General features: G+C 40.2%; 5 protein-coding genes across 10 annotated transcripts in view; 1 reads left to right on the top strand and 4 right to left on the bottom strand.

Moving 5' to 3' along the window:
• Positions 1–415: 415 nt before the first annotated feature.
• LOC144517274 (uncharacterized) lies at positions 416–10,844 on the bottom strand. Its single transcript, XM_078249284.1, has 8 exons — positions 10,700–10,844; positions 9,191–9,403; positions 8,278–8,586; positions 7,844–8,155; positions 5,407–5,502; positions 3,465–3,557; positions 3,035–3,084; positions 416–2,524 (listed from the first exon to the last, which is right to left on the bottom strand). Exons 1-8 carry the CDS (start codon positions 10,740–10,742, stop codon positions 2,222–2,224), a joined length of 1,419 nt encoding a protein of 472 aa, XP_078105410.1. The 5' UTR covers positions 10,743–10,844; the 3' UTR covers positions 416–2,221.
• Positions 10,845–13,432: 2,588 nt separating this feature from the next.
• LOC144517275 (uncharacterized) lies at positions 13,433–26,979 on the bottom strand. Of its 4 annotated transcripts, none has more exons than XM_078249285.1 (9): positions 26,839–26,979; positions 25,335–25,634; positions 24,966–25,085; positions 24,179–24,487; positions 23,666–23,716; positions 23,526–23,549; positions 23,322–23,408; positions 21,253–21,299; positions 13,433–18,479 (listed from the first exon to the last, which is right to left on the bottom strand). In XM_078249285.1, exons 1-9 carry the CDS (start codon positions 26,879–26,881, stop codon positions 18,333–18,335), a joined length of 1,128 nt encoding a protein of 375 aa, XP_078105411.1. In that variant the 5' UTR covers positions 26,882–26,979; the 3' UTR covers positions 13,433–18,332. The 4 variants fall into 4 exon arrangements, with proteins under 4 accessions (XP_078105411.1, XP_078105414.1, XP_078105413.1 ...); XM_078249286.1 differs by having other exon boundaries at positions 18,386–19,687; XM_078249288.1 differs by lacking the exon at positions 24,966–25,085.
• A 4,872-nt stretch (positions 26,980–31,851) lies between these two features.
• On the bottom strand, positions 31,852–36,442 carry LOC144517276 (uncharacterized). 2 transcript variants are annotated; one of them, XM_078249289.1, is made up of 8 exons: positions 36,280–36,442; positions 35,587–35,886; positions 35,029–35,337; positions 34,612–34,716; positions 33,794–33,817; positions 33,590–33,676; positions 32,904–32,950; positions 31,852–32,762 (listed from the first exon to the last, which is right to left on the bottom strand). In XM_078249289.1, the coding sequence occupies exons 1-8, from the start codon at positions 36,320–36,322 to the stop codon at positions 32,484–32,486; spliced, it is 1,194 nt and encodes a 397-aa protein (XP_078105415.1). In that variant the 5' UTR covers positions 36,323–36,442; the 3' UTR covers positions 31,852–32,483. The 2 variants fall into 2 exon arrangements, with proteins under 2 accessions (XP_078105415.1, XP_078105416.1); XM_078249290.1 differs by lacking the exon at positions 34,612–34,716.
• A 12,941-nt stretch (positions 36,443–49,383) lies between these two features.
• Positions 49,384–51,748, bottom strand: LOC144516118 (polymeric immunoglobulin receptor-like). Its single transcript, XM_078247323.1, has 4 exons — positions 51,613–51,748; positions 51,012–51,311; positions 49,788–50,096; positions 49,384–49,706 (listed from the first exon to the last, which is right to left on the bottom strand). Exons 1-4 carry the CDS (start codon positions 51,653–51,655, stop codon positions 49,384–49,386), a joined length of 975 nt encoding a protein of 324 aa, XP_078103449.1. The 5' UTR covers positions 51,656–51,748.
• A 19,137-nt stretch (positions 51,749–70,885) lies between these two features.
• angpt4 (angiopoietin 4) overlaps positions 70,886–71,724 on the top strand; it is a 71,546-nt gene continuing 70,707 nt past the window's right edge. For both annotated transcript variants that reach the window (XR_013501915.1, XM_078249291.1), the window contains exon 1: positions 70,886–71,724. This exon is cut by the window's right edge and continues 317 nt beyond it. Coding sequence is in view for 1 of the 2 variants with exons in the window: in XM_078249291.1 (XP_078105417.1) it covers positions 71,634–71,724 (91 nt within the window). In the remaining variant the exon portion in view is untranslated.

The following is a 71,724-nucleotide window of genomic DNA, read 5'->3' on the forward strand; positions in this document are numbered from 1 at the left end:
ACTGAAGTCTGAGAAGGATTTCATTGTTAACAAAAGCATGCGGTTTTTGACTAGAATTACCTGTTGAAGTCTGACATATTTAATCTCTCTAGACATAATGTCCGGTGAAAGTTATTCCCCCTAAACTGCACGCTTCACTGGTGCAAAAAAAGAGGAAGAAGTAAAATGGCATGAGCCAGCAATAGTTTATGGTTAATGTTTTTGTTTCGAAGATTTTAAATTCTATATTTCATCTAAGAAAATGTCTATAGTTGACGGCAGAAAGCTCAAGCAAGATAGGCAGTCGCCAAGAGTGTCATAATGAACCCAAAATATTTTTACATTTCTTTTGGGTGATTCAACTTGCCAGATCATGGCAGTGCACCTCTAGGTCAGAATGGAAATGGAAATGTATTTATTTGAAACAGGGACAATGCACACATAAACATTAAACTTTTAATACAAGAGAATATGTATTGGGCCAGATAATAGCAATACTTGCTAATTTCCACCTGGACAGGTATGACAATTATACAAATAACAATTTTAAAAAGAAATTGAACAGGACTAATAGATGACGTGTTGACCGTAGTAATTAAAAACAAGCAGTTTAGCAAAAAAACAGGAGCTCCAACAGCCCACTCACTCTCTCTCTCCCCCGTCCCCAGCACACATACTCAGACAGAAGCAGCAGCTTAGGCACATTTGAGTACAATCCAACTCTAGACACTCATACACACACACACACACACACACACACACACACACACACACACACACACACACACACACACACACACACACACACACACACACACACACTCACATATACAGTATCTTATAGGTACAAACTTGCTCACAACTCAACAACCAACTCTTTGTTAGGCATGAGAACGTGTGGGAATTTGTACATAAGATATCTTCCGTGGGAAGGGCATTCCACTGCCTCATGGCCACACATGAGAAAGAGGAATGGAAACGGAAAGGGCCGGGGTGAAGGTTGCTCACCCGGACCTTGCTGTGCACTAGTACTTGCTGCGTTCTCTGTCCCTGTGCGGACTGTCCTCAGTGTGTCAGGGGTCTGTGTCGATGTCAGAAACCCACCCGAACTCTCGCCAAAATGCAACCTAAGGTCTTTTTGTGAATGTACTCGAGTCAAACTTTCGTTTAAAAGCATATTTAGGACGGAAGCGCCACTTTTAAGATTTACCGTATTCTCGTTTTTCGGTCAAATGGACTTTTGAATGGGAGAGCTGGGGGCACTTCTATGATAGCATCAAAATCACTATTTTTAAAACACTGAGAAGGCTCGACACAACATGAAACTTTGCTCCAAGTATCACCAGGGGCTCTACACATGAACTCCAGCATTGACAACAATGGGCCTCATTCACCAATATCTTCCCAAGTTTTCTCTTAAATATGATCTTAAGAAAGTCCCTAAGAAAAGTCTACGTCAGATTCATGACGTGTTCTTAAACAACAGAATTGTTCGCACCTGTGTTCTTAGGATTGATGAAACCCACGTCATCGAAATTGAAAGCGCGTGCCAGTTGTTCCTAATTAGCATAAGAAAACTCCCCGCAAATTCCCATATAAGGACATGACACTTTGCAGATGACTTGTACATTGCAGTGGTGGAGGAAGTACTGAATCTCAGTACTTAAGTAAAAGTACAAATAACCAGAGACATATTTACTTTAGTAAAAGTAGAAGATGTCCAATATAACAAACAAGGCCTGGCTTTTGAAGTTCCTATCCTGACCAGCATAAAACGGAAATATGTTGTTAGAATCGGAATGCGGTTGGTTTTATTCATGGATGTATTTAAGACGGTTTTATTTTCTTTAACCATGCAAGTAAGCAAATAAAGTTTGTGAAGCAGCGAACATGGGAAAGGCGATGTGAAGAGGTCCAGCCAAATAAATAAGATATGAGTAAACAACGCTGTGGAGAGAAATAGATGGCAACTATGATTTAAAAACGGGAATAATAAAAAACAAACATTTTCATTTTCACTTTTACCGGAGGCTGTATTACCGAGGGTCAGCAGCGCTGCGCCCGGGCTCTGGAGCACCGGAGCCGGCTTGGAAGCCGACGAAGGATCGGCGGTGCCCCATATCTATGGTAACCAAGATATTGTTTTTAAGCTGTATAAACACAGATACTATTTGATCAGAATTTCTCCCATTTGTCCAAGACATTGAAATATTTCACTGTAAAAGCCCAGACTGATCTTTCCTCATTGCTTCCGTGACTTGTTGACTGTTGAGTAGAGAGGATCCTCTGAAGATGGCTGGTTGACAGTAGAGGAGGTTTGACTTTGGCTGTTTTTCACAGTCGAATATTCACAGGCAGAGGAGCTGGGTTTGGTGAGCAGTGTCTCAGCAGCAGCATTGTCTGAGCGGTTTTTAAAGTTGACGGTCGAGTAATGCAGCGAGGCAGAGGGGCTCGTGGGAAAGTTGTCAGTGGCGTACATCGTGTTCATTGCATGTCCTGAGTCTGGGTTATGGGGCTGCTCCTGTATCTCCTCGTAGATATATTCCTTTCAGGGAAGAATGAAAAATACATTCTGAACAGTTCATCCAGTCCAAACAATAAGCACTGACCATACACACTGTACTAAAAAATGTAGACAGAATTTAATTACAACTGTTTAATTGTAGTGCAAACATCAGAGCAGGTATGTACGAAGCCAGGAGTAAATGATTTCAAAGCTGTCTCGGATAAAATTAAATAATAAATAAAACTTTTTGCTGTGTTGGTTGTCACCTATATATACACTTTCACAGTTTAAAATAACTATTACAGATCTGTACATTTTAAGTTTCCTTGTGCATATCAAATAATGTGTTACATTTTCATGTATTATATTTCTTTGTTGTGAAAACAAGATCAATTTAGCAGACCTACAGTATATATATATAAAAAAATTGTATTTAGTATTTTAAAGAATTCCCATGTCTTATAATATTTATTTCACATTGGAACAGCATAATACAATATAGGTATTGTTTTGTATATTAGGTATTATGGGTTTAATTTACACACTAACCTCTTTGATGTGCTGTGCTGCTGCTGCATTTCTTTTGTTTTTTGAATGTCCTGGCAGAAAGAAAAGGCAGAGAACAAAAAAATAAACCAGCAGAAGGCCATAAAGTGGATAGATTTCACCACTTTCCATCAAGTTGAGACACAGTTGCTACAGCCACCAAATGTACAACCAGCGCCTGATGCACTGTTCAGTTAAAAACTGACAAGAGTTGCACATGGTGATGATTTTGTATTTTCCAGTTTGGTGTCACTGAGTAGGTCACCTAACTACCACTGTGTATCACCAGGAAAAGTATAGTCTAGTCTTGTATTTGTCTGCTTTGGCTTTTCTACACATCACATCCATACAGGATAGCGATGTCGCCCATGTGGTTTTGTGTGTACCATACGTGTCTGTGTTTGGTGTTCCGCGAACCAGTAATAACTCTTACGTTTGTAGATAAGAATTAAAATGAGCACAAACAGCAGCAGCAGCACCACCACAGATACACCGACAGTCACAGTGATGAGTCCCTCAGGGCCACCTGCAAGATGAAGCACACAACAAAGAACATATCCAGACACATGTCATTACTACAGGTGTCTCTGATTCTGATACATTGAATTGGATCTATATTAGTGTTGTCAAACGATTAAAATATTTAATGTCATAGTTAACTTAATTGAATTAATCGCACATTTTTCTCTATTCTAAATGTCCCCCTAAATGTCTTTTTGTCCCATTATTCTTTCTCATTTTAATGCTCTTATCAACATGATACGATACTTTTAAAACGGTGCCTGAACTGAAAGATATATACAGTGCACCCCTCACATTTTAGTAAATATTTCATTATATCTTTTATTGGGACAACACTGAAGAAATTACACTTTGCTACAATGTAAAGTATTAAGTGTACAGCTTGTATAACAGTGTAAATGTGCTGTCCCCTCAAAATAACTCAACACACAGCCATTAATGTCTAAACCGCTGGCAACAAAAGTCAGTACACCCCTATGTTAAATTCCCATAGAGGCAGGCAGATTTGTATTTTTAAAGGCCAGTTATTTCATGGATCCAGGATACTATGCATCCTGATAAAGTTCCCTTGGCCTTTGGAATTAAAATAGCCCCACATCATCACATCCCCTTCACCATACCTAGAGATTGGCATGGGGTACTTTCCATAAAATCATCTCTCAATGCAAATCAAACCAGCTATTAGGCTAACTGAAATAAAACCATGCCAATCTCTAGGTATGGGGAAGGGTTATTTTGAGGGGACAGCACATTTACACTGTTATACAAGCTGTACACTTAATACTTTACATTGTAGCAAAGTGGAATTTCATCAGTGTTGTCCCATTAAAAGATATAATGAAATATTTACTAAAATGTGAGGGGTGTACTCACGTTTGTGAGATACTGTATATATTTAAAAAAAGAGCACCTTGTTCAATTGTATTTGTCTGTTCTGTATGTTCAAAAATATAAAACAATAAAAAGAGCACAAAACGGCGAAAACAACCACTGGATGGGAAAAGGGTATTTTACAACAACTTTGAATGCACCACGAGGCTGGCGAGGCTGAGTCTGTTTTTCAGACAACGGCAGCTACAGTCTGGTGTTAGAATCCTCTACAGTGAAATACAGTCACACTTTACACCGTTTAGCTGTCAGCATTTTAACCGTGTTTACTCCAGCTGCTAGCTAACAGTAGGTTAACGTTAGCTGCTGCTAGCGTCCCGTGCGGCGATGTTTTAGTTCCCTCTAACGTCCGTTTTCGGATCATCAGAAAGAAGCGCAGGCATTAAAGTGCCACCTAAATATATAAAAAAATTGACGGCGTTAAAATGGGTTTGCGTTAACGCCGTTAATAACGCGTTTAACTGACAGCACTAATCTATATATATCGATTCAATGATCAACGATCCAATATAATCAATGCCAAGTGAAAATATTGATTTATTTTTTTAATTAGATAGTGCCGATAGACAGGAATAAAGGGAAAGGGATGGGGATGACGCACAGCAAAGGGCATCTATAAGATGCGGCACATTTTTTATTTTTTATTAAAACAAAAAAGTTTACTTTTCATTTAAATTGCTGGAAGAGCTCTGTGCTAAAACGGTCAAATCCTAATTGAGTTGCTTTTTGTGATCGCAGGCCCCTGAATTGCATCAAATCAAATTGTTACCATGGCAGACTTGGACTGGATAACGATACAATTGCTAATATCACAAAGAATTGATATAATATTGCATCGTAATGAAGGTTGTGAGTTACACCTCTAGTCATTTTATCCAGGAGTATCTGTGTTAATGAATCTAAGAGGAATTTTCACAACGGAAATGATGAAAATGCTCATCTGCAGCAGACGTGCCACCTCTTACCACGTCTCCCAGCATGTGCAGGAGTTGTTGCAGTTGACTGGGTTGAAGAAACAGGAAATGTGGGTAGGGTTGGTGTTGATGGTTTGGTTGCTGGTACTGAAAGCAAACAAAAGTGCTTTCAAGTTGTGCACGAAAGCTTTATTAATAAGCTGATTAATATCTCATCAAAAGAAAGAAACATTTTGAGAAAAATGGAAAGAAAAACTTTTAGACTGAACATTAATACATCCAGCTAGCACAAATGTTCATGGCCAGTCTCTATTTCTAACTCTTTTTCTTCGTTACAGAGACAAAGGCACACACATAAATCTTGTTGAACATTTTCGAGTGAAGTTGAGTGAATTGTGTGGCAACCCAACGTTATTGAATAAAGAGATTTTGACATGTCACAGTAGAAAAAAACCCAGGTGTAAAGAATAAAATGAGCGATACGGAGAAAATCAGACATCACAATATTCTTGACCAAATGCATCGATATCGATGTTGCAACGCTGTGGAGATCAATAATGTGGTAAACAGTTTCAAGTGAAATTATAGAGAAAAAAATAAATATTTTTTTTCCCCCAGCCATATACTATGTTTGCACGCACAAAAATACCGTGATGTTAAAATAAATCTGCAATTCTTCAAAAGATATTCCCTCAAAATGTTTGACAACAGATGTTCCGAGACAATTGAGTTAGTATGTGGTTGTTATTATGAATTCAGACAAAAGAATTGTATGTCACCATATCTCGATATATGATTTCATCACGATATGTTTCCATTGAAAGACGATAAATTATCATATTGTATTATTGCCCAGACCTAAATGAGACTGAATTCCATTTAGCTGCTTCAGTTTCAGGGCCCTAATATTGTTCACACTGTTGTGACTTGCTGGGTCACTTTCAGCCATTGTTAATGCTATTACTTAGTGCTTTTCCTACTTGGCAAGTCAAACTATATCTGCTGTGTAAAAGGTTTAAATAGGCTTTTAATGGAATACATCGTGGGGAATGTGTTTATTTGCTTTTTGGCAGAGAGGAGATTGATACCACTCTCACATATGTCTGATAAATTTGAAGCTACAGCCAGCAGCCGGTTAGCTTAGCATAGCAAAAAGACTGCAAACAGGGAAACAGCTAGCTTGGCTCTGTCCAACGTTTACAAAATCAGCCTAGCAGCACCTCTAAAGCTCACTGATTAACATGTTATAACATGTTTGGACAAAAACTATGTTTTTTGGAGGTTATGTCTTGGAATATTTCTTGGCCTGGAGTCTTCGCTGGTTGCCTGGCAACTGCTCTGAACAAAAAAATAGTCCAGTACATAGCCTCATATGAGCTTCAGTTAAAGTGTTCACAGTGTGTTTTTACAACCTACTGTGCAGTGTGGGTGACAATTACAGTGACCGATAACACTTTCAAAAAGGAATAAATAGGAATGTGAATATTTAAATGAAACAATAATGTGAATTAACATAAAAGATAATGAAAAACTTGTTTTAAAATGAAGACACTACATCTGTGGGGATAAAATCAGTAGAAACTTGAAAGCGTATCAGTTGTTAGATTGTTGCTGATACGGTATGTCACATCACTGCAGCACTCTCCTCTGAATGTGAAAGGGAAGAACAGGAAATGAACACAAGAAGATAAATAGCAACAAGCTCAAGTATTAGTCAGATATCACAGCTCACTGACATTTGAAAAAAAAAAATCTTTCTCAAAGTGCCTGATCACAGAAAGCATATTACGGTAACTGTCCTCAGTAAATGATGCATGTCTGTAGAGGAAATGGAAACATTTACAGTTCCGGCAGCATGTTTATAAAAGGAGCACACGCCCTGCAGTGAAGAATACGTGTTGTGGAAGCAGCTAATGCAATTAATATTAGTTATTATTATTACTATTATATACATTTACCATCTGTAGTTATTGTGTAAAGAGTAAATGTTCAGTTTACAGCTGATATAAAGGATTTTAAATAAGTGGACATAGATTATAGTAATAATAAGATCATAATCTTTGGTTACAAAGACTTGGTGTAAATCACTAAAGCTTTGGTTAAGTTTGACAAGTGTTTTTAACATGATACATTTTAAGATTATAGCATGAGGACTTCTCCAAGTATAACAGTTGTTAGGACTGAGTAGACGCACATGACACCGTTGTGTCTTGTGTAACTCCTTTAATGGTTTAGAGACATATTTGCTTCTTCAAATACAGTATGAAGGGGCTCATTACTTCTACTGTTAGTAGTCATTTTGGGAGAATTTTGTTGGCTGAAACTCAACAGATCAAAAACACAGTTATTAAATAACTTCATAAAATTAAAATATAAGTCCAGCACTGATCAAGGATTCTTGTAACTTTCTCTTCAAATAGATGAGTTACTCCCTCACAATCTGAACCAGGGTCAGATAACATCCACAAAATAAAATAACTCCACTCACCGACAGTCATCATGAGCCTGTGGAAGAATGGGTTGCTCTGTTTTGGGTCATTTCTTTCTGCTCCACACCAGTATGTCCCAGTGTCTTCTGTATTTACGTTTCTCACTGTTATGGTGATATTTCTCTTCACATTGTCATCCTTCATAGAAAACTTTCCAGCGTTCCTCTTTTCAGTGCTTACTATCTGTTTACATATAGATGGATCTTCTCCTTTACAGATGAATTTTTTTATCGTAGTACCCTCTGGATATTTACACCAGTATGTGAGATTCTGTCCAACAGTTGGAGACTTACTAAAGTTAGTAATAGTATCTGTAGGCAGACAGACAGACAGCGTTGTTCAGTTACGGTATTTAACATCATATTTCAGAGACACCTTCATTATATATGTGTGAGTAAATAAAACCTAAAAGTGTCAGATGTTTGTTTCTCACCTTCAACCTTCAGTTGTATTTTTCTGAGTGCAGCTCGGTAACCTTCATTTGTTTCCACTCCACACCAGTAGACACCAGCATGCTCTGAGGACACATTACTGATGGACACGTTGAAGCTACTGCTGGTCTCTGGGAGAGTGAAGGACCCGTTTGACTTCAGAGAAGATTTTGTTGATAAAATATTCTCACAGATTGAACCGTTCTCTTTGCAGAAAAACATGAATCTGGAGTCGTTTCTTTTGTCACATGAGATGGTGGTTTTAGCTGTTCTGTACGCAGTTTGATTAAATGGTGTCTGACAGCCGTCATCTGAAAATAAAAAGAAGAATGCAAAATGTAAGTAAGTAAGTAAACTGGATTTTATAGTGCCTACACAGCAAGAATTTAAGGAAGGGCTTCAAGCTTTTTAATATGACAATAACTCAGCAAAATGTATCACTAACACTTGCTTGAAATGAATGCCGTCTCATTGATACAGTACAGTGTGTGGTTTGTTCACCTATCTATTATATCGTCTTGTCTTGTAATCCATTGTTTATAGCAGATTGATTTCCATTTCTGCTAATTTGTTTAGCTGTAGACATACCAACCAAAAGTGATCGTGACAGAATGCAGAACAAAATTTTGGGAGAGGATGTCACCATACTTTGGGAAGTTAATAATAATGGCACCAAACTTTAAATTTCTGATATCTGAGGTCTTTAAGGATTAAATCTCTAATCAAAAATCAGTGGCTTGATGTGTGCCTGAAAACACAGTCTGTGAAAATATGATTCATTACATGTGCGTTGTGTTACAATCTAAGTTATCATTTTTATTTATGTTTTACTTATGTTTTCTTAATAAAAAATGTCTGACCATATTTTTATATTGAGAAAAAAACAACAACACATTAATAGTGAGTGTCTCTTACCAACTACCAATTTGAGCATCTCTGTGTCAGGGGAAGATTTGTCTCCTTGGGGATTTTCACACATGAAAATCCCAAAGTTCTTTTTTTCAAGTTGTCTGCTGGCCACCATGAGGGTTTTTTTTTGTCTACTTTTTCCATTTGTTTTGGGATATTTGCAGGTGAATTCAACCCATCCGTCTTTGCATCCCGTCACCACAGACTTGGCTTTACAACCTGTAGATCAGACAAAGACAAAAGTTCACATCACGTCAGACACTGAAACTTTTCTAAATTAGAATTGAATTAGCTCTCTATTCATACAATGTACACTTTCTACAAGTAGCTCCCAAAGATGAGACAGTCAATGGCTGTGGAGAACTACCCTTTTGTTCTTCTGTTAACCTTTTGTTTTCTGTGACCATCTGGACCAATCAGCGTTGGTTAGCTGTAACAAACTTAATGAAATTAAAGCAGCTATAATGAAAATGGAATCAGCACTTCCTGTTGGCTTGTATTACTGCTCCCAAATAGCCAATATGTCGTTAATGCAGATTTAAAGATGTGGCTTTGTTGTTTAAAAGGCCAAAACATATTGTATTAAACTGGAACTTATCAAAATGTAAATATTGAAAGCTAGCAAGCCAGAATTTTTAAGCCGCACAGTGCCATACTTTTCACTGGGTATGTGTGGTCTGTAAATCTCTCACAGTTATTAGTAGGAGGTCATACAGGCCACGGTTCTTGAGTAATATGTAATTTATTCACAAACATAGGTCTAATAGCTTATTATCCACATACATTAGCAAATATCTATACAGCCCTGCAAACAGTGCTTTTTATGTATTAAATAATCAACTGTATTGTCACTAATAATTATGCTATGACATTTATATTTAGAACAGCGTATTTCCTGTATATTGCTGCCACGGTTAAGGCAGCTTGAATTGTTCTCAAAAGTTTGTTTTTGCACCTGTTTGGTCCTTTTGAACATGCAGGCAATTTTTTCTTACAATGACCAAAATAAGACTTTCACTTCTGCTTGTGTTTTCTCCATCCAGAATTCTTGTTCTATCCTTGTTTAATACAAGCAACCGATGTTTACATGTTCTTCAGTTGTAAAATAGATAAATAAATAAGATAAGTAGAATCACTGTTTGTTTGCAAAGGGATGTTTCATGAACAGGCTGTAGGTTATGTCAAATTCACAACAGTGAAATTTGCATATTTACAGGAAATACTAACGGTGTGAACAGGCTATAGATGATCCGTGTTAAATAAATTACCTTATGAGAAGCAGAAAATGTATGTAATAAAATGAGTATTAAATGTAGTAGACTCATTTATTTTCTTGGTTTTAGTTTGTGAACCAGTGCTGCAGTAAGACTGACACTGTGAGCTGTGTTAAAGTAAAGGATTACAATCAGAGTAGCTGAAAACACACCACGGGATGTGTTGAAATTTGTTGGTTTGGATTTCTTAAGAGGCTGTGACATATATCTATCAAAGTCAGACAGTAGTCATATTTATTACCTGTAATCATCAGCGAGAGAAAGATCAGAAGAAAGTTCCTCATTGTGTTGGTTTGGATGCTGATACCCTCAATGAGACTGTTCTCTACTACTCTACTGGTTTCTGTCAGTTCCTATTTCCATCTGTTGGTTGATATTCAGCGTCTGCACATGCCCACGCACCCTCCTTATCTTCTTCCACCAATCGCTCTTTTATTGTCACAGAGTTTTGCATATTACAGCATTAACCATATCAATCCCAGCAGCCTGTACAGGAACCAATCAATCTATCAACATATCAATAGCTCTTGTCATCATCAAAACACCAGAACTTGTTTATACCACTGCACATTGTTCCCATTCTTCCTTCTAATGTGAAATTGGGCTATACAGACTTTACTAAATGATTTCTTGCGTTATTTATTGGTTTTGGGGGTTAACTATTTACTTTCTAGGGGATGACCTTTGACCCCTCTGAAGTCAGAAAGGTTAGTGGCAGGTAGATAAGAGGGTAGGAGAAATGTTCCTTTCTTCACTGTTTTGAAAAAAATGTAACTGTATATATATATATATATATATATATATATATATATATATATATATATATATATATATATATATATATTTAACAGCCTGTAAAAAGTGAGGTTTCCATGTATTTTTTATTATAAATCAGGTCAAGGTGCTATATAAGTACTTTTAAAGTATCAAACACTCAATCCACAGAGAAATGCACACAGCTGTATTCAGAAACTGTGGCTTAAAACGAGCCGTCGGGACTTTTCTTCCCAGTGTCTCTGTCAGTAAACGACTTTGTAATTATTGTTTTGTGCCATATAAACACATATGATTTGTAATATCAATTATAGGATGAAGAAGACTACTCAATGCGATAGTAAACCTTGTTTAATATCACCATAAGGCATTTTTTTGTAATTCAAATACAATATTGAAAGATATTGAAAAGACAAGTGACAGGATGTAAAAATGCGTTATGTTGGAACAAAAAAATGAAAGGTTTTCAAAAAGAAGAATACCTACAGTAGATGTTACAAAACAAATTGCAAAATATATAAAACAATATACTCAATAGACAAAACAATAAATAAACTATATATAAATTACATTAGTCTGAGACAAGCATACCCGTATGCAATCCAATCCAACTGTCCTGGACTAACTCTTATTATTATAATGAATATAGATCAGAGGTGTTGATTGAGTTCTGTGGTCCTTATTGAGGTGGTAGTTGGACATGTTGTATTGAACTGCAGTGCTGGTTGCAGAACTGGTAACTTGGTGTATATCAGTGCAGAAGCCCTGTGACTAAACCTTAAAATGAAGTGAAGAGTGTCAGGACTGGTCTCAGTGCTGCTGTGGGTTGTTGACAGTAGAATAGAAAGGATCTTCAGAAAGTCTGGATGGATGATTGACAGCAGAATGGGTGGGACTATGGCCGCTGTCCCACACAGTAAGATATGTGTCACCACTAGGGGTGTCACGATTCTCCAAATCCTCGATTCGATTACATTTTCGATTCTAAGGTCACGGTTCGATTCAATTCTCGATTTTTACATTTATTTTTTTGAAGCACAGGTTGCTAGGCCATTTTTGGACTAGACTTTTATGCAATATAATATCTGACCTTTGTTCGCAATGTACCACACTACATTGGCAAATTTAAAACATTTGTTAACAACATAATGTAACAATAACACAGTCCCTCCAGAAAAACGTGATTATTCACGGAATTCAATGCATAATCAGCCAAAGTCCGCATATTTATGCGAGGGGCCGCATTTTTTCAAATACGCCGCACTTTCACCGCATAAATTGCCGATTTCCGCGCAAAATATGCGGGGCTTGCATGATTTCATAATCCCCGCATTTTCGTTGCAAAAAAGCCACATATATCTTAGCAGAAAGTTGAAAAATGTTGCGTTTACTTCTCACAGGTGCAGCCATTTTCCCCTGTTGCCATGGGAACGTTATGAAGTGACGTAATTACGCGACGTGAACATCATCAAAAAGCAGGGTGTTGGGGGGATTGTTTTTTTTCTCTTTTTCATCAAACCGCAGTTTTTGCAAGTTCCCGCAATTTCATCGCATAAAATTGCATAAATATTCGCATATTCCATTGCATTTTTTAAGAAAACGTGGCGCATAATCAAGGATTTTTGCCCGCAACAATCACAAAAAAACTCCACTTTTCTGGAAGGACTGATAACATATCTTCAGTCAATTGGAAACTTGACAATTTATCATTAAAGTAAAAAAAAAGTTAGCAGACAATGCCGAGGGCAGATGCTTCGCAGCACAGCGGCTGAGCAGTCAGAGAGCAGAGAGGGCGACTCGGCAGTCCGCTAACTTGTTGCTCTCTCTAATATAACCAGTATAAGCTGCTCTGTTTAGGCTACAAAACGTTCATGCAGGCTGAAATTCAACCGTGCGGTTTTGTTGGGATTAAGCTATAAGCAGAAGGAATCTCTGCTAGCTGCTAGGCTAATATGCAATGGTAAACACACAGAATATGGTACACGCACATAGCAGAGCTTGCAAACTGTGGCTTTTTTAGTAAGTACTTAGTTAGTAAGTAACTGGAAATCCAAAATACTTCCACACATACTCAAGTTCTGTCGATGGGTCTCCTGCATCTGCAGTTACCATGCTATCTTTTGACTGGCTGTAGTTAAGTTAGAGGAGGTTGACTCGCAGCACTTCAACACCTGTGTTTTTTAATGCTTGGTAAGGCAAGGCAAGGCAAGGCAGCTTTATTTGTATAGCACATTTCAGCAACAGGGCAATTCAAAGTGCTTTACATGAAAACAGATTAAAAAATTAAAAACAGATTTACATGAAAACAGATTAAAAAATTAAAAACAGATAAAATACGAGAACAAAAAAACAAAAACAGTGCAGTATAACAAATTAAACATTGAAGAGCAGTTAAAACAGTTAAATATATAAAAACAGATAAAATAACTTTCCAGGACTCAGTGATCCATTTTTTGGAAAGCCAAAGCTTTTTGACCAATATGACAGCTATCTCAAGAAGTCCGGTCCATATTTTCTAACCATCTCACCCACTATGGGTCCAGATGCGTTGCACGGCATTGAGGTTTCATTCCCCATATTTTACAGAAGCTTTTCTTGAGTATACTCTTAATCATTTTTTTTTCTATTTAGGCCTTCTGCCTAAATTAGTTAGTTACTTCGACTAACTTTTTGACCAGACCAACGTCTGTCTCTTCTGTCACTCTATTTCCATGCCTGCATCAGAGAAACAATCAGAGATATGTCCATTTCTGCAAGAGAATGTCACTCGTAATCATAACTTCAATCTTAACTTTCCTGGACTCAGTGATCGATTTTGTGGAAAGCCAAATCTTTTTGACCAATATGGCAGACATCTCATGCAATCTGGTCCATATTTTCTAATCATCTCACCCACTATGGGTCCAGATGCTTCGCACGGCTTTGAGGTTTCATTCCCCATAGTTACAGAAGCTTTTCCTTTAGTATACTCTTATCATTTTCGATGTGGTCGTCACCGCAAAGCTTAGTTCTTTTCTTCGGCAAACCTTGCAAAACCTGGTACAGCCCTGCAGACAAACATCTTTTAATAGCCAAGAACGTGTTCTTAAACTATTTTTTTTCTTCTGCAGTCTGTCTCTAAATAGTCAAGAACTCACTCAGAGTGTTTATAGACAATGTTTTTCTTTTTAGGCCTTCTGCCTAAATTAGTTAGTTACTTCGACTAACTTTTTGACCAGCCCAACGTCTGTCTCTTCTGTCAATTGTCATGCCTGCATCAGAGAAATAATCAGAGATATGTCCGTTTCTGCAAAAGAATGTCACCGGAATAATCATAAATTCAATTCTATTATTTGTTTTAGGAATTTCTCTTTATATGCTTATATAGATTGTTATACAGTTTCAACAATGCAGCTTCAGTATAAGAAATGAACAGTTATTTAAAGAAAGGCAACATCAAAAAGATAGGTCTTCAGCCTTGATTTGAAAGAACTGAGAGTTGCAGCAGACCTGCAGTTTTCTGGGAGTTTGTTCCAGATATGTGGAGCATAAAAACTAAACGCTGCTTCCCCCTGTTTAGTTCTGACTCTGGGGACAACAAGCAGGCCTGTCCCAGACGACCTGAGAGGTCTGGGTGGTTCATAGTGTAGTAGCAGATCAGAAATGTATTTTGGCCCTAAACCGTTTAGTGATTTATAAACCAGCAAAAGTGTTTTGAAATCAATTCTTTGAGGCACTCGAAGCCAGTGTAGAGACTTCAGAACTGGAGTGATGTGATCCACTCTCTTGGTCTTAGTGAGGACTCGAGCAGCAGCGTTCTGAATCAGCTACAGCTGCCTGATTGATTTTTTAGGACGACCTGTAAAGACACCGTTACAGTAGTCAAGTCTACTGAAGATAAAAGCATGGACAAGTTTTTCCAGATCCTGCTGAGACATAAGTCCTTTAACCCTTGATATATTTTTAAGGTGGTAATAGGCTGACTTTGTAATTGTCTTAATGTGGCTGTTAAAATTCAGGTCTGAGTCCATGACTACACCAAGATTTCTGGCTTTGTCTGTTGTTTTTAACATTATCGTTTGAAGCTGAGTGCTGACTTTTAATCGTTCCTCCTTTGCTCCAAAAACAATCATCTCAGTTTTTTCATCATTTAATTTAAGAAAGTTCTGGCACATCCAGTCGTTAATTTGTTCAATGCACTTAGTCAGTTGTTGTATTGGACTATAGTCCCCTGGCGATAAGGTTATATAAATTTGTGTGTCATCCGCATAACTATGGTAACTTATTTTATTGTTTTCCATAATTTGAGCCAGTGGAAACATGTAGATGTTAAACAGGAGAGGCCCCAGAACGGAGCCTTGGGGAACTCCGCACGTCATATTTGTATGCTCAGATGTATAATTCCCTATAGACACAAAGTAGTCCCTATTCTTTAAATAAGACTCAAACCACTTTAGTACTGAGCCAGAAATGCCAACCCAGTTTTCCAATCGGTCTAGTAGTATGTCATGGTCGACCGTATCAAATGCAGCACTGAGATCAAGTAATACCGAGACTGAAATTTTGCCACTATCTGTGTTTAAGTGGATGTCATTAAAGACTTTAACAAGAGCTGTCTCAGTGCTGTGGTGTGGTCGAAAACCCGACTGGAAGGCATCAAAACTGTTGTTTAGTGACAAGAAAAGGTTGAGTTGTTGAGAAACCGTTTTTTTCAATGATATCGGCCTATAGTTGCTCATTAGTGACGTGTCTAGATTGTTCTTTTTAAAGAGTGGCTTAATGACTGCAGTTTTCAGGGCCTGTGGGAAGATACCTGAGAGAAGAGATGTGTTTACAATCTGTAGAAGATCTGTAGCCAAACAATTCGAAACATTGCCCGTTGGTAGAATATCAAGGCAGCAGGAGGAGGTTTTCAGATGTTGTATAATGTCCTCCAGGTTTTTACGGTTAATCATATGAAATTGGGTCATATTGGAATTTGTTTTGCCTGGACACTGTGACAACACATACCCTGTACTCGATATGGAAGCACTGATTGTTTAATTTTCAGAATTTTGTCTTTGAAGAAGGTGGCAAAATCATTGCAGGCCTCGGTGGATAAAAGTTCAGATGCTACTGGTACTGGAGGGTTTGTTAACCTATCGACAGTAGCAAACAAAGCACGTGAGTTATTATTGTTTTTGGCAATAATGTCCGAGAAGAAGGACCGCCTTGCATTCCTCAGTTCCAAATTATAAATGCATAGTCTCTCTTTATAGGTGTTGTAGTGGACCTGGAGATTAGTTTTTCGCCACCTGCGTTCTGCTTTTCGACACTCTCTTTTTTCTGTTCTTACCAGTATGGCATTTCTCCATGGAGATCTTTTCTTATCAGAGACAGTTTTTACCCTAATGGGAGCAATGGCATCAATGACATTTGTAATTTTACAATTGAAATTGTCTATAAGCTCAGTGACTGAGACCCCTGAGAGGGTGGGTGTGGAGGAGAAAAGCTGAATGAATGTTTTACTGGTGTTGTCAGTGTTATACCATTTTCTTATTAACTTTGTTTGGACACTTTTGTGCACAGAGACAGTGCCATTAAAGAAAACACAGGAATGATCAGAGAGAGCAGCATCAGTCACCACAACCTTGGAAATGTTCAAACCCTTCGAGATAATCAAGTCCAGAGTGTGCTCCTTGTTGTATGTGGGTTCTGTCACATGCTGAGTCAGTCCATAGTTCTCAAAAATACAACACAGTTCTTTGGTCCCTCTATCCTGGGGATTGTCAACATGAATGTTGAAATCACCAGTAATAACTACACAGTCAAAGTTAATACAGATTATAGACAGCAGTTCACTAAAGTCGTCAAAGAAGGATGCACAATATTTAGGTGGCCTGTAGATAATTAGAAACATAGGTCGAGACGGGGACCTTAGCTGAAGAGCCACATATTCAAAAGAAGCAAAGTTTCCATAAGATATTTGAGTACATTGGAATGAGTCATTACAGAAAATGGCGACTCCACCTCCTTTCTTATTCGCTCTATTCTCACTCATAAAATTGAAGTTAGGGGGAGCTGACTCTATAAGAACAGCATCACTGTTATTATAGTCTAACCAGGTTTCAGTTAAAAACATGAGGTCAAGATTGTGCTTAATAATAAAATCATTGATTTACCCGCCAGAGACCTGACGTTTAGTAAGGCTAATGTTAGTGTGTTAAAATAATTATCTGTCTCGTTTTTTGTGACAGGCTGTGGCTGACGAAGAATGGATGCTAAATTTGCTAAGTTGGCAGTTAAGTGCTTCTTTTTCTTGCTTAGCGGATTCATCATTCTCTTTCTATTACCTATCAAAACATTGATTGACAAAGAATTGAATACACAGGACCCAAGCTTGTCCTGGAAAGAGTCATGAGTGCCACTAGGCATGCAGCCTGGGCCCAGCACATATCAGTTAAAGCTTGTTGCATTTTGTACACAAGCATACTTATTAGTCAGGTGAGAAGGAGTTAGCTGCCGTCCTTGAGGGGGCAGAGGTGCCTGGTGTTTTACTTTCAGCGGTTCAGTCAAAACAGGGTCCGTTTGATGCTGGGCGCGAATGATGGGAGAAGGTAGTGGGGCAAACTTGATTGATTGATGTGACCCCCAACATGTGGCAGGGGGAAACAAGGGAAATGGCGGATGGGGAGCGCAATGGATCCTCAAAGGCGTCGGGTTGGTAAGGGGGTTTGAGGAGTGTTGGATGGGTGAAAAGGGGGGTTGAGATTTCTCGTCTCCGTTCTGTGGTCCTCCATGGTCAAATCTTTGCTCAGGTGGGGGCTGTGGTGGATCACTGCCGCACTTTATTGTGTCTTTCTCTTGTTTTGTTTGTGTTGATTTATCTTGTCTTGTGTCCTTGGCCGAGGGAGCAGATGTGTGGTGCAGAAAGTAAAGTAGGCTAGAGGTGAACAGCTTTACTTCTGGCTTGTTAAGAAAAAGTCCATCTGCTTTAAAAAGATGGACAGATGTGACATGGGGCTGTGGCAGCATCGACGATTCCATTTTTTAATTCGAGATTGTGACTTAATTTCGGTTGATTTTGATTTACAGTCCCTCCAGGATTTCGCGATGTCACGATCGCGCCATTTCACACGAATTCAACCAATCACCGCGAATTTGGTGCGACTCGCTATTTTGACCAAAATACGACGTTTAAAAGTCGCTGAAGTTGCTGCCGTTTCCATCCTGGCTGTCGGCTCTCTGCAGCGGGTGGGGCTACTGCTCCGTACCCCCCGCAACTGACGCTTGCACACACACAAACACACACACAGACACACAGACACACACACACACACACACACACACACAAACAACACACACAGACACACACACAAACAACACACACATGGTGGATGCAGGAGAAAAAGGAGATGAGACGACACAATGACCTAAATTGAGGACAGCTACGCTCGTTATTGTAAGTGCGATGATAAGTTAAAGTCAGTACTTTATCAAACCGTATGAATGTGTGTCCCAGGCCAGGATAGGAAAATAACTAACAATGTAAAGATCAACAAGCCACTGACACATATGTTCAAATTTGATTCATTCAATAAATTATTATTTTTTGTCTTAAATCCACCAGCCATTTTCATATTCATATCACATTTGCAGCATCCTGAGCCTTTTTGGTAAGGTTACTAGGAAAACTCAGCCCAGAGTAGTTTTATTCTCCCCAAAACAAGTTTCCTTTTTATTTTTAAAGAACTATAAAAAAAAGAAAAATCACAACTTTTTTGCAACTTTTACTGTCTCCCGCAACTTCATTGCAACAAAAATACAAAAGACATCGCAACTTTTATTGCAATTTCTTACAAAAGCTCCCGTGAAATCAGGCATTTTTGGGCCGCAACAATTTCAAAAAAAGGCCACGAAATCCTGGAGGGACTGGATTTAAAATCGAAATCGTGACACCCTTAGTCACCGCTAGCTTCTCCAGAGCTGTTGGGAAAGTTGACCGTGGAGTAATGCTGCGAGGCAGAGGGGTTTGTGTTAGGGATCCACCGATCCGATATTAAGATCGGATATCGGTCCCGAACAAAATAGCTGGATCGGGGATCGGAAAAATTAACAGATCCACGGCTGATCCAGTTTTGTTAGTTTTTGACCCTCTGTCGCACGTGTGTCGCATGCTGGAACAGTTGAGTGTACAAATAAATAGTTAGGAAAGTAAAGTTTAGTTAGGAAAGTCTGGTGCCTTTTGTCTCTTCCACATGGTGGAAGGAAGGTATAAGGTGGAAGGTATACAGTGTATTATTAATTCAACAACGGTATCGGATCGGTATCGGGTATCGACAGATACACAAAGCCCAGGTATCGGTATCGGGACTGAAAAAGTCGGATCTGTGCATCCCTAGTTTGTGGGAGCATTGGCTGTGACATAAATAGTGCTGAGTGCAGTTCCTGAGCCTGGCTTCTGGAGGTGCTCCTGTATCTCCTCATAGGCACCATCCTTCCAGAGAACAAAGACAAACACAGGAGGAATCGTTCATATGTGATCCTAACATTAAACACTAACCAGAGTGGCAGAGGTTCTAGCATGGCTGTAGACGCTTTGTTTTCACATAATACGATTTGACAATCTGACCATTGTGTAGTCCTAGAAATGAGCATAATACTGCAGCGCCTTCCATGTTTACTTTGATGTTGGTTTTGTAATTGTACATCAGGGCAACTTATATACACATTATTAGATTATATTAAAATATGAATTTACACATTACTAAAGGCTTTACAGCTACAAAACTCCCTTTAAAAAAACTTAACAGTGCTTTCCATGGTTTGTGAAAGTTAGGTGCACGAATTTAGAGGTGAGTTTAGGGGTTCTCCTTAAAGAAAATGTTACGTTTTCCAATTAAAATAAAGATGCAATTTCATATCATTTTGCACTGTTATTATCTCAGTCTTAAACAGCTTAAAGACTGCCACTGGGGACCAACTACAATCATTAGATCTGAGAAAAGTAATTTAGTTAGTTTCGATGCTCACATTGATTTTACATTCATTCGGCTTAGGTGCTGCACCAAACAGCTTGGGTGCTGCGTCTAAGCCTTATAATATTAGGGAAAACCCTGCTTAACATATCTGGCTTGATATATTTTGTTAAGTAAGGGCTTTTTGTTATGACATAGGTGACTTTTACATTAACGCTTTATTCTAATTCTAATTTTGTATGATGTAGCCTGCATTGTTTATTTTCTATATCACAACATTTGATTCCATAACTCCTTTGCTTGCCCAGGGACACTGATGGAGTTTAGTTGTTGAGCTAATTCTGGGACAGTCCATGACTGTCCATTGTCCCTGTCAAACAAGCAAATAAATAGTCATCATAGCATTTTGCCGTGCTAGTGTTAGCATAAGCACTGCCGCGCATAAGTAAAGCCTTACAAAGCTTCACACATGACTGTAGACTCACTGTAGTGAAATGAGAAGACTGTTGGTGCCAAACTGGAAATCATCCATTTATAAATATTGTATAGAAAAATGAGACATAGTGACATAACTATCTATGCAGCAAAGATGATGTCAAACTAGTGCTGGGAGATAGGGAGATATTCTTGACCAAATACCTCAATGTCGATATTGCGGCAATATTCTAGGGACAATTGGTGCTTTAACAAAATATCTTCACACTTAGATTTTAGATAAATAATCATCAGTAATGTGGACATAATGTCTAAGTGGGGAAAAGTCAAATAAGAGAACAATTACAACAGTCTGGTATGTTCAGAAAAGTACATCACTTAACTGTAATGCAGCCTTTAAAACCAGTAAAAGACAACACATGTCATATCAGGATATTACGTTATCCAAAATCTAAGACGATATCTAGTCTCATATCACGATATCAATATAATATTGATATATTGCCCAGCCCTATGTCAAACACACTCTGGCATCATACATGTGTATGTGTTGGTATATACTAATTGTTGGTCCCCCCCCCCCACACACACACACACACACACACACACACACACACACACACACACACTTACAAACACGTAGACTAACCTCATTTGTCTGTTCTCCATTTCTTGTGTTTTCTGAACGCTGAAATCCTGCGAAGAGAAAGAACGATATTACTGTAACAAGCTAAAGAGACTAAGAATTAATTTCTGCACACTAATCCGTCTCATCACAGCAGGACCTACTGTACGACTGACCAGGAAACATCTGACACAGTTACACCTGTGGAGGTTTTATTAGAATCAGATTTTAAGACTTTTTTTTTTTTTTTATATTTTGAATTATTTATTGATTACAGTTTTTTTCGATTGCTGAACAACACTGGTTACAACTGAAGCCACATGTGCAAAACTCAAACTACAGTCTACCCTACTAACAGTCACCTGAACTAAACAGTTCACATCTCCTGCAAAACTCATTCCAAGCAACACAACTCGTCTCAAAACGGGCTCAGTGCAGCCAAACACTCAGAACAATCCTCACTGAGACAACACACACTGTCCCCCGAACACACTGAGAGTAAAAATGCTAGCATCAAACACCAGTACAGAAAATACAAACTGTTCATCTTTACAGTTTGAACAATTTGAGTGACTTCACACAACTCAATAGTTTCCTTGAAGAAAATATATAGATTTCATGTAATATATCAATTTAAAAAAAACAAACAACTAAAGGTGCATAACAGTAACAAAGAATAGTGTGACTAATCCTGCCTCTCTCCAGCATCATGCGGCAAGTTTTCTTCAACATTTGGATGTCTGCATCATCTCTAAATCCAAATGAATGTGGTGTTTCCATTGCTTCCACCTCCATTACTTTCTGAACAACAGGAAGTCAACAGTTTCAATATAGTAAATATATAGTGTTTTTCACTTTTTTTTTTTAATAGCTGTGTATGTAACCTCCGACATCTCACCTGGACATACAGTATTGGTATATTTACTCTTTTACCTGTTTCTCTCAAACGGTACAGTGTATCGTTTCCTTCTTATTTGGTGTTTGTATACAAGAAAAGGCTTTCTGAGCTTTCTCTATATAAATACCGTACTAACTAGTCTAAAACAAGACACCTGCTTATAGGCTTTCAGCTAAAATTGCAATCAGCAGTGTTTGATAGGCACCAGGCTGAAATCTATTCTGTTTTGAATGCGTGGTTAACAGTTTTGACAGCAGTGTGTTAGCATTTGAACAAAGTGCTGTCAATTTACAGTGTTGTGCACATTGTGGTTAAAGTCATGGGATAAGTGTGTAGAGTTTTGAAAACTGTGTTCAAGCAATGAAAAACGAACTAGAGTTTGGTCCACATGAACTGCTGCTGTGCAGACTGTAGTGAGTTTTATGTGGCTTCAGTTGTGCCCACTGTCGTTTAACTATCGAAAACAACTGTAATGAATTTATTGAATCACCGCTTGCCAGCCCACTAGCGGTGTGAATCTTCACTGATCTCCCGATTCGATTCAGTTAAGATTATCATGTCTTCGATTCGATATCTCGATGCATCACGATGCGTCAACAACATTTTTCTATTAAAGCCATATAGGATATTTGACTTGACAAGCTTGCATTGTCAAGTGCAATGGCCAAGCTGCAATAAGTAACTTTAGACTGGAATGATGAGGTTTGTTTCTTTAAAAGACAATTGCGGCCAATTTTTTCGTTAATCTTGATCGCTATGAATATGCGAGTACAGTCGATAGATGAAAAAAAAAAAAACGAGCCGAATCGTCAACGCGGAGTAGCTGCAGCTACGTCTACGAGCTTCCAATGAGCTAAAACGGCAGTTGTCGAGGCAAGTTTTAGAGTGCCTTTGTGCTTCTTAACAGACACAAAATGCAATTAAAATGTCTGTGCAACATAAACAGGGTGCTTACATGACAACAAGATGCGTTTTCAACTCAGACAGACCCTGTCTCTATCTAGACTAGCTAGCTTGCCCTGCTAGCTTGCGTTATAATTGATTATGGTCGGCCATTGCATTGATGCAGCATCGTCTATATCGGCATCCCGATGCATCGATTATTTGATTAATTTCAACACCTCTACAGCCCACCTACTTCCAGTAAGAAAAAAAGTGTGTATCCATGTATGTGTGTGTTCCAAGAGTCTCTTACGTTTCCAGACAAAAACCAAAATAAGTAGCAGCACCAGCACAGCCACACAGACGACCACAGATATGGTTCCAGGTAACGAGGAGGCCCCTGCAGGAGACACAACCACACAACTAAAAGACAAGCAGCTTTATTTAAACACACACAACTCATCCAGAAGGGTTTATCTGCTGCAGGAGGTTTCAGTAAACAAAAGTGCTTCCTCACCATGACTTGATGTAGTTGGAGGCACTGAAAATAGATATAATAGATTAGAGATAGAAAGAAGTATAGAAAATAAGAAATGTAATTTGCCAAAACTTGGCAAAAACAGATTGTGCTATCATGAGCATGGGACTTTAACTGACTTGTTGATGTTGAGATAGTAGAGGAGTTCAGTGTTGTTGGAAGCACTGCAACTAGATTTAATATGAGATAAACAAAATACTGTACATTTGTTACTGTAGCTTTTATTTTTTACAAAACCACACATGACTTGATGTACAAGTTGGTGACACTTAAAAAAAAGATATGATAGGTGAGAGATGTAGAGTACAAATTATAAAAAAAAGAAATAAGAAATACAATTTTGCAAAGAAAAAAAAAAAAGAAATCATGCGGTCATTAGCCTTGGACTGCAACCAACTTGTCATTAGTTATGGAGCGATCAATTTGTTTTTCAAACAAGCAGATTTAATTTATTAGAAATTTGCTGCCTGAAACTATACAGATCAGCAACACAAAAAAAGATTATCTTCTCTAAACAGTTTTAGACTGACAGTTGCCTATCAGTTACTGTATTTAACATCATATTTCAGAGACACCTTCATTATATATGTGTGAGTAAATCAAACCTAAAAGTGTCAGATGTTTGTTCTCACCTTCAACCTTCAGTTGTATTTTTCTGAGTGCAGCTCGGTAACCTTCATTTGTTTCCACTCCACACCAGTAGACACCAGCATGCTCTGAGGACACATTACTGATGGACACGTTGAAGCTACTGCTGGTCTCTGGGAGAGTTAAGGACCCGTTTGACTTCAGAGAAGATTTTGTTGATAAAATATTCTCACAGATTGAACCCTTCTCTTTGCAGAAAAACATGAATCTGGAGTCGTTTCTTTTGTCACATGAGATGGTGGTTTTAGCTGTTCTGTACGCAGTTTGATTAAATGGTGTCTGACAGCCGTCATCTGAAAATAAAAAGAAGAATGCAAAATGTAAGTAAGTAAGTAAACTGGATTTTATAGTGCCTACACAGCAAGAATTTAAGGAAGGGCTTCAAGCTTTTTAATATGACAATAACTCAGCAAAATGTATCACTAACACTTGCTTGAAATGAATGCCGTCTCATTGATACAGTACAGTGTGTGGTTTGTTCACCTATCTATTATATCGTCTTGTCTTGTAATCCATTGTTTATAGCAGATTGATTTCCATTTCTGCTAATTTGTTTAGCTGTAGACATACCAACCAAAAGTGATCGTGACAGAATGCAGAACTAAATTTTGGGAGAGGATGTCACCATACTTTGGGAAGTTAATAATAATGGCACCAAACTTTAAATTTCTGATATCTGAGGTCTTTAAGGATTGAAGCTACTGCTAGTCTCTGGGAGAGTGAAGGACCTGTTTGACTTCAGAGAAGATTTTGTTGATAAAATATTCTCACAGATTGAACCCTTCTCTTTGCAGAAAAACATGAATCTGGAGTCGTTTCTTTTGTCACATGAGATGGTGGTTTTAGCTGTTCTATACGCAGTTTGATTAAATGGCGTCTGACAGCCGTCATCTGAAAATATAAAAGAGATGTGAAATCTTTCCATCATGTCTAGTACTATGTGCTTTATGGCAAAATTATTTCCATTTTTGTAACTTGGTTAGTCAGTAGATGATGACTTGAACAATAGGAGTACTGTATGTCTAATTTGCATGTCTGATACCTTAGTTATCTGAGAGTGTAGTTACTCTTTAACACAGTTACAAAATGCTTTAACAAAGGACATGAGAGACAGTGATAAAAAGAGGCAGCATTTCTTACCAACTTTCAAGTCCACTTCATCACAGTCAGATTTTTTTTCAAATATAAATGTACACTTGTACTTCCCAAAGTCCCCATGTTGAAGTTGTTTGATGACCACTCTGAGCTTTCTATTTGCTGCATCATAGTAAACAGAAAATCTGCCCTTGGTCTGCCACTCATTCTTTTGAGTACTTCCTATGATTGTTCGGCTGCCCTTAACTACATCAACTCTTTGATATTGTTGACTTGTTTTGCGCTGGCAGATGAATTCCACCCATCCGTCTGTGCATCCCTTCACATCAGATGAGGCCTCCCAGCCTGTAGATCAGAGAGAAAAGATCACATCATGTCAGATTCTGAGACAATCTCAGAGCTCCAGTCTGAATATGATCTCTATCAACAAAACTTACACTGTCTGTCTGGAACATGATCGGAAACACACTCTCAGGATTAATCAGTAGATCACAGATTAGTCCTATTAAACTGGTTGATTGTATATTTTTAATTTTTTTCTGGAAAAGCCTTTGCTCCTAAAATCTCAGTAATTTATATATTTAGTAAGTATTTCTTACTCAACAGAGGTGTCTTTGCTGAACTGTTGTGACTACATGTAAATAACGTGTACAGTAACATGCAGAATTGTATAAAATAGTGGCATATTATTAATCATCCCTGGCACCCTTGTATTACATCAAAGCATTGTCATTCTCATTTTAAGATATTGTCTGAAACCTTATATACACCGTCGACCGGTTACGTGATGAAGATAAGCCAACCGGTCACATGACCGGTTGTTTTGCTGAAAACATGTTACTGTGAGCTGGGTTGCAGTCACCCTGAGGTGCTCCCCGGCTTTAAATCCCCGTGTTTTAGGACCCACCCAATCCACCCCAACCTCCTGCGTACGCGGATCTTTTGCGGTCTTATACAGCGGCAGTCAATGTGGTGCATACAGTAGTAGTAGTAGTAGTAGTAGTAGTAGTAGTAGTTATTTTTGACCAATTCTGGCATATTTACATGGTGTGTTTTATACAACAATGTTCATAAATATGCATGGTCCCTATCAAATAAACCAAAAAAATTAAATAAAATAAATAAATATGTGCAATACATACAAATTACAGTGTTTTGCTTTTGTAGCTATATGTACGAATGGTTCACCGATTTTAAGTATTTCTTTCCTTATTTTTATTAATTGTGAAAAAAACTTTTTTTACTGCAAGTTCACCAAAGGAGTTTTTAATCTAAAATAATCATTCTTAACTGCTGTGTTATGTATAAATGAGTTATAGTGAAAGTGAAACAGATAAAAATATAGTTTTACTCTGTATTTATGTTGCAATTACTGGAGTTATGGAGCAGTACAGTACAGTGGTACAGTAGCAGTACAGTATGTTACTGTAGGATTTCTACTCATATTCATTTAGTAAAGCACATTAACACAAAACAATTAGCTCAAACTGAACTGAACCGTTTGTCATTTGAATGATTGTATCTATCAGTGAGGAGGTATTAGTTGTACCTGTTATCATCAGTGAGAGGATGAGTAGAAGAAAGCTCTTCATTATGTTGCTGTTAGAAGCTGAAATCCTCCGTCAGATTATTAAACTCCAGCTGGTTATTTCAGTTCTGTCTGATCACTGCATCTCTACAGTTGGTCGGTCTCAAGAGTTGGGTTTCCTGAATTTCTGTCACAATATACTTAAAAACGTCCCGTCCCCACCTTTCTGTTTATTCTTCCCCTTTTTCTTCTTCCCGATTATATAACTTCTTCTTTTTATACCTTGGTATTTGCAATAAACAGGAAATATCCTAAGTCATGAGAAGAAAAACAGACTTTGGATTAATAGGAAGTCCTTGACATTAACAATATGTCAAAAATAAAATAGTAGTATAATAGAGAGCCTCATCATTGTTCATTATTTGGCTTTGATTAAATAAGTTAATGATATCGACATCAGCTCCTAAATGTAAGTACATGTGACTGGGATAAAGTTAAATTACAAATAGAAGCAATAGATTTTATTAAGCCATAAATGGGGAGCTGGGGATTTCAGCAGTGTTAATGTCAGAAGATAGCCTTTTTGAACCACTAATTGTCATAAACAATGCCAGTGGTTATGACTATGAAAATGAGTTAGTTATGGTGACACAAGTTTCACAGCATTACATCATCAATCTTGATGATTATCATTTACCTTTCTCAATCTCCTGTTGATGTACAGCGCAGTAGTGGAACATGTTTGACATTTTCACATTTTGGTCTTTTGTTCTTTAAAGTTTTCATGTTTCTTAAAAAGGTGGTTGCTAAGAAGTAGCTAAATGAGACAACAGAGGTTGTCGGGGACATTAGGCTTCTCCCTCAGTTTTGTAGTTGAAGTCCCGTCCCGATTGTTAGCTTTGTAATCCTGTCGAATGTATTTATGCTTCTAAAATCATAAAGGTGGTATTAATTTGTGAAGATCATCTTACTGAACAAGACATGTAAGTATCATATAATTTATAACAATTGAACATCCAATGGAAACATCTCATTGGCTTTTTGTTGAGGGAAACAAGATAACTTCCAGGTTGGCCTGCAAAAATATGTCATCCCTGAAGCACTCTATTAGCCTGGTCCTACCAGACTCTGCTACATTTCATTTGTACAGAGAGTCTGGCCACTCTCCATTGACAAGTGTTAACTTCCTTGAAGGTAGGTACTCTGTTGAAGTTTAAAACTATTGGATCTGCCCAGAGCCACTCTGGATCTGCCATAACCAATCGCTAACGTTTGGTCGTGACGTCGGCTTAGCATCGCTAGCGTTCGCCTTAGCCAACTCCTTCACCACTAACGGAGCGAGCTGCAAAATAAAACTTTTCCCGAACCCCGTGGCCACCAACAAAACTCAGTAAAGCTTGTTCTTGATAGGGCTTTAACTTATGGATATTCGGCAGCGTTGCCACAACGGACCGAATGGCTTCGCTCGCATCTTTCTCCGCCGCCATTACTGAACTACAACTCAAACTAGCGCACGACCTCAACGTCATCGTTCTCAGCCACTGCCTCTGTTCGCTGATTGGACAGGTAAAGATTGGCTGGAGAAAACCCAAGAATATACCGCAAACCCAGACGACGTACTGAAGGAAAATGGAAATTGAGCGGACGTATGTAGGAGGGCGGAGCCAGGCTAGCACTCTATAGGCCTAACATGCAAAAAATCCAGCACAAGCCTGAAAAACATCTTACACAACCGGTAATTAGCACATTGGAATACTGGAACAATCCAATATAAGGACAGCATGCCTTTATATATGTCATATAAAGTTGAAACTGTTCTCTCAAGAAAAAATACAGAATCAGCCTTTTCAACAAGTACCCCCAAAACAACAGTTTACCTTTACGTGTCAAAGCCCTCTAATGGCTTTAGTTGTGACTCTCGTCTGCTCCCTAACTTTAATCAAGTGTTTATTATTGTATCAATGACAATGATCTGTCCATAACCTTAACCAAGTCATAGTGTACATATACCTAACCAAAGCCTAACCAGAGCCTTGTCAGACCAAGAAACTTTTCAACAGTGAAACTAGCGCTGCACAGTTATGGAAAAAATGGACATATGGTATATATATATTTTTCCTGCCATATGAAAAAATACTGGAGTTTTTACGAGTTGACTTGAATAGCTCTTTTGTAAATAATAAATAATTCTCAAATTACTGGTGTGATTTTGTAGGGTAGTGCATCTGCGTAGAAAAAAAATTAACAAAAATGACTTTTGATCTTATGTGAACTGTTCTTTCTTGAACTTCAATGTTTTACAAACAAAAGCAAGTAAGCGCTAGGACTTCTCTTCTGATGTGATTTTGGATGGGGAAGTTAGATAGTTAAATACACTGGTTGACTTACAAGACCCCATTGTATTCATATATCATACTACTATCAATCCAGGCTGAAGCCAATGCTATTATTAATCATGCATGTTGCTTCCCCTAAAATAAGGGGGCTTCCTGATTTTGCTCCCTTCCTGTTCCTCGCTTATTTTCATGTTGTGGAACGACTAGCGGGGCCTGCTTTGGTTGTTTAATACATTGATCAACATTGATTGTGATTGGTGGTTTGCTGTGCATGCAGAACCTGCGTGTCACGCCCTAGCAACAAACTCCCTTATATCAGACACAGAATTCTCTTGTAGATTAGTGTTACGTTACCAGCTCCGCAGCTTCGAACCATAGTTTAGACAGACCCCTTGTTTCTTAAGGCTAACTTTAGCTTAGCCTGGCTCGCAGCTGGTAACTAGCCTTTAATCTGGCAGTGAAGAACAGTCGGGAGATGTCATGATAACGTTACCTTAATCAGGTACTTTATTTAGTCTTTGCAGCAAACACAAAACAATGACTACTGTAGCTTCACTTCCCATGAAAACGCATGCGTTTCACCGTGTCTGTTTGCTCACATTGGCTGCCTGTCTGTAAGGGGAATTGGGTCGGTCGGTAACATTAGTCATGGAAAAAGTTGTAGCATTTACATCGCACGCCCTGCGATGTGACTATTGCACATGCGCACATCGCAGTGTCAGTGCCGAAAGGATATACGGTGCAGCCCTTGGTGAAACTGTTCTGGAGGGCACAGAGAACTGAGGTTGTCCTGCCGATGCAAGACGCAGATCGGAAAAGGCTTTAATGTGTCAGTTACACCCAAACTGTATGGTGGTTATATTGGGAGGGCTTGTTGGACAAGTTTTAATCTATTAACATTTTGATGAAATTAAGCTTAGCGTCAGTTCAAGCAGGACACGGAAGTCATACGCCCGCTGGTTGAATTATCATTCCTATCAGACACACACCAATCGCAGCCATTCTCACATCTAGGCGGTCCTTTTGAATGGGACTCCCTCCTCACTGATCCCTGCTACACTGACGCTGCTACACTCACTGCTGCCGCTGGCAACGCTTTGCCTCCACCACCCCAGTCTCCACCTTCATAGTTCAGAGTCCTAACATGACTCAAAGGTTAAAATGGTTTTCAATATCTTTCTTTTGGCTCGCTCTTTTTTTTTCTTTTTTTTTACCCAGGGGGGTTTGTGCATGGTGCCCCCTGTTTCAGCTTAGCGTGCTGCTTGGCTGATCCAGGAAGCATTATCAAGAGCGGAGCCCTCAGCACCAAGCATAACTCTATTTCCATTTGTTGCAATAAATGGTTAAATCTATGACGAGAGGGTTTGTGACGTTCTTAATTTGTTTGTTAAATAAAGATTTTTTTATTTTTTTTATTGAATCGATTATTTGTTTGAACTATAACATAACATATTACATACATATAACAGGCTGCACAGCGGCTAATCATGATGAGGGTCAGCTGGTCATCTGACTCCAGCACACCTGTCTCCACTCCTGCAATTAGAAACACACTCACACAGACAGACACACACACACACACACACACACACACACACACACACACACACACACACACACACACAGCACACACACACACACACACACACACACACAGACACACACACACACACACACACACACACACACACACACACACACACACACAGACACACACACACACACACACACACACACAGACACACAGACACACACACACACACACACACACACACACACACACACACACACACACACACACACACACACACACACACACACACACACACACACACACACACACACACACACACACACACACACACACACACACACACACACACACACACACACACACACACACACACACACAGACACACACTCACAAAGACACACACTCACACAGACAAACACACTCACAAAGACACACACTCACACAGACACACACTCACACACACACACACACACACACACACACACTCACACAGACACAGACACACACACACACACACACACACACACACACACACACACACAGACAGCACACTACAAAGACACACTCCACACAGACACACGACACACACACAGACACACACTCACACAGACACACACTCACAAAGACACACACTCACACAGACACACACTCACACACACACAGACACACACACACACACACACACACACACACACACACACACACACACACACACACACACACACACACACACACACACACACAGACACACTCACACAGACACACACACACACACACACACACACACACACACACACACACACACACACACACACACACACACACACACACACACACACTCACACAGACACACAGACAAACACACTCACACAGACACACAGACAAACACACTCACACAGACACACACACACACACACACAAGTTGGAGGGCATGACATCAAGTCTCTAAGAAGCCAAACAGCAAATGCTGTTTGTTTATTTGCGTCGTCCTGAAACAATGTTATACAATATCTTGTGTTTTGTACGTGTCTACATTTTGTGTTCTTTGTTTGTACCATTTTTGCTTGTCTATTTTTTCTTTCTTGTGTTATAATTATTGTTTTGTGCCATATAAATACATACGATTTGTAAATTCAATTATAAGATGAAAAAGACCACTTAAAAGTAAATCTTGTTTATTACCACTATTTAAGCATTTTATGTAAATTAAATACAATATTGAAAAGAAAACAAAATTGTCAACATGTCCAAATGCATTATGTTGGTAAAAAAAAGGAAGGTTTTCAAAAAGAAGAAACAAATAGATGTTGCATAACATATTAAATACAATAATTGAAACTATATATACATGAAATCAGTCTGAGGCATATTTGTGTGAGGACTGAGGAGATGTTTTTGCATCAAGGCTGAAAAGGACATTCAAAACCAGCAGCAGTAAAAGTGCAAATCTGTGATGTAACCACTGTGGTTACCTTAAACTGAAATTTGATTCACAATGTTCTCGTAGCATTCAGTAATATTACTCATCAATGTGGTACAATTAAACAGGTAAAAGTTGAAGCGTGTTAGCGTTTAACAGTGGAGGTTGGACTCGACAACTAAGATCCATGTTTTGCCAAATAATCATGACTCTTTAATTCAGGTGTTGATTGAGTTCTGTGGTCCTTATTGAGGTGGTAGTTGGACATGTTGTATTGAACTGCAGTGCTGGTTGCAGAACTGGTAACTTGGTGTATATCAGTGCAGAAGCCCTGTGACTAAACCTTAAAATGAAGTGAAGAGTGTCAGGACTGGTCTCAGTGCTGCTGTGGGTTGTTGACAGTAGAATAGAAAGGATCTTCAGAAAGTCTGGATGGATGATTGACAGCAGAATGGGTGGGACTATGGCCGCTGTCCCACACAGTAAGATATGTGTCACCACTAGCTTCTCCAGAGCTGTTGGGAAAGTTGACCGTGGAGTAATGCTGCGAGGCAGAGGGGTTTGTGGGAGCGTTGGCTGTGACATAAATAGTGCTGAGTGCAGTTCCTGAGCCTGGCTTCTGGAGGCGCTCCTGTATCTCCTCATAGGCACCATCCTTCCAGAGAACAAAGACAAACACAGGAGGAATCGTTCATATGTGATCCTAACATTAAACACTAACCAGAGTGGAAAGAGGTTCTAGCATTCTAATGTTAGCATTTAGCTAGTATGGCGAAGTGGACTTATGTACACTAACCTCATTGTTCTGTTCTCCATTTCTTGTGTCTTTTAAACGCTGAAATCCTGCAAAAAGAAAGAAAAAAATGAACAAGCAGAATCACACGCTAATCTCTATCATCACAGCGGGACCTACTGTACAACGGACCAGGAAAGATCTGACACAGTTACACCTGTTGATGTTTGAGTCTGTTGAACTGCATAGAAATAAGTAAAATATTGTAGGTAGGGCTGGGTTAAAATAATCGATTCTTCTCCTCCTCTTTGTTTGAGTGATCGGAAATCGATTAAGAAAATCCCTTCTGGGAGGTCAATTCTTAATGCTAACATTAACCTTGTGCATTATAAGAAAAGTTTGCACAATTTACAACATAGGTTTTCTGAGAACCTCTTTTTTTTTAATCCAAGCAATATTGGTATTGTAACTGAAATTTCCCTAACCTAATTGATATCAAGTCAAATCGGAAATGTAATTGAATCGTGACATTGTGAATCAGAATCAAATCAGTTTGGTAAATCATTGGTGATAGCCAGCCTTAACTAAAAGCTATACAAATTTCAAATTTACAACCATGAAAAAGGTAGTCTGGACCTTTTTTATTATTTTTATTTATTTATTGATTAATGGCTTTGTTGAATCACCGCTTGCCAGCCCACCCAAAAAAGTGTGTATCCATGTATGTGTGTGTTCCAAGAGTCTCTTACGTTTCCAGACGAAAACCAAAATAAGTAGCAGCACCAGCACAGCCACAGAGACGACCACAGATATGGTTCCAGGTAACGAGGAGGCCCCTGCAGGAGACACAACCACACAACTAAAAGACAAGCAGCTTTATTTAAACACACACAACTCATCCAGAAGGGTTTATCTGCTGCAGGAGGTTTCAGTAAACAAAAGTGCTTCCTCACCATGACTTGATGTAGTTGGAGGCACTGAAAATAGATATAATAGATTAGAGATAGAAAGAAGTATAGAAAATAAGAAATGTAAGTCGTCAAAACTTGGCAAAAAACAAATTATGCTATCATGAGCATGGGACTTTAACTGACTTGTCATGTAACTATTACGTTTGGACAGATCCATTTTTTTTTTAAAGAAGATGATATAAGTTGGATAAAAGTTGATGCCTGAAACTGTACAGGTCAACACTGCTAAATGATTATCTTCCTAAAAACACAGTTATTTGTTAACATAACTTGCCAAGATGAACTATAAGATTATCAGTGTTCCGTGGTTATTGTTGCTTTTATTTTGATAGTAGAGGAGTTCAGTGTTGTTGGAAGCACTGCAACTAGATATAATATGAGATAAACAAAATACTGTACATTTGTTACTGTGGGATGATGTAACACAATGGTGATTGGGCAAATGGTCCACTGATTGACATTATTAGGCGTGTCTGTGGCGACATTTCAGACATCACAATCGTTGCACAGTTAGTGACGCATTTGTCTATCAGCAAGCAGTGATTGGTCCACCAGAGAGGGTAGGCGGAGTTAACGCAACAGACGCACTCTTCAACTTACTTGTGTGTGAAGCGGGGTAGTTTTTTTTCTGTCTCTTAATTACCGCTTATCACCAAGGTCACCAAAGAGAACAAAACAGAGATCTTTGGGATTGTAACTTAAACCTGTCCCAGGTGAACTTCACCATCCATCAATAAGCAAACTACAACCTGAACAGGGGTCAGATTACATCCAAACCATACAATAATGTCACAACTCACCGACAGTCATCATGAGCCTGTGGAAGAATGGGTTGCTCTGTTTTGGGTCATTTCTTTCTGCTCCACACCAGTATGTCCCAGTGTCTTCTGTTGTTACGTTTCTCACTGTTATGGTGATATTTCTCTTCACTTTGTCATCCATCATGGAAAATTGTGCAGTGCTTACTATCTGTTTACATATAGATGGATCTTCTCCTTTACACAGTAATTTTTTTTATCGTAGTACCCTCTGGATATTTACACCAGTATGTGAGATTCTGTCCAACAGTTGGAGACTTAGTGGAGTTAATAATAGTATTTGTAGGCAGACCGACAGACAGCGTTGTTCAGTTGTATTTAACATCATATTTCAGAGACACCTTCATTATATATGTGTGAGTAAATAAAACCTAAAAGTGTCAGATGTTTGTTTCTCACCTTCAACCTTCAGTTGTATTTTTCTGAGTGCAGCTCGGTAACCTTTATTTGTTTCCACTCCACACCAGTAGACACCAGCATGCTCTGAGGACACATTACTGATGGACACGTTGAAGCTACTGCTGGTCTCTGGGAGAGTGAAGGACCCGTTTGACTTCAGAGAAGATTTTGTTGATAAAATATCCTCACAGATTGAACCCTTCTCTTTGCAGAAAAACGTGAATCTGGAGTCGTTTCTTTTGTCACATGAGATGGTGGTTTTAGCTGTTCTGTACGCAGTTTGAATAAATGGTGTCTGACAGCCGTCATCTGAAAATATAAAAGAGATGTGAAATCTTTCCATCATGTCTAGTACTATGTGCTTTATGGCAAAATTATTTCCATTTTTGTAACTTGGTTAGTCAGTAGATGATGACTTGAACAATAGGAGTACTGTATGTCTAATTTGCATGTCTGATACCTTAGTTATCTGAGAGTGTAGTTACTCTTTAACACAGTTACAAAATGCTTTAACAAAGGACATGAGAGACAGTGATAAAAAGAGGCAGCATTTCTTACCAACTTCCAAGTCCACTTTATCACAGTTAGATTTTTGTTTAAATATAAATGTACACTTGTACTTCCCAAAGTCCCCATGTTGAAGTTGTTTGATGACCACTCTGAGCTTTCTATTTGCTGCATCATAGTGAACAGAAAATCTGTCCTCGGTCTGCCACTCATTCTTTTGAGTACTTCCTATGATTGTTCGGCTGCCCTTAACTACATCAACTCTTTGATATTGTTGACTTGTTTTGTGCTGGCAGATGAATTCCACCCATCCGTCTGTGCATCCCTTCACATCAGATGAGGCCTCCCAGCCTGTAGATCAGAGAGAAAAGATCACATCATGTCAGATTCTGAGACAATCTCAGAGCTCCAGTCTGAATATGATCTCTATCAACAAAAATTACACTGTCTGTCTGGAACATGATCGGAAACACACTCTCAGGATTAATCAGTAGATCACAGATTAGTCATATTAATCTCTTTTATTGTATATTTTCATAAAAAGCCTCTGCTTTTTTATGGACACTGTTATTACATTTTATTTTTGTTGCAATTACTGGAGTTATGGAGCAGTACAGTACAGTGGTACAGTAGCAGTACAGTATGTTGCTGTAGGATTTCTACTCATATTTATTTAGTAAACATATTGAAAACTGTTTTTCATTTGAATGATTGTATCTATCAGTGAGGAGGTATTAGTTGTACCTGTTATCATCAGTGAGAGGATGAGTAGAAGAAAGCTCTTCATTATGTTGCTGTTAGAAGCTGAGATCCTCCGTCAGATTATTAAACTCCAGCTGGTTATTTCAGTTCTGTCTGATCGCTGCATCTCTACAGTTGGTCGGTCTCAAGAGTTGGGTTTCCTGAATTTCTGTCATAATATGTTACTTAAAAACATCCTTTCTGTCTATCCTTCCCCTTTTTGTTCTTCACAATTATAACGCCTTTTTTTAACCATTTTGTTCACAGTAAACAGAAATACTCATGAGAAAGAAAATCCACTTTGTATTAGAAAGTCCCTGACATAAACGCCACAATATGCCACAAATAGTAGAATAGTGGTATAACAGAATGCCTCATCATTGTTCATTATTTGGCTTTGATTTATAAGTAAATCATATCAACATCACTTCCTAAATGTGAAAACAACCGACTTGGAAAAAGTACAATGACAAATAGAAGCAAGAGATTTTATTCATCCATAAAGGGGAAGTTGGGTGGTTTCAGCAGTGTTAATGTCAGAAGATATCAGCCTTTTTAAACCATTAATAACCAATAAATGACTATGAACATAATAGTAGTAATGACGATACATCCCCCACTGTCTACGAGTATTTTTACAGCATTGCATTATCAATCTCGCAAGCTATATGAAGCCAACATGATGTGACACAATGAATTTCCTGCTAGCAACACAAAACCACAAGAACCTGATGCTGATGGGGTGGTGTCAGTAATACTGTCACATTGTGGTCCATTATTTTACCTTTCTCAATCCTCTGTTGATGTACTATGTGTTGTCAAGGTTTTTTCCAACAACGCAGTGGTGTAACATGTTTGGCATTTTCACATTTGGCGGTTAACACAATCTTAAGAGATGTTCACATTTTGTTCTGCGACATAAAATACTTTGGTAAATACTCCAGTTGTGAATTTTGAAGCTTTTATGAGTCTTAAAAAAGGCGGTGGTGTAATGGCAAAAATTACACTTGAGCACTGTTCCTTTTATTTCTTATGTTTTTATTAACACATAGCCTTCTCTCAGCACTATTGAAAGAACAGTTTGTCTCCCCTTATCATGTTGATTCGATCCTGCTTAAACTGCTGAGACAGAAAGTCTGGGAGACGAAACATAGGCCCTTTGTTTAAACTGATAAACTACAAGGACACTATAAACCATCTTCCTTCCCAGATCCGTTCCTCCCTAGTCAGTTACGATGTCTGGGGAATGTGACCCCAGATGTGAAAGTGGGGGACAGGGGATTAGAGGAAGGGGTTTTATGACACCTTTCGGGAGATTTAGAAAGGTATCTGAAGATCTTTATCTTTATGTGCATGTTAACCTATAACCTGTTAACCTTATCTGGACACTGTCTGTGAGAAAATGTAAACCGTTGTTGTAGGTAGATCATGTTTGAATTGTCACTCCCCTTTTCCCAATGTGCATTTAAGCTCAGTGTTTCCTTGACTCATTTGAAGAATTGGTACTCACTGAGCTGCTTGTGCTTTTGTGACTCTGTTATTCTTCCTATATTTGCAAATATATCTTAATAAATACGAAACCCTAACTTGATTCAGTTCTCCGACTGTCTTATTTGTTACATTCACTAAACTTTGAAACCTCTACCCCTGCTGGACCAGAAACGTCTATTACAACTTGGTGTCAGAAGTGGGATCAATCTGTGGAGAGGCAGACAAGAGCGGCTCCGTAGGTGACTGAGGACCTGCAATCTGGGATCAAACAATTTCCGCCTCTACCTCGCCCAAAAAGGCATTCAGAGAGAGAGGATCAGACACTGCGGAGGGCTCTACTGACTCCACACTGATCTTCAAGAAAAACGGAAGCAATTTCACACAGCAGGGTAAGATCAAACTCTGATTTAAATTGAATTAAGAGTAATTTGAATTGGCTGTAGTCGGAAACAAATACTGACTTTGGAAACTATAGTAAGATAACCAGTGTTAGGTTGTTTTGTATAAATATTGAGTGATCCTTTAAGGTTGGGAATTTACAATTGTGATCGTTTGAGCAATATTTTTACACCAAAGATCTAATCCACACGGGGGTGATTTTTTTATAGATTTTAGGAACAAATCTAATTAGATTTTGAAGTAAATCTAATAAACAGTTTTTCAGAAACTGTTCGGTTGTTGTGCACGGGTTTTTTCCGAAATAAGATAGAAACCTGGCCTTATAGTGACGTCTATAAGTAAGTTAAAGAAGTACTTCTTCCCAAATAGGATGGGTAACGGATCAAGCAAATCCGGGTCACACACTCCTACGGGACCCAAGGTGGATGTAATGGTGCGGAAATACGGCTCAAACTGTTTGGATTGTCTGCCATACTGGACAAAAACGTGCGGGTTCCCAGAAAATGGGTCATTCAGTATAAGCAAACTCCGAATGTTAAAAGACAGTTTAGAGGAACAAGAGAAAAAACTAAAGAAGCAAACCAAAATAAAAAAAAAACAAAGTGGATGAAAGAAGCAGATAGTAGGGAAAAGAAACAAGGGCAGAAACAGCTGACATTGTTAAAAACCAATGACACTGATAAAGAACAGGCGAGCAAGCCTCTTATTGACTTTTCTTCTCCTCTCTATCCGAGCATAAGGGATGTTGATCTCATCCTGGATGTGCTGCCGCCACCCCCGTACCCCCCACCACACCGAGGAGCTGCAGCCCTACCAACCGCCCCACCACCACTACCACCAGCTCCAACACAAGGGGTGCCCTTCCCGACGCAAACCAGATCCAACAGGCAAGCCATAGCAATGCTGAACAGGCACCTGGTTCAGCCACCCAATCACAAGCCGCAGCCCCTCCAGTACCAGACAAGAAGGAGGAAGAGAGAGCGGATCTCTACCCAATGCTCCAGGTCCCGACAGCGACAGGAGAAATAGGTCTCATATACCGACCTTGGACAGAGACTGACCTCGGAAATGCTATCAGCCACCTGCCGGCATGCAAAGACTCTGGCAAACGCTTTGGCACATGCCTGCTTAGGTTTGTGGAGACTTTCCTGCCCACTATGAATGAAATACGACGACTCATGCTCCGAAATCTGGGCCCAATGGACTATGCTAAAATCAAACAAAGGGGAGTGGTGGAGGTGCAGAAGGGGTGAGATCCGCATCCACAGCGCTCGAGGGAGGTAATGCAGACGCACACACACATTCACATGCTCGCAATGAAGAAACGCTTCCTCGCACGCCACACTCACTTTCTCCACACGACAGACAGGTTGTATTAGATACAATACAACATCTTGAATGAAAACAAGTTAAGGAAAACACTGGAAACTCCTCAACTTATTCTATGTATTCATCCGATGCATACAGAAAATTGCCCACTACAGTGTTGAATGTGCAGGGGAGAACGATTGAGTTTTTAGTAGACAGCGGGGCAACTAATTCGGTTTCGAAAAAAACATTGTTCCCAGGTCAAAAACTTTCAGGCAGACAGGTTTTTTCTAAGAGTGCTAGTGGTACAGTGATGTCAGAGAGATTTACCACCCCTATGATGTGTGTACACACTGAACCTAATGATCCTGAACCAGACAGAAAGGCAAAATGCTCATTTCTGCTTTCTCCAGTGTGTCCTGTAAATCTTTTAGGCAGAGACCTCATGTGTGAGTTTGGAATAGGTGTAGTTCCAACCTCAACCGGTCTCAAAGTAATACGTTTTGATAAGAACAACACTTGGTCTGACATTTTCATGTTAGAGCCTACACACACCTCTTTGTACATTTTTCAATGGTTTCTCTCAGGTTGTAAATCTCTTGACAGAAGCACGGGGTTTCGTGTTCCCCACAGCTGAAGTAATGAATCCACTAGATTTACATTGTACTTCTTTTGTTTCACCAGACTATGATGAAGAATACACAGAACAGTTTTTTGAGGAACTAAATGATGAGCTTGAGTGTTCTTTTGTGTACTGGCATGACAGCAAATGTGCAGTATCAGTAACCTTGACGGATAAACAAGAAAAGTGTTTCCGAGTTCCTCACTCACATGCTCATATTTCTTTGTGTAAATCTCCAACAGATCAGTGGAGAGACTTGGGACGTTTTGTACTGGACTGTGACAAACTGACTGACTGGACTGAAACCACAGATGATGAAGTCTCCTTTTCTCCCTCGACAGGGTGTTATAGGAAACTCTTATCATTTCAGGTGTCTTGCACACCCAGCATTTACCAGTTGAGTAATCCTGTGTCTGCAACACACACTTACCTGCAGAGCACAGCAGACATTTTGCCCACTGACATTTCTCCTCTGCTTTCTCAGGTACCAAGTCACCTCTGGGCAGCACACAAGTATGATGTGGGTTTGATAAACAACTGTCAGCCTGTGGTCATCACCCCGCGCTCGGACTACAGGCCCCAAAGACATCAGTACCCACTGAAACAGGAAGCAATCGACGGAATCAGACCTGTTTTTAACTCTTTGCTGGCCGCTGGAGTAATTATTCCGTGTCCAGACTCTCCTGTGCGCACGCCCATTTTCCCTGTAAAGAAAATCAGGGACAAAGGCCGACCCGTCGAGTGGCGATTTGTCCAGGACCTCAATGCAGTAAATGCAGCGGTTCACGCACGGACACCAAATGTCCCCAATGCGTACACGATTCTACAAGGGATTCCTGGGGATGCTAAGTATTTCTCTGTTGTTGATTTGTCTAACGCTTTTTTCAGTGTTCCAGTGGACAAAGACAGTCAGTTCTGGTTTGCTTTTCTATTCGATGGTAAGCCCTACACCTTCACACACCTTTGTCAGGGGTACACTGAATCTCCCACAATCTACAATGATGCTCTAAGAGAGAGCCTAGAGAGTTTGACCCTTTCACCAGGATCGGGTCTTCTGCAGTATGTAGATGACTGCCTGGTAGGGAGCCCTACCAAAGAACAGTGCAAACGCGACACTATTGCATTGCTAAAACATCTTGCAGCCGAAGGCCACAAAGCGAGCCTGTCGAAATTACAATTTGTGAAAGAAGATGTTCATTTTTTGGGCCATGACATCTCTGCGTCAGGGAAAACATTGTCTCCATCTCGCATCGAGGCTGATCAGGCCTTTGTAAACCTTAAAATGGCTTTTCAGAGTCCTCCAACCTTAGGTTTGCCTAACCCGAACCTTCCTTTCACTCAGACAGTGGATGAGCGTTTAGGTTGCATGACATCTGTCCTTCTGCAGCTGCATGGGGACAGACTCCGACCGGTAGCCTATTTTTCCGCCAAGTTGGACCCAGTTGCAGCGGGTCTTCCGATTTGTCTCAGAGCTGTAGCAGCTGCTGAACGAGCTCTGGCCGCAGCTAGGGACATTGAGGGCTACGCCCCTCTCACACTGTTAGTACCACATGCGGTCTCTCTGATCCTGCTTGAGCAAAAATCTTCCCATTTGTCTGCAGCACATTATCTGAGATATTACACCTGTCTTCTCGATATGCCAAATGTAACTGTTAAACGTTGTACTACACTTAACCCTGCCTCTCTCATGCCTACACCAGGGGAAGGAGAGCCACATGATTGTTTGGCTGAACTTCAGCACACGTGTACTCCTCGTCCTGACCTTTCTGATATTCCATTACAGAACCCAGATGCGATTCTGTATGTGGACGGGTCAGCCTCTCGCTGCCTGGAAACAGGCCAGGGACAGGTTGGTTTTGCTGTAGTTTCTGATGCAGCCACTCTAATTGCTGAATCTCTCCCAAAACATCTCTCTGCACAGGCTGCTGAGCTCATTGCACTCACTGAAGCATGTAAGTTGACTGAAGGATCATCCGTTACCATCTACACGGATTCCAGGTATGCTTTTGGGGTAGTGCACGATTTTGGTGCGCTGTGGAAACACCGAAATTTCCTGAAATCTGACGGTAAGCCTATTTTGCATCATCACCTGATCAATGACCTTTTGACTGCTATCCTACTTCCATCACAAGTAGCTATATGCAAGTGTTCTGCACACACTGGGGCAGCAGACCCTGTCTCTAGGGGCAATGTTCGGGCTGATGCAGCAGCTAAAGCAGCTGCACGCCTGCCCCTATCTCATGTTGACACTTTGGTCTCAGATACACAAGACCTTGAACATTTTTCACTCCCAGAGTCTGTAGCTGCTATGCAAACAGACGCTACACCACAGGAAAGACAGCAGTGGAAAGCTGCAGGGGGCACCTTTAACTCTGGCGTCTGGCTAGGCCCAGACTCTAAGCCCTGCCTTCCACAGCACTTCTTCTCCCATTTTGCTAAGTTGACACATGGGTTGGACCATGTATCAAAAGGGAGTATGTTGTCACTGTTAACACAAACATGGTACACAAGAGGTTTCACAACATTTGCAGAATTTTTTTGTAAAGCTTGTATCATATGTGCACAAAACAACATAGGCAGGCCAGTGAAGGTAACACAACAGGTTGGACACACACCACCAGAGAGAGCATTTGAGGATGGATTTCATAGAGCTCACACCATCTGAAGGGAAAAGGTATGCATTAACCATGGTGGACATGTTTTCCAAATGGGTTGAAGTGTTTCCTGCCTCAAAACAAACGGCTTCAGTGGTAGCAAAAGCTCTAATGACAGAAATCATTCCCAGATGGGGTTTACCGAACCGCTTGTCAAGCGACAATGGCGCTCATTTTGTAAACTCTGCCATAACACAGATAAGTTTGTACATTGGCATTGACCTCAGACGCCACTGCTCCTACAGACCACAGAGTGGAGGAGCGATCGAGCGGTACGATAAAAACTAAGCTAGCTAAATGCTGTGCAGAGACAAATCTCCCATGGACAAAAGCACTCCCAATTGTGCTTATGTACATGAGGATGCGAAAAAGGGCTCGTTCAAATCTTAGCCCTTTTGAGATTTTATTTGGCCGCCCACCACAGGTAGGGACAGAACCACCAAAGACTCCACTCCCGTCAACTGCTCTATGTGAGCACGAAATGTTAAGTTACTGCACGCAACTCTCTTCTGCTCTTTCTGCCATCAGAATCCAGGTTTCTGCAGCTCTGCCTCAACCAGCTGAGGGTCCCCTACACAAGCTCCAGCCCGGAGACTTTGTGGTGGTGAAGGACTTCAGGAGGAAGAACTGGCAGTCGAAACGCTGGCAAGGACCCTATCAGATCCTCTTGGTCACACACACAGCAGTAAAAGTGTCCGAACGAGCAACGTGGATCCACGCGGCCCATTGCAGGAAGGTTCCAGATCCAGGGGAGAGAACAGGTTTTCCAGAACCTGCAACAAGTGACGAGCAGATCCCTGCTGTGTCACCTGCAGGGAAGGAATAGGGCAGGCCTGACAGAACGGCGTTTCTGTGCCACCCTACATCAGCGGAAAAAAGTTTTCTTTACGGAAAACATCAAAAAGGAAAGAAGCCTGATCAACACTACTGGTATCGTACTGTTAACCCATTTTTGCAAAAAACAGCAGTGACGTTACACATCCATTCAGAGATACATCCTTCAGAGCTGACACTCACAACGGGGAGTTTCACTGACATTCCTCTGACGCTCACAACACAGCACATTCCATACATTCCATACAACAGCACTGCAGCTGCTGCTCTGACACACAAATGGAGCAGCCAGACAGGAGAAGACTGAAATGGCACCTACTCCCGACATTTGAGGATGTTATGTTCGCTGCCACCCTGTTTTTCCTTACTGTATGTATGGCTTCGGGATTTGTGTTGTTAGCAATGTATGATGAACCACTGACTGAAGTAACTATTTTTTCTAACACCTCTTTTCCTAATGCCACTGCTACACCCGCATACATTGAATACACTCACGTAGCAGAGAAAGGGGGAAAACATTGTGTGGCACGCTCACCATATTCCACGGTACAATAATTACAACAGACCCAACACTTAAGGATAGTAGCTAACACCACGTCCACCTTCTTGCTCCAACCATGTGACTATTTTCATGTGCGTGGGGGGGAAATCGCAATGGGGTTTGGTAGAAATCTATATATGCTATGTACCCTTAGTGACAGATCCTAGAATAGGGCCTACATGTTTTCCGTGGGCATATGCTATTTGGCACACAAGTAGACCTGGTTGGGGTCATACGGTTCCTAGAGACCATACAAATTTAACCCAAAGATTATCGATGCAGAGAATTAATTTCTCCTCACCGGCAATGTTATTGACACTGAGAAACGCCCAACCTACTGACCAAGGTTATTTTGTTGTGTGTGCGTGGATTAATGGGAAAGACCCCTGCGGTCCTTTCTACCTGGAGGTAGGTCCCAACCCGCCTGCATGCACTGAATTCACTAAACGCATGGTGCGCGCTCCAAATGGGACAATCATACAGACTAAGAATGGGATGGTAGCTGATAGCATTGGACAATTTCATCACAGCCTAATGAATAAATTGACACACGCTCTCTGCATTGAACGAGCTCGCCGTCCAGGTTCCCGATATCTAGGTTCAACCATTGGTTGTCAGCAGACTGTGAACGGTACGTGCGGGTCAAGGGAATTCAATGTTAGCGTGTGCTTACACACCAAACCAGGGTATCTTAATGCGTCCCTTCTAGATCCCTCCAAAACTCATTTGATGCGCTGGCCAGATGATTCTGGTGCAGGCTCATTAGTAGACTGCGTTTGGCTCTGCGGCGATTACTGGTATCAAATTCTGCCTCCCCTATGGTCCAGTAGATGTGCTTTAATATACCTGACTCCTTCTATTATGGTTATGTCCTCCCTCGTACACACCACTCACCACTACCCGCAGTACATACCCCCCTCGGGTGGTTTCATTAGAATAAAGCGAGCAATGACGGGTGGCGAGGGTAAATTTGTCTCGGGGCTATTGCCATGGTACGGGGTAGTCGCAAATGCACACAACATCGACACAATACAGCTATGAGAGCCATGCGTAACATGCTGTTGCAACATCAGATGGGCCTAGATCTTTTGCTAGCCGCCCAAGGTGGCCTCTGTCACGTGATCGGTGATCATTGTTGTGCTTACATTCCAGATATCGAAGGGAATATCACTGACACAATCCAACAACTAAACCTACTCCTAACTGACTTAAAATCACAAGATGTGCCTGATGAGATTACAGGCTGGGACTGGTGGTCATGGTTAGTGGGAGGAGGGTGGAACGCCTGGCTTGCAAGGTTCATTGTACCGATGGGTATTTTCTTTATTGCGTTCTTTGTTTGTGTTTGCTGTGTCATTCCACTAGTCAAGAAAATATTTTCTTCATTGTTCTTGTCACACATTGTTCAGTATCAGGCTTTGCAGCACACCGATCCTTCATGTTTTCACATTCCCACATATGGTGTTGACAGTTACGATTTGGACACCATCTCCAATACAATGTGATTCCTTTTATTTGTTTTTTTTATTGTTTTCTTTTTCATAGAAGTGATGCTTGCTTTTACTAGAGGGTTTTTCTTTTGTCCCCTCACAAAAACATTTAAGTGCATGTATCCTTATACAATGTAAAGGTAATTTTGTATCGTGATTAGTTTGTAATCAAAAGAGTGTGGAGTGTAATGGCAAAAATTACACTTGAGCACTGTTCCTTTTATTTCTTATGTTTTTATTAACACATAGCCTTCTCTTAGCACTATTGAAAGAACAGTTTGTCTCCCCTTATGATTGAGTCGATCCTGCTTAAACTGCTGAGACAGAAAGTCTGGGAGACGAAACATAGGCCCTTTGTTTAAACTGATAAACTACAAGGACACTATAAACCATCTTCCTTCCCAGATCCGTTCCTCCCTAGTCAGTTACGATGTCCGGGGAATGTGACCCCAGATGTGAAAGTGGGGGACAGGGGATAAGGTGAAGTGGGTTTATGACACCTTGGGAGATTTAGAAAGGTATCTGACAAGATCTTTATCTTTATGTGCATGTTAACCTATAACCTGTTAACCTTATCTGGACACTGTCTGTGAGAAAATGTAAACCATTGTTGTAGGTAGATCATGTTTGAATTGTCACTCTACTTTTCCCAATGTGCATTTAAGCTCAGTGTTTCCTTGACTCATTTGAAGAATCGGTACTCACTGAGCTGCTTGTGCTCTTGTGACTCTATTATTCTTCCTATATTTGCAAATATATCTTAATAAAATACAAAACCCTAACTTGGTTCAGTTCTCCGACTGTCTTATTTGTTACATTCACTAAACTTTGAAACCTCTACTCCTGCTGGACCAGAAACTTCCATTACAGTGGCTAAAAAGTGGCTAAATGAGACAACAAAGGTTGTTGGGGACATTAAGCGTCTCCATCAGTGTAGTGGTGGAGACGTTGAAGTCATGCCAAGGTGGTGTAGTTTGTTTATAGCCTAACGTTTGCTTTTTACTCCTGGCTATTGTATTTATGTTTCTAAAATCATTCAAGTGGTGGCATTTGTGATGATTTTCTTGTTAATCCAACTGTCCTGGACTAACTCTTATTATTATAATGAATATAGATCAGAGGTGTTGATTGAGTTCTGTGGTCCTTATTGAGGTGGTAGTTGGACATGTTGTATTGAACTGCAGTGCTGGTTGCAGAACTGGTAACTTGGTGTATATCAGTGCAGAAGCCCTGTGACTAAACCTTAAAATGAAGTGAAGAGTGTCAGGACTGGTCTCAGTGCTGCTGTGGGTTGTTGACAGTAGAATAGAAAGGATCTTCAGAAAGTCTGGATGGATGATTGACAGCAGAATGGGTGGGACTATGGCCGCTGTCCCACACAGTAAGATATGTGTCACCACTAGCTTCTCCAGAGCTGTTGGGAAAGTTGACCGTGGAGTAATGCTGCGAGGCAGAGGGGTTTGTGGGAGCGTTGGCTGTGACATAAATAGTGCTGAGTGCAGTTCCTGAGCCTGGCTTCTGGAGGCGCTCCTGTATCTCCTCATAGGCACCATCCTTCCAGAGAACAAAGACAAACACAGGAGGAATCGTTCATATGTGATCCTAACATTAAACACTAACCAGAGTGGAAAGAGGTTCTAGCATTCTAATGTTAGCATTTAGCTAGTATGGCGAAGTGGACTTATGTACACTAACCTCATTGTTCTGTTCTCCATTTCTTGTGTCTTTTAAACGCTGAAATCCTGCAAAAAGAAAGAAAAAAATGAACAAGCAGACACAGTTACACCGGTTGATGTTTGTTTAAAAAAGATTTTATGACTGACTATTGTATATAGAAATGAGTAAAATACTGAAAGCTGTACACACATTAATTTGCAGACATGAAAGAATGTAGTTTTGACCTTTTTATTACTTGTAATCATTGATTAATAAATGTATTGAATCACCGCTTGCCCACCTACTTCCAGTAAGAACAAAAGTGTGTATCCATGTACGTGTGTGTTCCAAGAAGTCTCTTACGTTTGAGCACGAGGACCAAAATAAGTAGCAGCACCAGCACAGCCACACAGACAACCACAGATATGGTTCCAGGTAACGAGGAGGCCCCTGCAGGAGACACAACCACACAACTAAAAGACAAGCAGCTTTATTTAAACACACACAACTCATCCAGAAGGGTTTATCTGCTGCAGGAGGTTTCAGTAAACCTAAAAACTCAAAAAAATTAGAGATAGAAAGAAGTATAGAAAATAAGAAATGTAAGTCGTCAGAACTTGGCAAAACCAAACAGATTGTGCTATCATGAGCATGGGACTTTAACTGACTTGTCATGTAACTATTACTTACTTAAAGATGATATAGCTTGGTGTACCTGACTCCACCTGCAGGTGGATCACTGACTTCCTGTCTGACAGGAAGCAGCATGTGAAGCTGGGTCCCTCACAGACCATCAGCACCGGATCCCCTCAGGGCTGCGTTCTTTCTCCTCTGCTCTTCTCCCTGTACACCAACAGCTGCACCTCCAGTCACCAGTCTGTCAAGCTTCTGACAGTTCGCGGACGACACCTCCCTCATCGGACTCATCTCTGATGGTGACGAGTCCGCCTACAGGTGGGAGGCTGACCACCTGGTGAAGTGGTGCAAGCAAAACAACCTAGAGCTCAATGCTCTAAAGACAGTGGAGATGGTTGTGGACTTCAGGAGGAACTCAGCCCCACCTGCCCCCATCACCCTCTGTGACTCCACAATTAACATCGTGGAGTCTTTCCGCTTCCTGGGAACTATCATCTCCCAGGATCTCAAGTGGGAGCTGAACATCAGCTCCCTTGTCAAGAAAGCACAACAGAGGATGTACTTCCTGCGGCAGCTGAAGAAATTCAACCTGCCAAAGACAATGATGGTGCACTTCTACACAGCCATCATTGAGTCCATCCTCACATCCTCCATCACCATCTGGTACGCTACTAGCACAGCCAAGGACAAGGGCAGACTGCAGCGTGTCATTCGGTCAGCTGAGAAGGTGATTGGCTGCAATCTGCCGCCGCTCCAGGACCTTTACGCCACCAGGACTCTGAAGCGTGCTGAAAAGATTGTGGCCGACCCCTCCCAGCCTGGACACAAACTCTTTGAGACACTCCCCTCTGGCAGGAGGCTGAGGTCCATCAGGACCAAAACCTCACGACACAAGGACAGCTTTTTCCCCTCTGCCACTAGCCTTATCAACAAGGCCCGGAAACCACCCTGACTCTCTCCACACAATGGTGCCCATGGCCCACTGGTGAAAGTGCTTGCATTTGCAGTATAACCAATAGGGCTGGACTTCAATATTCGACTATTCTGATATTCGTTCGTTGGGTAGGTATTCGATTTACAATTTTGTGATTTGAATATTCATTTTTTATTTCCATTTCACTGTGGTGTTTTGTCAAGATTGAGCTGCTAACTAAATGTTCGCTAGCCACTGGCTAATTTATGCATGTTGAGTTACAAGCGAGTAGTCTGATGTTTGTAGAGGTCTGTATGGGTATACGTTAGCAGCCTGGTGTCATTTTCAGGCGATTTGTTAAAGTTAAATATAGTACGGCAATGTATAATGCCAATGCATTCACACACACTGCGTCAGTTCTCAGACAGTCCGGCAAAAACGTAAGTCTTTCCATTTATTTTGAATGCCTGAGGCAAAAAGTTTAGAATGATTCAACAGGACATCACACATTTAAGTGACACTCCCACGGCGAATAGCACCCCCCTTCAAACCATAAAATAATGTCACAACTCACCGACAGTCATCATGAGCCTGTGGAAGAATGGGTTGCTCTGTTTTGGGTCATTTCTTTCTGCTCCACACCAGTATGTCCCAGTGTCTTCTGTTGTTACGTTTCTCACTGTTATGGTGATATTTCTCTTCACTTTGTCATCCGTCATGGAAAACTTTCCAGCGTTCCTCTTTGCAGTGCTTACTATCTGTTTACATATAGATGGATCTTCTCCTTTACAGATGAATTTTTTTATCGTAGTACCTTCTGGATATTTACACCAGTATGTGAGAGTCTGTCCAACAGTTGGAGACTTACTAAAGTTAGTAATAGTATCTGTAGACAGACAGACAGACAGCGTTGTTCAGTTACTGTATTTAACATCAAACCTAAAAGTGTCAGATGTTTGTTTCTCACCTTCAACCTTCAGTTGTATTTTTCTGAGTGCAGCTCGGTAACCTTCATTTGTTTCCACTCCACACCAGTAGACACCAGCATGCTCTGAGGACACATTACTGATGGACACGTTGAAGCTACTGCTGGTCTCTGGGAGAGTGAAGGACCCGTTTGACTTCAGAGAAGATTTTGTTGATAAAATATCCTCACAGATTGAACCCTTCTCTTTGCAGAAAAACATGAATCTGGAGTCGTTTCTTTTGTCACATGAGATGGTGGTTTTAGCTGTTCTGTACGCAGTTTGAATAAATGGTGTCTGACAGCCGTCATCTGAAAATAAAAAGTAAAAGTAAAATGTGGAATCTTTACATTTTGTCTGTTTGTCATGACCTGTACTATGTGCTTCATGGCAAAGAGATTTTTGGACCTGGTTAGTTATGTACAGTAGATGATGATTTGAAGAGTATGTCCAAGTGTGCATGTCTGATACCTTAGTTATCTGAGGGTGTAGTTACTCTTTAACACAGTTACAAAATGCTTTAACAAAGGACATGAGAGACAGTGATAAAAAGAGGCAACATTTCTTACTAACTTTCAATTCCACCTCTAAGTCTTCGCCAGAGTTTTTGGTTTAATCTAAATATATACCCGTAGTCCCTGCGGTCCCCATATTGAAGTTGTTTGATGACCACCCTTAGATTTATATTTTCTGCATCATGGTAAACAGAAAATCTGCCCTCGGTCTGCCACTCATTCTTTTGAATGCTTTGTATGATTTTTAAGCTGTCTTTAACTACATCAACACTATATATATATATATATATATATATATATATATATATAGTTGTGGATATTTGCAGATGAATTCAACCCATTCCATCCCGTTCACTTTGCAGAAAAATATGACTGGAGTTTCCTTTGTGTCTTTTGCCACATGAGATGGTGGTTTTAGCTGTTCTGTATGCAGTTCAAAAGTAATAAAGAAAAGGGAAGTAAAACGTGAAAATCTTTACAATATATCTGCTTGTCATTACTTTTATTATGTACTTTATGGCAAATTGGATTCCCGTTTTTGTAACTTGGTTAGTCAGTAGATGACGACTAGAACAATAGGAGTACTGTATGTCCAAGTGTGCATGTCTGATACCTTAGTTATCTGAGGGTGTAGTTACTCTTTAACACAGTTACAAAATGCTTTAACAAAGGACATGAGAGACAGTGATAAAAAGAGGCAGCATTTCTTACCAACTTCCAAGTCCACTTTATCACAGTTAGATTTTTGTTTAAATATAAATGTACACTTGTACTTCCCAAAGTCCCCATGTTGAAGTTGTTTGATGACCACTCTGAGCTTTCTATTTGCTGCATCATAGTGAACAGAAAATCTGTCCTCGGTCTGCCACTCATTCTTTTGAGTACTTCCTATGATTGTTCGGCTGCCCTTAACTACATCAACTCTTTGATATTGTTGACTTGTTTTGTGCTGGCAGATGAATTCCACCCATCCGTCTGTGCATCCCTTCACATCAGATGAGGCCTCCCAGCCTGTAGATCAGAGAGAAAAGATCACATCATGTCAGATTCTGAGACAATCTCAGAGCTCCAGTCTGAATATGATCTCTATCAACAAAACTTACACTGTCTGTCTGGAACATGATCGGAAACACACTCTCAGGATTAATCAGTAGATCACAGATTAGTCCTATTAAACTGGTTGATTGTATATTTTTTATATTTACTAATACTTTTCTTGTATTTCCTGCTCCTAAAATCTCCACAAATTATACTTTAAAATGCAAGTTAATTTGAATGATTGTATCTATCAGTGAGGAGGTATTAGTTGTACCTGTTATCATCAGTGAGAGGATGAGTAGAAGAAAGCTCTTCATTATGTTGCTGTTGGATGCTGAGATCCTCCGTCAGATTATTAAACTCCAGCTGGTTATTTCAGTTCTGTCTGATACCTGCGTCTCTACAGTTGGTCGGTCTCAAGAGTTGGGTTTCCTGAATTTCTGTCATAATATACTTAAAAACGCCCCACCCCCACCTTTCTGTCTGTTCTTATCCTTTTTCTTCTTCCTTACTTATCATAACTTGCTTTTTGGCATTGACAGTAAACAGGAACTACGTTGTGAGAAAGAGAGAGAGGGTTGAAGAAAGAAAATACTCTTTGGATCAATAGGAAGTCCCTGACACAAACACAACATGTCAGAAATAGTAGAATAGTCGTATAATAGAAATTTCATTATTTGGCCTTCAATAAAAAAGGAAGCAAGTGACTGGGAAACTAAAACTACAAATAGAAGCAAGATATTTTATTAATCCATAAATGGAAAGTTGGGGGTTACAGCAGTGTTAGAAGTTCTTCTTAGTGTCAGAAGTTATCAGCCTTTTTTAACCAGGAACTGTTAAACACAACTCCTACATGACTATAATAATAGTTATGATGATACATCCCCCAAAGTCTACAAGTTTCACAGCGTTACTTCATCAATCTTGCAAACTATTTAAAGGATGTGACACATTGAATTTCCAGCTATCAACACAACACCACAATAAACTGCTGCTGATGACGTGGTATCAAATACTTCACTTTTCATATTCCATTACTAGATTTTATTATTTAAATTATGAATCTGTAATATTTTCACAGTGCAGTCCATTATTTTACCTTTCTCAATCACCTGTACACGTGTCATGTGTTGTCCAGCTATTTTTCCAACAACGCAGTAGAGTAAGATGTTTTGCATTTTCACCCTTTAATAAACATGTGATAGTAAAGAGACAGACAGGAGATGAGGAGTACGAAATGCATAAAAAAATGCCCGACTGGAGTTGAACTAGGCGTGCCGTACGTGTCTTAACCTAGAAGGCAATATCTGTCAAAGACTTTGTTTTGGCGTAATGCTCGTTTTCTTCTCAGACTGTTTGTATGAACTGAGCCAACATTTGTTGCCACACATCAGCATCATGTAATGGTCTACTCTGTGTAGCTAACTTAGCTGTGGTAATTAGCAAATCATTGTTAAATGTGTGTTTGGCCTAAGATCCCCTGGGGTCTGTTTCAGAAAGCAGGTTTAGTGAAAACTCTGAGTTTGTTAACCCTGAGATGAGGGAAACTCTGGGTTTTCTGTTTCAGAAAGAGAGGTAACTTAACCTCAGACTCTGTGAACCTAACCTGGTCGGGAGCAGGTTTTCTTTAAGAAACCTCCAGTTTCTCTCAGTCTCCTCCCTCTCATACAGTGTCAGAGGGAGGAGACTGAGAGAACCTCGAGGTTTCTTCTCTCTCATTTCCTCATTCATTCATTCAGTCTGTATCAGGCACATTTTAATGCAGTTTGTTATCTGCATGAATAAACACTTAATAAATAAAACTTATTGTTAGGCAAATTATAAAACGCTTTTTTCTCAAACATGTCATGTCCTTTTGTCCCGTTGATGAAAAAGCTGTATTACTTCACAGAGAGTTTACGTCGGGAGATGATATTGAGTCCCGACTAAACGTATTTTCATTTCCACATTTTTTCACAGTCCATCAGATATGTAGATACCTTATCCGTCCTCATATCACTAATATCCACCATCGTGGACAGGCTTTTACATCCCAGCAGATTCTTTGTGTCGCATTACGTTTTTTGCAAACGGCATTTTTCTTATTGGTGATGCGGATCATACTGTAATAGTAAAGCTACTGTATGCAGAAAAGAAAAGTGTGACTCGCTCTTTTAAACGTTTTTTGTATTGTTCCCTGGACACAAACCAGTGAGAGCCATTAAAAAGAAATAAATGATTATAAATTATAGTTCTGTTAATGATCATGGTGCTGCAGCCTCAGAATGGGATATAGTAGTATCTTACTTTTTCGCCCGCAGGATTGCACCCAAATGAAATTATAGGTGTAATACCATTCCAGTTTTCACCAGTAATACTATAAGTTAACTGTGATTAAATATTAAATGAATACACTGTTAATGCGTACGCATTGACTCGAGCAGCAATTTTCTCCCACACCAATTCTCTCTCTGTTGCAGCAGCAGCCGCTGTCTTGCTTTTTTAACTAAATACATGTTCAAACTCGTTGTTTGTGCGCATGAGTATTTCCGCCGACCCGTTTGTTCGTGGTTGTTACCATGGTGAATCGTAGTATCATGGCTCCATTCATGCTGCCTTTTTCTTGTGGTGGTGCACGCGCGTGAACATACTCGGAGTTGATTGAACCAACTCATATCAGCTGTTCTGGAACCGAAAACTCAGAGTTTCCATCTTAGAGTAAATCAACTCAGACATCAGGGTTACACTCAGAGTTTGTTAAACCTCCTTCCTGAAACGGACCCCTGGAGTCTAAATGGGGAAGTTAGACGTATTGCAACAACAAAGACACCGTGTTGAATTAAAGGACCGAAATTTAGTTGAATGTGCCAATGCACTGACCGGCCTCGTCTTCCACAGCAGAGTGTGTGAATGTGTGAAGCATGACGGTACTGGAGTAAAACAAGAGTGTAAAGGAGCATCCTGCAGTGTGTGAGTACCAGAAAGTCTTCACACTGACCTCCACACACACCATCAGATTATGTTGATTGCGTTGAAACCTACAATTTAAAACCATCTTTCGCAACTAATAACACAGATTGTTTTTCCTGACAGGCCTCTCTGGATTTCTTGGCTGTGTGGACTGGGAGGGACACCCGCCTTATTTCCCTAATGTGTTTTGGCCGATGCTATGGGTTTGGAGTCTGATAACGTTTGTCATCTGCTCCAAGTGAAACATGGAACAACGGCTGAGTGTGCATTTATGGTTTATGAGTATGTGTTCGCGACATTTCACTGCAGTTGGACTGCCAGCCAATCTGGAAAGAAAACACAGATAAGATAGAGATTTTATATGTTTTAGGGGTCTGTAGAGCAAACGCAAGTGCTCAAACACACACACACATGCAGAGTTGATTGGTGTTTTGTTGTTTTTTGTTTGGTGGGTTTGTTGCCGTGAAGGCATCTCATACCCTGTTATCACCATCTCATTAACATGTTCAGCTGATTTTGAGAGTAAGATGCATCATAGAGGGATGTTGATGCTGCTTCCTCAAACCACCTGCAGAGGTGTTCTGAGACACTGTGTATTCTGAGATTTGGTTGTTTTTGGACACATATACTAACTCCCAGCTTCTCTTAGGGCCCAGCCCCACCAGCATTTTGTAGTTTGTGAAAATCATGCAGCAATGGAAAGGAGACTGAAAACTCCACAGTAGACAATCTGCTGAATGTTTGGATACGTATTTCTGCTTTAGAATGTAACTGCCATACTGTTTTTTGGATAAAAGTCTCTTTTATATAGGCCTTAGTGGTCCCCTAATACTGTATCTGAAGTCTCTTTTATATAGGCCTTAGTGGTCCCCTAATACTGTATCTGAAGTCTCTTTTATATAGACCTTAGTGGTCCCCTAATACTGTATCTGAAGTCTCTTTTATATAGGCCTTAGTGGTCCCCTAATACTGTATCTGAAGTCTCTTTCCCTAAATTCAGCCTTGGTGCAAAATTACAGCCACTAGAGCCAGTTCCACAATGAGCTTTCCTTAGTATGTGCCATTTCTGTGTCTGTAGCTTTAAATGCTATTGAGGAGGAGAGAGGGGGGGCATGTTGGAGGGTGGGGGTGTGGCCTTGACCAACTGCCCTGCTTCACTTGTTTGCAAGCCATGATGTCTCTCTCTCTCTCATGGGCGGGCCAAATTCTCTTGGGCGGGCAAAGCAGAGAAAGGGGAGGTAACCTTTCCCCTTATGACATCATAAAAGGAAGATTCCAGATCGGCCCATCTGAGCTTTCATTTTCTCAAAGGCAGAGCAGGATACCCAGGGCTCGGTTTACACCTATTGCCATTTCTAGCCACTGGGGGACCTCATAAGGTGAAATTGTTGTCATGTCATGGGACCTTTAAGAAATAGATTGTACAGCCTAAAAGTTTTTTTAATAACTTTTTTTATTTTTGTTTTAATAACATTGTTTTTAACTGTTTAACTGATAGTATTAATCTGTCAAAATCCTTATTGTCGGTGGACGGCTAAATGGTTAACATCCCTACTAGGGAATACTCAGTACTTTATACAATTTATATTGTTTTTGGGTGAACTATTCCTTTACGGTTTTAATGCTTCCATTTTGATGGCTGGCAGTTGATTTGGTAGAGTGCAAGGTTGTGGCTATTTTCCTGGAAGCAGTACGTACCAGTGCAGACCGGGTGTATGTCAAACTCGAAAAAAAATCAATACAAAGGATTTGTTCGTTCATTATCATAATTTTGCTAGCGCTAATTGTGATGGACAGAAAAATGACTTTATAAAGAGCGAGAATTCTTAATACGTGTGCTGAGAAAGGTCCCTGGGACCGAAACGTCAACAAACAAAACCAAATGCAGAGGTGGAAAGTGTGTGCGGGAATTTAGATTTTCTTGCTTTTAAAAAAAGACAATTCTTAACAGGCATCAAGTATTTGCTTCATGCTTCTTTCAGTGCCAAAGTGACTCATGATTAAAGAGCAAAGGTGTATGTGACAGGTATTACACTGCTGTATAGTTAGAAAAGGATCCAGCATGTGAACCCCATTTGTTATGAACGTGTTGGTACAGAGCGAATGCGCTGTACTGTGAGGTTTGATTGATGAGGGTTAATGTTACCCTGCAGCGGGGGGGCTGTCGAGTGTTTACTTAAGGATTTAAAAGCCTGTCAGTAACCGCGGGCTGCAGGCTGTCCTCCTGGTCTAAACCTAGCCTCTGATTGGCCCACAACAAGGACAGATGCTCTGCCACTGATTAATAATGTGATCCGTCCTTTTAAAATAAATAGTCCTGCAATTTCACACTCATCAATGCTATATTTCACTTCTGAAATACCTCTAAAGTAGGTAGATAAACTTCCTTTTAATACCACACTGAGTGCCCTTGTTAATCTTCATAGCTGCTTTTATCAGGTTTTGAATTACTTTTGTGATACAGTGAGAATGAAGCAGATAATAAACAGTATAAACATGATCATCACTAATGGTGGGAAATCTCCCTCCATTAACTCCAAGCTTCTGAAATCTCTGATGTCTTTCTGAAGATGCAACTGCATTAAATTCCATTAAAAAAAAAAAAGTAATATGTCTTTACTCTCTGAAAGCGTTCTTGCCTCCTTTTCTTCTCCACTTGACAATGAGATTAGTTTACATGCTACTGTGTATAAACTATGAGACATTTTTATTAAATAAAACATTATTATCTCTTAATGAAACACAGAAAAAGGCTAAGCGCTTTAGTTTATGTTTGAGCCATAACTGGATGCATAGAAGAGTGACGTAAAAAACAATCTCATTGACTTCTCTTAAAGTGTTAGATATTATCAGTTTGTAATGCTCAGTGCATTCCTGGAGATGTTTTTATTTAAGATACCAGCTCATATTTAGGAGGAGTCCTAACTTGTAAAGAACTGTCAGGAGATGTCGTCTGACGACGAGTTTTTTAATTGGTGACTGTGAGCTTATTAAAAGATACTGCATTTGCCAACAATTTTCATTATACATTGTGTGGGATGCAAAAAACGACAACCTCACTGACACAGAAAACAAACTTTGATACAGTGATAATTTGGTAATTTTTACATATTAATTAATGTTCCACCACTTGGCATCAAGTTATCGAAAAACAACCTGCATTTATGTGTAATTAATTGATTCATTAATTAATTTGTTTGTTTAAAATGTGTGATGGCGGGGCTATTTAAGTATTTAAGAGGTATATTCAATAGATGCTGTGTGTACAAAATAGCAAAAAATAATATGGAAACTCTCCTGGTGGAACCATAAAAACAAATGATTTACAACTGTGTTAGACAAACCTGTTTTTAATTAAAAAAAAAGTCAAAGGTACAAGCCTGCAGACGTAAAAAAAACTTTAGGGGAGATGTTACCACCAATTTGTATTTTTGGCAAGAAACATCCAATCACAGAGTTTAAAGTTAAATGCATCGCTAAGAGCAGATGGAAGCTAAAGATTGCATTGTTGAGAAAACTGATATCATAATCTATATCTTAAATCAATTCACTTTTGTATTCTGGATCAGTTTTGGATGAATTCAGAAACTATTATGATGCGTTTTGTTCACAACTTCAACAATGAACCATTTTGAATTCCCTCCAGCTCTGATTTGCACCTCTCACTGGCTTCTAGTCTATAGGAACAACAGCCAAAGCTTATGGGTATTGTAGTATTGCAACACATTCTCACTTTCAAGTCGTTAAATACAGCAGCTTGGTCAGGCCCCTTTGGCGTCACTTTTTAATTGCCTCCCCGGTACTCCTTGGTGTCATTTCTTAACATATAGGTTAGTCCCGTTGTAAATTCAAACAAAACTACGTTCTCATCTCAACTTGTCGCACACTGACGTTATCACACTGGCGCTCACTTGTCAACGCACTGCACGTCAAACGGTGACACTCCACTGCGGCCGCTTTTTTTTTAAACGTGGAACACATTGTTAACGTTGTGAATTCAAACAAAACTACGTAGGGATAAGAAAAGATCGTGGGGGAGGGGGTGAAAAAAAGTAGGTTTGTAACATACGGTAACCAAAGTGATACACGGGGCATGAACGGGAAACAAACCCAAGTCTCCTGGGTGAAAGTCCTGTGTTATTTGACCCATCCCCTATCCCAACCTACTTCCTTATGCAGAGTGTCTCCCTGCGTTCCAATACCTATACTAATAATACTGTTTAATATGCCAGACAAAGATTTAGTATGTCCCCAATACATAGTATGTCCAATGCAGTGTGCCAAGAATACAAGGATGTCCTACTGCATCCGGATTGGATTTTGCAGTGTGCAAGCCACAATGCTTTTCTGGCTATTCTGACCTACAATCCTTTGTGTATAATATATGAGCAAGAGGGTCCAAGTTCATGTTAAGAACAGGTAAAAAAGAAATGAAAATAAGTGAAACCTACTGTAGGTTTGGTGTATAAATGTAGTATGTTGAAATGCAGTTAGGTCGAGCAGACAGTCCGAAATGTTGCAAGCTCACCTCACCTCGCCTATAGTAGCAATACTGACTCAAATGACTCAAGTGACTTGTACAACCCGGATCACTTTAGTGAGTGACTCAGAATAACCGGAATCCTTAAAAGGAATCAAGTTTGCCAGCCCCTAATGAGAATGTTACACGGATATATAGCTAGATATATAGCCCCCCTTGAGCCCCCTTAAAAAATTGTCTAAAATCGCCAATGGTACATACTAAAGGCCAGTTCAGACCATAGATTCGCGACAAGATGAAAAGGTTTTAAAACGTCGCAGAGAAAAGTTGCAGCGGTTTTGAAAACGGCCCGTCTCATCTCGTCTCAAACCAGCTGATGGTGCCGCTGCGACTCAGCTGGTCCAGTCGCAGAGGCTGGTTTTAGAACATAAGAGATGTCCCCTGTTTCAACAGCCAATAGAGAAGGCAGTTTGTAATGTCAGCTACAATAAAATTATCCATAATCCATTTTATTTCTGTTACAAACTGTTAACTGAGGCTCAACGTGCGCCCGCAAGCACGTACGGTCGAGTGAGCTAGAGAGTGGGTTAAGACAGGGAGCGCCTAGAACAAAGACGTGAAAATAAAACGTGTTTTCGCCGATTCATCACTAGAATTGTAACTGTAGCAAGCATCTCAATATCACTGACGTTAGCCACATTCATATTTAATGATATATTCAGCTACAAAAAGCCTGGAAGTCAGAAGTTAGGACGGAAGTACAGAGTCGTTGCTATGGAGATGATACACTGGCTCGTCTCGTTGCATTGGTGTGAACTGGCAGATTTTAGAACGCTGCAGACCGACACGTTGCAAGACAAGGCAGACATGTTGACATGTCATAGTAGGAAAAGCACAGGTGTATTCAAGACCATTAATGATGGCTGCATTCCACTTAGGAGAGGCCCTGGTATTGTGCATGCTGACTCACTGAAATAGCTCACTGGGACACTTGATGGAATTGAGCCATTGTTAAGGTTATCAATTTCAGCTGTGCTTTTCCTACTATGACATGTCAACATGGCTGCTGTGAAAAAGGTCCATTAGTTGCAAGTTTCAACTCGTCTCCTCGCAAATCTTTGGTCTGAACTGCTTAAAAGTTAAAAGAACAGAATGCGATTTGGAACTCCTCCTCAGTCTGTAATACGACTTCCTACCATTGTCATACCATCTCACAGCGCTGCGGTCAAACACCAAAGTAGAGATCTTACAGGAGGTCAGGGACCCCTAGGGGGTCCTCAGAGTTTCCGCAGTGGGGGGGGGGGTCAACCTCACTGATGATAGGCTTACTGGCCTGTAGGTAATGTAGTCACTAATATGGCTATCCCCAGATACAGTTCATCCTGAGGATTCACTGCTCTACATGTTTGTTTAACATTAAAACATGATTTATAAAATCATGCCAACAATTATTATTTTAATAGCTTAGTATTCTATGCACAAGAAAGGTATGTACTGTACTGCCCTTTACATTATTGTAGGCCCAATTTAAAGGTGCAGTAGGTAAGACTAACTAGCTAAGGCTAACTTTCTGTCATATTTGCTGAAACTGACCCTATGTTTGACTAGAACTACATGAAGCAGGTCATTTAAAAAAAAATCCAGCTTCTCTGGCACCACCTACAGCATGTAGTGTGATTTGCAAAAATCCACAGCTCCCTGTTCAGATGCACCAATCAGGGCCAGGGGGGGTGTCTATCTGCGTGCCAATCACTGCTCAGGCACACACATTCATTCTCCCTTGTGGGGGGAGGGGCTTAGGAGAATGTTTTGGACTTTAGCGGAAAGGGGGGGAGGGACTGAAAAGTTGTCGATGTTCAAATTGTTTTGCCTAAGTCCTGGATCTTCGCAATCCTACCTACAGCACCTTTAATATGCAAAGTATTTTATACAATATATACAGTAGGGGGTCCCTGATCCTTCTCTCTTTCAGTTAAGGGGTCCTCGGCTTAAAAAACGTTGAAGATTCCTGCACTAAAGGGTGTGTCAGTATCAGATGCTGAGGGCCACTGACCCTTATTTGACGAGTTGGGAGAGAGAACTGGTTAAATATTTAGACCGGTTTCTGTTTAAGGGAACATTGAGAATATTGTTTAAAGTAAACTTAATACACAATTTTCCATTGGCTCGTCCCACGTCTCAACTCTGTAACCATCCTGTTGAGCAACAGATGAAGTTTATACACGGAGTAGAACAAGTACATATCATTCATCATTCAGTATCTTTAAATCCTAGCATATGATGAATGATTATTGGCACTGTCGCTTGAAACAAATGAAGTGTCTTGCTCAAGGACACTAAGGCAGAGGTGATGGTTTGCTGACACCAACAGTCTGCTTTTTGTTTCTTTTCAACATGATTTTACATCCCTTTTTTTCAAATGAAGAGAAACATGTGTGGAATGAAACTACACAAATAAATCTCTGCCAGTGTGCTGGCTTTGGTTTATTTGTGTTTTAATAATATTTGTCAGTTTTGCCTAATGTTACTTAGCAACATTTCGTGGAAGTATTGAAGGAATCCCTGAAGCTTAAAAAAAGATCAGCTCTTTCAGATAAAAGGCTTTGTTCGGAGCCGTAAAATCTCCAGTCGACAGATCGAGGCCTCAGGCTCTTTTAAGTGCTGCTCAGTTCATCTTTGAGATGCTTCATGTGAAATGAGACCCAATGTCTTTAATCTCTTCTAATCTTTTTCTTAACGTCACAAAAGCTCAACAAATATGATTGAATGACCATAATAAAAGTCAAGCAAAAGCACTTACAATCTGCAAGATAAACACACAAGCATAGACAAACATTTGAGCTCAGCTCGTTAGATAGAACTGACTCTCGTGTCCCGAAGCCTCAGAGTTACTGAGACAGAATTACAATTACTGTGTACACAATTTGGTCAAATCTTTTCTGCACTGCTTTAGCCTAAAAGGCTGTGAGTACTAAATATGAAAACATTATATTCAAGTTCATGTTCAGGAGCTTTAAAACTTCAGTTGTGGACTTTTAGTTTTCAAAACATCAATCAAACAGTAAAATAGTTTGTGCTTAACGAGCCTGATAATCAGACTGGATTGTCATTTTGTTTCACTTTCATTTTTCAACTTGGCATCCTCTTCACGTTAGCAGATTTCTGTTTTCAAAAGGGGTGCTAATTGTTTTGTTTTGCCCAAATCAATTTAGTAGCGAGTTACAACCCTGTCCCGTATCTTGTAACTTCACTGTGCGTTCTTTTACCAACTCTCGTTAAAGATGCAGTAGGTAAGACTTATAAAACTAACTTTCTGTCATATTTGCTGAAACTGACCCAATGTTCCAATAGAACTACATGAAGCAGGTCATTAAAAAAAAATCTGGCTCCTCTGGCACCACCTACAGCCTGTAGTGCGATTTGCAAAAACCCACAGCTCCCTGTTCAGATGCACCAATCAGGGCCGGGGGGGTGTCTAACTGCGTGTCAATCACTGCTCAGGCACACACATTTCATAGCGTCCTCCCCTCCCCCTGCCCCTCGCACGAGCTGCAGATAGGGTTCCTCCCCTTCCCCCCTCTTTACACGCGCTCTATCATGCACAGCTCTCCCTTGTGGGGGGAGGGGCTTAGGAGACCGTTTTGGGCTTTAGTGTAACGGGGGGGAGGGACTGAGAAGTTGTCGATGTTCACATTTTTTGGCTAAGTCCTGTATCTTCGCAATCCTACCTACAGCACCTTTAAGACAAAGTTAAAACGACATTTAGTTGCAAAGTCAAACAGATAGACTTTACTTTTACACCACTAAATTAATTGAAAACGTAACACGATCATTTATATTAGTAATTAAAGTTCCACAACAAAAGAGGCCAAATCAGGACACAGTGACGTAACACACTTTTCATAAAAGGTGTGGTGGTTATTCTGCAATATGAGCCATCACTGGACAATATTCTGCACTATGCATATGTATTTATTTATCACTCTTTGTTACCTCCAACTGCGCAATATTTCATTTCTATTCATCTGTATATCTGTTTATATACTGTCTGTTTATATAAGGGTGTTTATTGTGTAAATATGTTTTTTTATATTACTATTATTATTATTATAACTAATTCTATTTTTCTATTTCTTATACTTTATGTATATTTTTTCTCCTATGTTTACTTAATGTGTATTTGTGTTATTCTGATGTGTGTACATTTTTTTCTTTTGAGCTGCTGTAACACAGGAATTTCCCCAGTGTGGGATTAATAAAGTCTATCTTATCTTATCTTAAGAGCACCTAACTTGTTCATGACTTTAAAAAAAAAAAAAATGTCAATTGAGATTCTGCACCAGCGTAATGTTACCAGGTTTGGACCCAAAAGCACGACCCATACACCAAAAGTGTAAAGTTATAAGTTCAGTTCATACTCATGGTCAGGAACAGGCAAAAGTCAAGGCAAACTGACGACTGTTAGTTCGTCGATTCTATCTATCAACCACAGAATTGATGCATTTAGCTCAGCGGGGTTCTCCATTCATCCTGTCATCTCTCAATCTGTCTATCCACTCATCTGTCTATCCACTTAGTCTGTATGTGTAAAAAACAAACAAAAAAAAACTCCCTCTGTTTTCATGAATGAGCGAAAGCTCCTCAGGTTACATCCCATCGTGTGTTTTTGCAGGTGTTGAGAATTACAAAGTGTGAGGAGGGTGGTGACCTCATCCATCACAGCACGGCTACACTATCAGGTTCACACATTATTTCACATCCTGGACGCTAAGTGTGCCATACAGCGATCGTGTTTACATATTTACAATACTAGTGCAGTGCCCGTTTTCGGCAGGGCCGATTGCTTGTTTCCATGTATTATCATTATTTTTTTTGCACTGCTGAAATCATGATTTTATAACCGCGACATTATCTGACAATTTCCCCAAACGCATATGTTAAATACAACAGCTGTGCTGTGAATTTGGCTGCATTTACTTGTAAAATGATCACGCAGAGAGAAGGTTAGAAAGTCACTTTTCCTCCTGCACAGTGCACAGACAACATCTGCAGTACTACACGACATGCCCGCTACATGATGCGCCCGTCGGCTCGCTGCTGCTCAACTGTCACTGAACAGAAGTGACAGAGAGAGGTGACTCGGGTGGCTGCCAGAGAGAAAGACCTCACACGTGTCTGGTCGGAACGGGCCGATTGCCGTGTTCCCAGTATTGCTGCTTGCAGCGGTGTTGGGTGGCGTGTCCATTTGAAGCGTTTTCGAGAACCACTCATTCGATGGTAAATGGTAAATGTACTGCATTTATATAGCACCTTTTTAACTTAACGGACAAAGCGCTTTATAATTTGCCTGTCTTTTATCCATTCACATACACCGATGGTGGAGCCGCCATGCGAGGCGCCGGCCTGCGAAGTCGATTGGATGTAGCAACTCCCCGCAGCGTGCAGCGTGTGTAGTTTTTTTGCTCATGTGGGACCGTTTGAAAGACACACGCATACACATGCACACACGTTAAATTTATAGTTCGATCTCACTGAAGTGGAAGTAGTATACTTTAGTAGAGTTTCTGAGTGTGAGGAGGAAGCTTCATATTCAAACTCAGTAAAAAGACTAGATCAAATACGTCTTACGTTATATCCCAAAAAGTAGGCAATTCATAACTCAACAATTTCTTTGCTAATTACGACATTTCACACAGATTTTTAAAAGGATACTATGATGGAGTGATGACATTTAATATATCCAAAAGGTCAAATGGCAACTTGACTGAGACGTCATCATTTCCATGGCTTTAGTTTTTCTACTTTTTTGTTTTGTTTTTTACTATCCATATTTGATTTGTCTTAGTGTGCATTTGTCTCTAAATCCACTTTACTTTAAAACACTTTGAATTGCATGTTGTTTTGTTTGAAATGTGCTATATAAATCAAGCTCGATTGATTGAAAATGTTCTGCAAAAACACGTTTCTGGCTATTATTCAGCGCCATACCTCAGGAACAGAAGGGGAGACATTTGGTCTGATACTGAGTTGGTGACACCGATCTTGAAAACTGTGGTGATTGTTTAGATCTTCTGTGCTGCCGGGTTGCAGATGTGTGTGAAGCATTCACATTTCGCCAAAAAATATACTTAATACCTTTTTTTTTTCTTTGTTTTTTCTTAATTGCCTCAAAGTTACTACAAATATTATACGAGTGTGGACAGACATGGATGTAAACTGCAACTTGACTTGTTGGCGGAGGCATACTGTACAACCGCGAGGCGGTAAATCAGCTGTTAGCAGTAACTCTAAGCAGATGTGTAACAGTAAACCGCATGTTGGTACATTGAAATAGGGAGCTGTTTTACTGTTTGCTGGGTTGTTGAGTTTCTGTATATGATGCACGGGCAGGTCTCCTCCCTCAGGTGTGGCCTGTTGATACTGTTGATTAGCATGCAGCAAAAACGTACTGAAGCTACTCTGTTTTTTGGTCGGGTCGTTTAGGGCTCATATGGTTCAAACACACAGTTGCTAGCTCTAAAATGTATCTGGCCTTCACACTGTGTGCCTTTTTTGTACATTGCGCTGACCTCCTGGTTGGTCCTTGGCTGACTGACGGAGAAAGCAGAAGTCAAGCTTTTTGTATTTGCATCCAACTTTTCCACATTTTCACAGTTTATTTTGGATGACTTTGGATCACCTGGGATACTTTTAAGTGGACTGCAGGCAGCACGTGAGGTGGCAGGTAAGATGCTTGTACAGTACCTTTTCGACTACAGAGATAGCCTGTGTTAACATTGATCACAATGCTATTCGTGACATGCCTCGCGGTGCCGTCAAATCAGGTCGGCATAATGTTCCGTTTTGTGTGCCAAATTGAAATAGAGTGGAAATCACACCAAAGTGGCACAAACCGGAGTGCACCATGAAAAGAGTGTGCAGATTCTTTGCTTTTATTTAAAGCGCCCATATTATGCTCATTTTCAGGTTCATAATTGTATTTTAAGGTTGTACCAGAATAGGTTTACATGGTTTAATTTTCAAAAAACACCATATTTTTGTTGTACTGCACAGCTCTCTCTCACTGCTGCAGATCCTCTTTTCAGCTGGTCTCTGTTTTAGCTACAGAGTGAGACCTCTTTTCTTCTTCTTCTTCTGTACTATCTTTGATTGCACTCGCACATGCGCAGTAGCTCAGATGTAGATCATGTCAGCTAGCTAGCTCCATAGACAGTAAAAGAAAGGCTGTTTCTCCAACTTCGGTCAGTTACAAGGCAGGATTAGCTGGGAGACTTCTAAATGAGGGCGCACATGGAAGTAGTTCTTTTGTAGATTATGGTGAACTTGTGTGTGTTGTAGCAGTGCTTTGCTATTGAGAATGAGGTAGCATGCTAGCGTTAGCATGCTAACGCTAACGCTACTAGCTAACGGTTGCGGTTAGCCAGCTCGTTTCGGCTTGTGATGTCACAAGCCGTGCCGATTTTGAACAGCTCACCCGGAGACTGAAGGCAGGACACATTCAGAAACCGTATCTCACTCAAAACAGCATGGATGGATTTTTTTCAAAGTTGGTATGCGTGTGGAAGCACCAGAGACACAAAAGAACACCCCAAATCCCAGAAAAAGTGTTTTTTTTTCATAATATGGGCACTTTAATGTTTTCACTTACTTTAAATGCTATGCACAATACATCAAGTGTATACCTACACAGAGATATGTCGTTTTAGCTGCCAAGGTAAGGGAAGTAATAGCGAAAGCATCAACAACAATAGCAAGTCAATTTAAAACTAATAAGGAGAGAATCTGTTTGAAGTTGTATTCTATGAAAGGAACACGCCGACTTATTGGGACTTTAGTTCATTCACCGTATCCCCCAGAGTTAGATAAGTCCATACATACCCTTCTCGTCTCCGTGCATGTCGTAACCGTATGCATCCTGGGAACTATATTCTCAGAAGGCGAAGCACTGCTACTTCTTCTACTTGGGCGGAGTGATTTGCTGGAGCAGAGTGTAACAACGGTGCTTTTCAGGTGTTGCGCTAATCACACTGCCCAAGTAGCAGTGCTTCGCCTTCTGAGAATATAGTTCCCAGTATGTATACGTTTAGAAGATGGCTGTGTCTCATGTGACCTTGTTATTTGTACACGCTGTGACACAAATCAATCATCACAACATGTAAATAGGAAAATGTTGGCGTTATTTTGTCACTTATTGGGAGCAGTAGGCTAGATGGAGCCGGTTACCTCCAGGATCTGTGCTATGCCAGGCTAGCAGTGGGTGTGTCAGACAGACACGACACGCAGGGAGATGAGAAGGGTATGTATGGACTTATCTAACTCTGGGGGATACGGTGAATGAACTAAAGTCCCACTAAGTCAACGTGTTCCTTTAATACTAAATAACTGGGATGAATCGCTGCCATAGTCACCGCAGTACCAGCAGTAATGAAAGTAACAGAAGAGTTTGTAATTTCAGCATTGCGAACATGAAATGGTGATATGAAAAGGTTATATAGGCTATACAAAGGCATCTGCAGATTGTAGTCACCCTTTATTAGAGCCAAGATGGCTATTTTCTCATAGAGACTCCATCATCTGAAAGCCCAATCAAATCCTTCCTTGTTTGTCTCTCACTCTAAATCTCTTTGTCTCCACAGTCCTCCTTATTTTGACTGTTTATTTTTTTTTTTTAAACCTCCATCTGTCTTCGCCTTCTTTGCAACTTTATCTGAAGTAATCTTTTTTTGGCTTTACACATAGAAGAGAAACAATATGCAAAATAACTTAAATATTTCAAAGCAAGTACATCACAGCGATAGAAAATCAAAATACAGTGAATGCATCATGGTGACCAAATCAAACATCATCATCAATCATTTCAGACAAAAAAAAAAAAAATTCTCACATGTGGTTAAATGCAAACATCATTATGGGGTTTCCTCCCAAAAATAGAGAAATTATTAGAAAAAAATGAACCTCAATCAAGTCATCTCAAACACCGCATGTAAGTTTCTACACAACCTGAAACATTCAGCAATAGAACTGCTTAAACCAGTCGTAACTAAAAGCTGTCACCCGAAAAAGTGCCAACCATGATTTGGTAAATGTGTCCAACAGCAAAGAAGGAGAAGGAAGACAAATAAAGAGACAAACATCAAGTTTATAACGGGACAAAAAGAAAAACAGACATAACTGAAATCAAATCCTGGAATAATAAAAGACACATCCTCGTCCGTCTGTCCGTTCCCACAGAGGGAAGGTGAAAGGGCTGTTTCATGACTCATGTGCCCTCCTGTTATTCCTCATATCAGCATGAATAGAAGAAATTCTACACACCACCCGGACACAGAAGTGGAGAGCACAGAAATATCTCAGAGCATGTCGCATGTCTTTGGCATTGTACAGTAGGATGATAACATTTTGTAATGCAGCAACATTTTTGGGATATAGAGGTTCAAAAAATGATAATGTTTATTGGATATACTGTGATATAAATGACTAATAAGAATGTAACTAAAATGTGAAGGGCTTTCCCATGTTGGCTTTTGGATACTCACCAAAAAGGCTTTGTAGTTGTGTCGTGACATCCTGAACAAGTCTCCCTCTGACCACATTTGGTACCAACAGAGCATTTCTCAATCACCATGTTAAGAGAAGCACCCATCCTAAACCCTTTATCTCCAAGCTTATCTTCTCGAGACCCAAACTCAACTTTCAAACTAAGACTAATAATGTCATTACACCAATCTTTAAACCTGTAAAAACCACAAGGACTGAATCAAATTTGGTATTTGGAAGACACATTTGGATGGATGAATATAGATTGAAAAGAAAATTCATACTCTAAACTACTATACTACTAAATAAATGGGCCGATTCCCACCATGGACAATTGTTGCATGTCAAACCCCCACTGCTATCCCCCTCTTTTCCTGTCTGCTATCAAATGAAGGCAAGGATGTCCAAACAAATAGAAATAGAAACATTTTGGTCTGTAGCGATGTCTGCAAAGATGTGGGTAAATCTTTGACTGTAAGTGGACTGAACCACCCCGACGTCCCCCATTGGTTTCTGGAGTATCGTTTTGAAGCTTTGAGTTTGGTATTTTGGTCGATTTTTTGGAGTCAGAAGTGACCATATTTGGACGACAGGGTGGGGCTAAGTTATCCAATATAGCTGCTAGCGCTAGCTAGTTAATTAGTTTGCCAGGTGCAAAAATGAACAGATGACTCCTTATGCCAGAATTATGCTGTCAGCGTTCGTGAGTGCCCAAGGGTCCGTGTGACGTTAATGTCGCCATCAGAGGGCGTGCGTGTAGGCTCTGTGTGGACGTCTGCATACTTCCAATTTGTTGTTACAGCACGGAATTTTAGTACAATTGAACGCTAAGCAAAAAATTTTTAGGCGACCAAAATGTTACAATCCACTTCCTAAGAACTGGAAACACACTGTGACGTAAAAAGACAAAAACACAACACCCAAACTGGACAACAACACTAGGAAGCCACTCGTCAATCACAACATAGCCATGCCCTTTAAGCATCCATATTATCTATTTTCTTTTCAAATAAATGGGCTCATAATATACAAAATGAACATAATGTTGTATTGAAGAAGACTTGAAACTAGAGAATGACACTACAAACTCAGTATGAAAATGTTTACTGAGGTAATAAATCAAGTGAGAAGTAGGCTCATTTTCTCATAGACTTCGAAACAATCAAACTTCTATTTGCAACCAGTGGCGTCGCCCCCCTGCTGGCCATTAGAAAGAATGCAGGTTTAGGGCACTTCCGCATCGACTTAAATATTTAGACCTGGAGGTTGCTGCTTGGGGCAGATGCTAAATATGTACTTTACGTGGATGGTTGTAGTTACATGAAAGGTATGGTTTGAACTGTCTCTCAAAAAGCCAGTTTCTGCTCATCTGCACAAAACATTGCATACTATCATATCAAACTCAAACTAAAAGGTAAGATGGAACATGTATTACTTTTTATTAACAACATTGACAACAAATAATTTCACAATTAAACTTTTCTCTCTTTTAAAATAGAAAATGAGGCAACAAGAGGATTTTGAGCGGCTCTATGTATCGCAGCTCTGTGCACCAGGCCCTCGGTCCACTCCTGTTCCCATGAGAATGATCTCCGGTTGGGGCAGAAGCCACTCGCTGTGTAACCCCTCTGCTCTCCCCCAAAGGACCAATTGGCTAACATTAAGTGAGCGAGCGACCCTGCCCTGCCAAAATGGAAATGCATGCATAGCAGTAACAGTAGACCGAGGTCAAGCCGGACTTAAAATAAGACTGTGTTATGTCAAAATAAATAAGGAGGATGATGAGAGCAGAGTCTCCTCTGACCAGCAGAGGATGGTGCAGTAACAGCTGTAGTGCTTCTCAACAGAAATCTCATGTTGCTCTTTGTATCGTTGCTGCCTTTTATTGTTTTAAGTTGAGGTATCACATTTATCACATTTTAGGATTTTTATCTTCGTGCACACATCTGTAAGTGTGTCTCTTATCGCTTTGCTTTTATCAAAGCATTTTATCCGTATTTGTATCAGTCAAGTTCTGCAGAACAGTTTATCGCTGTGCAAATAAACTCAACAATTAACAACCCCCCCACACACACACACACACACACACACACACACACACACACACACACACACACACACACACACACACGTAGAGCTTGTGTTTCCTAAGCCTGGGACCAAGCCATATATCTGGAACTAATCTTTGTATGTATTTCCACGAAGAGTGAAGAGCAGCAGGACAGATGAGATGGTACATCCTGCGACAAGGAGAGATTCCAAACCAAATGTACGTGGACTACGTGGTTTGCCTTGGCCAACTGATCTCCCATGATGCCCCAGAGCATGGCTGTGTTCAGAGGACAGAGTTAAATCTCCAGCCTCCAGCTGCTGACTCAGTATGAATGACCATACAAGGCATTGGGATTTACTTCAGAACTGAAATATCAGTTTGGAGAGAAGATTTTTCTAGATACTTCTCATTCCTTCTTCCCTTCCTCCCTCTTTTCTTTTCTTCTCAGCCTACAAATAGAGAGGGTACTCTAACAGACCTCCCTCAGGTCGCCTGTCCCTCCACTCCTCCCTCTCCTCCTCCCCCCTCGTCTTCCCTCCCTCGCTCATGCCTCCTTTTCTCACCCAGCACCAGATAAGAAGGGGGCAGAAGTATTTCTCTTCGGCCACTTCTGAAACTGGAGCCACCAGAGAAGGATGTTTTCACCTCCCATCTTTTTCATTCTCGCAGTCAGTTTGGACATTCCCTATTCCCTATCCTTAACCACAACCTCTATTTTCATCTCTTTCTACTCACTTAACTTACTCTCCATCCATATTTTTTCCCCCTGCACTTGGCACGTTAAGGACAGGAGGGAATTTCAAGAAAACCATAACGGACCTGCCCAGGCTCAAGCCAGTAGACCCATCCTGAAACATCTTCATCAACAAGAAAAACTGGACAACAGAGAACAAAATTAAGACCCGAGGACGAAAAAAAGGGGGGGGAGAAGAAAAGAGATGGATCCCACGTATTGACTAACACATCTGATGTACATCTTCCCCGCAAGTGGGGAGAGAACGGGAAACCACAGGACAGGTGTTGCTTTCAGTTGCTGCCTTTCAAGAAAAGTGTGATCCATAAGCAAAGGTATCTCCTGAAACTTAACGGAACAAGCTTAAGTTGCAGAATCAGACCTGATGGATTGACTGGTAGGTGCAGAGACTTGTGCATGACTCGTTCTGCATCCTGCACCCAGATGTGTTCATAAAGTGAATTGGGGTCAAAGCGTGAACAAGCTTCTCTTGACCCTCTTCGCACTGAGAGAAGACACTTCGTTGCAGTCGAAGAGAGCGTCATGAAACGTTTAGATCTCAGCGGGGGGTTGCTGCTGCTTCTGCTGCTTTGGACCGTGTCGGCCGTCGCTGATACAGCCGGTGTTGCAACCC

This window comes from Sander vitreus, chromosome 4 (genome assembly GCF_031162955.1).
Source record: "Sander vitreus isolate 19-12246 chromosome 4, sanVit1, whole genome shotgun sequence".
Taxonomy (NCBI): Eukaryota; Metazoa; Chordata; class Actinopteri; order Perciformes; family Percidae; genus Sander; species Sander vitreus.

Excerpts from the sequence above, each read along its gene's own strand:
- LOC144517276 (XM_078249289.1), bottom strand. The coding sequence starts at position 36,322 with ATGAAGAGCTTTCTTCTACTCATCCTCTCACTGATGATAACAG. Across the intron at positions 35,338-35,586 it reads TAAAGTGGACTTGGAAGTTG|ATGACGGCTGTCAGACACCA; the intron begins GTAAGAAATGCT and ends TTATATTTTCAG. Across the intron at positions 32,763-32,903 it reads ATGGAGAACAGAACAATGAG|GATGGTGCCTATGAGGAGAT; the intron begins GTTAGTGTACAT and ends GTTCTCTGGAAG.
- LOC144516118 (XM_078247323.1), bottom strand. The coding sequence starts at position 51,655 with ATGAAGAGCTTTCTTCTACTCATCCTCTCACTGATGATAACAG. Across the intron at positions 51,312-51,612 it reads CCTCTCACTGATGATAACAG|GCTGGGAGGCCTCATCTGAT; the intron begins GTACAACTAATA and ends TCTGATCTACAG. Across the intron at positions 49,707-49,787 it reads AATACAACTGAAGGTTGAAG|ATACTATTACTAACTTTAGT; the intron begins GTGAGAAACAAA and ends GTCTGTCTACAG.
- LOC144517274 (XM_078249284.1), bottom strand. The coding sequence starts at position 10,742 with ATGAGGAACTTTCTTCTGATCTTTCTCTCGCTGATGATTACAG. Across the intron at positions 5,503-7,843 it reads CAGGCTCATGATGACTGTCG|TACCAGCAACCAAACCATCA; the intron begins GTGAGTGGAGTT and ends GTTTGCTTTCAG. Across the intron at positions 3,085-3,464 it reads TTTAATTCTTATCTACAAAC|GACATTCAAAAAACAAAAGA; the intron begins GTAAGAGTTATT and ends TCTTTCTGCCAG.
- LOC144517275 (XM_078249285.1), bottom strand. The coding sequence starts at position 26,881 with ATGAAGAGCTTTCTTCTACTCATCCTCTCACTGATGATAACAG. Across the intron at positions 25,635-26,838 it reads CCTCTCACTGATGATAACAG|GCTGGGAGGCCTCATCTGAT; the intron begins GTACAACTAATA and ends TCTGATCTACAG. Across the intron at positions 23,550-23,665 it reads TACTATCTCAACATCAACAA|TGCCTCCAACTACATCAAGT; the intron begins GTCAGTTAAAGT and ends ATCTATTTTCAG.